This window comes from Carassius gibelio, chromosome B12 (assembly GCF_023724105.1).
Source record: "Carassius gibelio isolate Cgi1373 ecotype wild population from Czech Republic chromosome B12, carGib1.2-hapl.c, whole genome shotgun sequence".
Taxonomy (NCBI): Eukaryota; Metazoa; Chordata; class Actinopteri; order Cypriniformes; family Cyprinidae; genus Carassius; species Carassius gibelio.
Genome location: NC_068407.1, coordinates 15,963,735 through 16,035,823, shown reverse-complemented (window position 1 = coordinate 16,035,823; position 72,089 = coordinate 15,963,735). Strand labels below are relative to the sequence as shown.

General features: G+C 39.1%; 3 protein-coding genes and 1 non-coding gene across 4 annotated transcripts; 2 read left to right on the top strand and 2 right to left on the bottom strand.

Moving 5' to 3' along the window:
* Positions 1-12,818: 12,818 nt before the first annotated feature.
* On the top strand, positions 12,819-35,000 carry LOC127969163 (neurabin-2). The gene is made up of 10 exons (XM_052570933.1): positions 12,819-14,574; positions 23,475-23,607; positions 26,412-26,532; positions 26,621-26,725; positions 28,130-28,265; positions 29,088-29,234; positions 30,330-30,383; positions 31,705-31,934; positions 32,835-32,931; positions 33,079-35,000. Exons 1-10 carry the CDS (start codon positions 13,198-13,200, stop codon positions 33,130-33,132), a joined length of 2,454 nt encoding a protein of 817 aa, XP_052426893.1. The 5' UTR covers positions 12,819-13,197; the 3' UTR covers positions 33,133-35,000.
* Positions 35,001-36,705: 1,705 nt separating this feature from the next.
* LOC127969162 (histone-lysine N-methyltransferase PRDM9-like) lies at positions 36,706-41,245 on the bottom strand. The gene is made up of 6 exons (XM_052570932.1): positions 41,063-41,245; positions 40,558-40,668; positions 40,018-40,289; positions 39,853-39,920; positions 39,582-39,772; positions 36,706-38,842 (listed from the first exon to the last, which is right to left on the bottom strand). The coding sequence occupies exons 1-6, from the start codon at positions 41,076-41,078 to the stop codon at positions 36,951-36,953; spliced, it is 2,550 nt and encodes an 849-aa protein (XP_052426892.1). The 5' UTR covers positions 41,079-41,245; the 3' UTR covers positions 36,706-36,950.
* A 1,057-nt stretch (positions 41,246-42,302) lies between these two features.
* Positions 42,303-42,384, top strand: trnal-uag (transfer RNA leucine (anticodon UAG)). The gene has a single exon. It is a non-coding gene; the product is annotated as a tRNA-Leu (tRNA).
* Positions 42,385-51,529: 9,145 nt separating this feature from the next.
* Positions 51,530-64,079, bottom strand: LOC127969313 (calcium/calmodulin-dependent protein kinase kinase 1-like). Its single transcript, XM_052571175.1, has 5 exons — positions 64,021-64,079; positions 63,874-63,947; positions 63,549-63,636; positions 63,368-63,465; positions 51,530-51,611 (listed from the first exon to the last, which is right to left on the bottom strand). The coding sequence occupies exons 1-5, from the start codon at positions 64,054-64,056 to the stop codon at positions 51,530-51,532; spliced, it is 378 nt and encodes a 125-aa protein (XP_052427135.1). The 5' UTR covers positions 64,057-64,079.
* Positions 64,080-72,089: the final 8,010 nt, after the last annotated feature.

Genomic DNA, 72,089 nt, shown 5'->3' with positions numbered 1-72,089 from the left:
GTCTGGTGCTGGCTGATCTAGCAATCCTGGGGGGCTACTGATACGCTTAAAAGGGTGGCTTCTCTAGCTGAAGGTATCCCCTGAATTTTGTAGAGATTCACCGGCGCGTTTGCAAGACAGTGATACCAATCCAAATTTTCACATCATTAAGGAGGTCTCTTTTTCAGGCAGCGCTGTCTTATTCGACCGCAAGTGCCCTGCAAAGTGGACTTCACATGAAAATCCATCATGATTCCAGTTTCAAGGGAATGCACACATTACATTCAAAGGGCATTAGTAGTGCACGAGACGTTGAATTTATATTGTATTTATTTACAGAGGTATTTTATGTTACACTTCTCAAGAAAGTTTGGTCTGTGGGTGAAGACGAAGGAGCACAAATCCGTGAATGAATGTTCTGAAGTAAAAAAAAAAAAAAACTTAAATGAAATAAAGTTGAATAGAACTGAATTAAAATAAACTTCAACTTAACTGTTTAGTGCACTGATGTCAGACTCATTTTGGATCATAAAGTTTATTTTTAAATTGTTAAATGCCCTGCCTCCATTTCATATCTCTGTCAAGTCATTATAAGGGTTTGATCACCACATTTGAGTGATTATCGGCCGATATATCAATATCTTTTTTTACTCTCTAATAACAGCCCCAACATAAATATATTTGTCGGGCTCTAATGTAAACACCATATTTGATTGCCATATTCTGTATAAGACAATATTCTGTTTCCACAAATTTCAATTTTCACCTCTAGAATAAGCTTGTTTTAATCTGTTGCATTCAAACCCCTCATTCAGAACAGAGTGTCTGAACTTTACCATTTAGTGGAAGTGTTGTCAGGCATTTTTGAATTTGCAAAGGATAATTAAATTTAAAATGTGTTAAGTAGCAATAAAAATAACAAATGAGCATAAAGTATGGCAACATCTTCAATCTGCTGAGAAACAACTGGGAAAGGAAAAACATTTATAGAAAAGCATGCCTACAAAACAATGTATACATCAATATTATGATGCCTGAATGCATAAACATCATATTCAGAATATGGCTGCAACCTGAATATAAAACTTAATTGGAATTTGATGTTCTCAGGATCTAAGTTACATCGATGCACAATCAAGAATAATTGTATAAATAAATTTAATAACACACACACTGTGAACACACACCCGGAGCAGTGGGCAGCCATTTATGCTGCGGCGCCCGGGGAGCAGTTGGGGGTTCGGTGCCTTGCTCAAGGGCACCTAAGTCATGGTATTGCTGGCCCAGGACTCAAACCCACAACCCTAGGGTTAGGAGTCATACTCTCTAACCACCAGGTCACGACTTCCCAATTATAAACTTAACCACGTCTGCATTATGTCACTGAATTATTGTCTTACCAATTGTACTAACGGAAGCAGTTTGGCAATAATAGAGTTAGTTATCTTCTCCAATGCATTAAGCGCAGAAACAATGGTGGATGCATAGAAAGAGAAAATCACATGCAGCTGCGGACAGTTCGAATCCCGGACAAACCCAGAGTATGGTTTTGGGTTATGGTTATGGTTTTACAAAAAACCAGAATGTCTTACCTTTACTGAATCTGTGAACCAAATAACAAATGAAATCCATGAAGCCTAAATCTTTATTGCAGTGTGGGAGCAGAGTTCCTCGGGCCAGGGGAACACGAGGTTTCTATAGATAAAGTACAGTGCAGTTAGAAGAGTCCCAAATTAGGCTATGGCTTTTTTAACACTGCAAATATGACAGAATCAGAAACATTATGGCTAAACCTGAAGTCCATGCAACCAGTGCAATTTGTGGGTTGGATCTTCATTCACTAAAAGTTGGATCTTTCGTACAAACACTATAGTCTCATGATATGTTAGAACACAAGCATTCAGGCTGTCTTGGTTGTACAGATGAATGTGGAATCTGAAATTCAATTTATATCAGTGAATACGGTTTCCACGTTACAATATATAAGGTGTATGAGTTTATCACAATCTAAAACTATAGTCTGAAAACTGAAATAGTGAATTTCAGACACATAGATGATCTGAGACAACAGCAAATCTATTTAAGATGACCTGTGTATTAGCCATTTAATACATTCAGATCAGGCTTGAGCAGAAAGTAAGGTGACAGTCGAGTGAGAAACAGTGAGATGCTCTCGTCCAGTTTCTTGTTGACCTCTTTGGTCTGAACACTGCACTCTAAAGTCAAAGAGGCTTGACTAAACAGAGTCTCTTGAAACTCATTGAATGCTGGATCAATACCCATCAGTACTCAAGTCCTGTGCAGCATGTTCAGAATAATCAATAACAGTAGACATTAAAATTAAATGACTATTACTACTCATTGCAATGAATGATTATATACTGGTGAATGATTAACGTAAATCTTCTGGTAAAAGCTATCCAATTAAAAATGTCAATTTGAAACAATGACTGCAAGATGACCCCAAACTATGAACAGCTCAACATGATCTATTTTTTAATAAACTGTATGTCAGCGTTAACCAGAAAGAAACAGTTTGGTTACAAAAGTAAAATTTGTCATATTCTTCATCCATTTTATTTACAGTCTTTGTTAAAGCATTTTAAGCAATAAAACAAACCAGATATTAACAAGGCGAATAACAAAATTACAAACTTTTATTGAACGCAGAAATGTTTTTGAAAATCCAAAAAACACAGTTAAGTACATAGCGAAAGAAAAAAAAAACTACAATGCCATGAAGCAATGAACATGACATTAAATGACTTCATTAAATGTTGTTGATTATTTCTACAAAAACAATTACCTATATTTCTAGTTTATACACATTCAAAATACACATACATTTATAAGTATTTACATATTTTAAAAGCATAGCGAGACTAAGTCAATTATGTATTTTGCGGTGCTTCATGGGAGTGGGTGGTCCCAGCAAGCGCTTTTTGCATGAATATCTTAAAGATAAGTTGAAAATTATATGCATATATGAATGATTAAACTGAACTTTTGGTAAGACTGTCTTTTAAAGGTAAAAAGTTAAAAATCATATTTGTTGTTATAAATCATAAAATAAATGGACTTTTTACATCCCAACTGTTGTCACTATATTAGAAATGTATCTGTTAACATGGGAATAAAAATTTTAACAAAGTGCTCAGCAGCAACAAATAATTTCCATAAAGCACTGTGAATGACAAAAATGAGCCATTCTACCTACAACATACAATTTTTCATATTGAAGCAAGTAATACATGCACACAAATGAGCATGCACCAAATAAAACACTGCAGAAATGATATTGTGCACACAGGCGGTTCCTGTATAAAAACCTGTTTATTATTGTACACCCACTTTAGTGGTAACATTTTTTGGCTATTAGAAAGCAAACATAATTGCACAAAATCAAAAGTCATTTATGAATCGTGCATGAATTATTTGGCATTTTCAATGGAACAATCTCTTGTTCAAGTTCAACAGAGCAGTGTGTCTTAAGGAAAAAAGGAGGAAAAGCTCTAGAAGACATGTGACTTAACCAGTGCTTAGAAGGTGCTGCGGTCCATGCTGGAAGCATCTTTATTAGGGTCAAATAGCACAGAGGCCACCACTCTCTGGCTGAGCAGACTGGAGTCATTCTGCGGCAGAGCCAGCTAATGATGTCATCTAGAGACATAACATAATCATATGAGAATTACTGTTTTCATTCACAATTAATCATTGTGCAGATTTGACCACAAAATAAATGCCATTTTACATTAAGAAATGTAGTTGAAAGATAAATGAATTGTTTTCATGAGAAAAAACATACCGTATTTAACGTTACTCTTTTTTTAAAATGTCACTACTTTAGGATTTTATATTCATTTATTAATGTAAATTTGGTTCTCATTAGATTCCTTCATTACTAATACAATATTGAGTGACAACCAGTCTGAAAATGTTTATTTTGAATTATTTTGGTAAAAACGTGATTTGACAGACTTCGTGGAAAAACGTTACATAAAGTCTGCATACGTGGTGGATCCTATATATATATATATATATATATATATACATTCCCAAACCTTTAATTGAAGATATCACACCAGTTTCCACGTGGAGTCTTGCATAGACTTTCAAAAACATCTCGGTTATGTATGTAACCATGGTTCCCTGAATAGGGAACGAGATGCTGCGGTGACGTCACCACGTATGGGAACGCTATACCAAAACGCCTGACGTACCTGATAGCTGGGATCCGAGGAAGTATCTGCTCAGCGGAGAGAACCCGGGAGCCAGGAGCCACCCTCACATTCAGACTGTTGGACTAGATAAAAGTGCTCGGTGAGGACCATCCTGCCGCAGCACAGATATCATCCATAGAAGATCCACTGAGAAAAGCTTGAGAAGAAGCCACAGCTCTAGTGGAATGAGCTTTAACTCCTAAGGGCGAAGCGAGTCTGCGCGCCTCATAGGCCAAAGATATTGCCTCCACCAGCCAATGGGACATGCGCTGTTTGTAACCGCATGGCCTTACTCTTATGTCCAAACAGACAAACAGCTGGTCAGACTCACGCCATGGGGCTGTAAGATACACATAAGTCTTTAAAGCCCTAAGGGGCAAAGACCTAGATCTTCTGACCCTGCCTCAGCAGGGGATAAAGCTTCCAGGACCATTTGCTGAGAGCGAAAGGGATTAGATGCAACCTAGGAACATAATTAGGCCTACATAGATCCCGGTGCAAATTCCATGCACAAGGGTGAGACAGAAAGAGCCTGTAAATCCCCAACTCTCTTGAGGGAGGATAAAGCCATAAGAAGTGTCTTCAGAGTTAGGATTTTAACTGGTACAGTTTCCAAGGGCTCAACAGATGCCCTAATAACCCTGCAACACAATGGATAAATCCCATGAAGGACTCGCACAGGGCGGAAAGGCCTCAGCCGTCACGCACCCTGTATGAAACGAGAAACCAGTGGATAACGGTCCACTGAGGTACCGTCTATATATTTGTGGTAAGCTGAATAGCTGCCACGTAAACCTTAGAGTGACTGGCGTCACTCTATTCGAAAAACGATCCTGAAGGAACTCCAGCACTGAAACCACTGGGCAGTAAACTGGATCCACATTACGATTTTCACACCAGGTCGTAAACAGTCTTCACTTGAAAGCATATAAGCGTCTCGTAGAAGCTGCTCTAGAATTCAGAATAGTCTCTGTAGTTTCAACAGAAAGACCGGGACATACCAACTCACTCTGCTCAGAGGCCACGCCCACAGTTTCCAAAGATCTGGCCTCGGGTGCCAAATCAGTCCCTGTGCTTGTGATAATAAATCCTGTCTGAGGGGAAACTTCATGAAGAGCCCGCTAACAGACTGATCAGGTCCGCAAACCACGGCTGTGTGTGCCATCGCGGAGCCACCAGTAGTAGCTGTTCCTCTCCATCCAGCCTTATTAGGATAATACCGCTGGGATCAAATTAATCGGGGAAAAACATACAGACTGGTCCTGGGCCAACTGTGAGCTAACGCAGCAAAGCCCAGGGGCGATGGGGAGAAGCATAGTGGGCAATGCGTAGGCCATAAGAGATTCATCGTTTGGGGTGTAATCTCCATTCCCCTTGTTCCAGAGCCTGTCTGGATAGCATATCCGCTCCGAAGTTCAAAAGTCCGGGGACATGAACAGCTCGGATCGACAGAAATTTGTTCTGAGACCAAAGAAGAACATGTCTTGCCAGCCCGCACAGGGGGCGAGAGCGTAATCCTTCCTGATGATTCAGGTATGACACAACCGCTGTGTTGTCTGATCTAAGCAGCACAAGACGGCCGATCAGCAGATTCGCAAATTACAGGAGAGCCAGAAAAACTGCCAGTAATTCCAACCTGTTTATATACCAACTGCGTTGTGCCGCTGTTCACACTCCGTGGGCTGGTCGCCCTTGACAAACAGCACCCCAACCGGTCAAAGACGCATCCGTCGTGATGGTCTCTGGGAAAGCACAAATCCCCAGCCGAACTCCGGTAGGAGAAATTCGGTTGGCATCCATAGTTTTAACAACATCACACAACTCTGTGTCACCGAAATCGTCCGATGCGGAAGACAACGGGGTGAAATATTTCATCTTTTCGCCCATTTTTCCACTGAAAAGGGCGCATGTGAAGTAACCCCAGACAAATTACGGGGAATGCCGCTGCCATTAGACCTAAAAGTCTGAGGCACAATCTCGCTGTCACTGTGCGACCCACTTTGAAGCGCCACACGCATGATGCAATCAACTGAGCGCGCGGGAGAGAAAGCTTGGCTGTCATCGCGCGAGAGTCCAATTCTATTCCCAGAAAGGTTATCCGTTGAGAGGAGATAAAACACTTCTCTGAAAATTCGTGTGTAAGCCCAGGCTCTTAAGTGATTCAGCACAAGAACCCGATGAGAATGTGCTTGAGTCTGCAAACACGGACGCCCTGGAGCCGCAACGGGGCCAGAGCTGCATCCATGCATTTTGAGAAGTAAGGGGTCACAATCCGCCGTCTCTTTTTTTTTTTTTTTTTACAAAATAACGGCTGTAAAAACCCTGCCTCCATCTGAGAGGGGTGTACGTCTTCTATAGCCCCTTTGCTCAGCAGAGTTGACATCTCCTGGTGCAACTCCGCTATTTCCATCGGTTTACCACCGTGGAAAGAATTCAGCGGAAAGAGGCGGGCCTCTTAAAAAACTGAATAGTGTATCCGTGACAAATTGTGCGTAACACCCATTGAGAAATGCCGGGCAAGCGTTCCACACGGCCCGAAACCATACTAGCGGTCTCAAAATTTCCACTTTCTGCAAGGCTGTAATACACATTAAATATCCGTGCATGGAAAAACCTGCGGCATTCGTGCATAGGGGAAGTGTATGCATAAGAGCCATTGCGTCCCGTTGTGTATAATCCTGAAACGTGTCCACGGCAGGAATTAGGCCAACGAATTGAACATCGGGAAAAGCGACGAAAAGCGGCGGCTGTGCGAGCCATCATAAACGGGTCGTCTGTGTAGGACCCTTGAATTGCCCCTCGAATTCTGAAAGCTGGATTGCGCACAGTGTCTGAGGGATTTATTTTTTTTTTTTTTTTTACTTTGGCGTTACAGCCCCGATCCAATGCTGCTCGAAGCACTGTTTGCTGCGAGACAGTCAATGTTAGAGCGTAGGGACGGCAGTGAGAGTGTTGGATGTGCATTAGCGGTCCAACAGCACTCTATAGTGGAGGGCACAGTCCCTGGCAAACATGAAGGAAAACGCATGCGTAAACTCGCTGCGTTTCGTTGTGTATAATCCTGAAGCGTATCCACGGCAGGATTAAATTCACCAAGATAAAAATCGGGCCACGCCGCTATTGCGAGAACGTGGCAGCTGTGTGAGCCATCATAAACTGGCCATCTTTCCCAGCCTTCTTTGCCGTCCCTCAACTCTGAAGGCTGAATTGTGCAGAATGTTTGAGGGGGGGCGCTCAAATGATAGCTCAATCCAATGATGCTCGAGGTGGCTTTGCTGCGAGACAGTCAATGTTAGAGCGTGGGGACTGCAGTGAGAGGGTTGGATGTGCATTAGCAGTCCAACAGCACTCTCTAGTGGAGGGCACAGACCCTGGCAAACATTGAAGGAAAACGCATGCGTAAACTCGCTGCGTTTCGTTGTGTATAATCCTGAAGCGTATCCACGGCAGGATTAAATTCACCAAGATAAAAATCGGGCCACGTCGCTATTGCGAGAACGTGGCAGCTGTGTGAGCCATCATAAACTGGCCATCTTTCCCAGCCTTCTTTGCCGTCCCTCAACTCTGAAGGCTGGATTGTGCAGAATGTTTGAGGGGGGGCGCTCAAATGATAGCTCAATCCAATGATGCTCGAGGTGGCTTTGCTGCGAGACAGTCAATGTTAGAGCGTGGGGACTGCAGTAAGAGGGTTGGATGTGCATTAGCAGTCCAACAGCACTCTCTAGTGGAGGGCACAGACCCTGGCAAACATTGAAGGAAAACGCATGCGTAAACTCGCTGCGTTTCGTTGTGTATAATCCTGAAGCGTATCCACGGCAGGATTAAATTCACCAAGATAAAAATCGGGCCACGTCGCTATTGCGAGAACGTGGCAGCTGTGTGAGCCATCATAAACTGGCCATCTTTCCCAGCCTTCTTTGCCGTCCCTCAACTCTGAAGGCTGAATTGTGCAGAATGTTTGAGGGGGGGCGCTCAAATGATAGCTCAATCCAATGATGCTCGAGGTGGCTTTGCTGCGAGACAGTCAATGTTAGAGCATGGGGACTGCAGTGAGAGGGTTGGATGTGCATTAGCAGTCCAACAGCACTCTCTAGTGGAGGGCACAGACCCTGGCAAACATTGAAGGAAAGCGCATGCGTCAAACTCGCTGCGTTTCGTTGTGTATAATCCTGAAGCGTGTCCACGGCAGGATTTAACACAACAAGATAAACATCGGGCCACGCCACTAGCGAGAACGCAGCAGCTGTATGTGCCGTCATAAACTGGCCATATTTGCCAGCCTCTTGTGTCGTTCCTCAAACTCTGAAGACTGAATTGTGCAGTGTCTGAAATAGACACGACTCGATACGTCTTCAACGAGACTTAGGTCGCGGTGGAGTTTGCGCGATCCATTCGGCTAGAGAGGTAGTCAATTGGCATCGCTATATAATAGCAGTCCGCCATGTCACTTAATCGTGGCAAAAACCCGCGCCGTTCATGATATGCGCTGATTACGGCTGCTTCCAGGACCTCGAAAGCTCTTGGTGGAGGTCCGTGAGAAGGGTAGTTTGTCCACCGCGCGGATAGCCACATAATAGCACACTGAGGAAGGGGAGGTGCGTTTCTCCTGTCCGCTCGGAGGGAGAGAACCGCATATGAGAACCGCGTATGCCGGCCAGAGCCTACTCTGAGTTCGAAGCCGCGGTTAGACAAACATAGTATAAAAGCAAAACTGCTCTGATTAACGCACTCGAGTGGGGAAGAGCGAGCAAGTGGAAAAACTCCAGTGCATCACTGTATTCATAGTCAAGCCGCACATATTGCCCCTAACCAACACCTCGTGCGGGGCCTCGGTGACCGCAGAACGGTGGGGGTTAGACGCGAGGCGACTTAAGAAATAGACTCCAGAGCGCGGATACTTTCTTTTATTTTACCATAGCAGTAGGCTATCACAGAGAGAACATGTAGAGAGGCTGCAAATGAATCTCTCATGAGTGCCTCCCTGTGATAAACCCATTATACGGCTCTTACCTTTCGTTGACTCATCGCGTCAGCGAAAGAGGAGTTAAACACTGCTCGAAGAAAATCGCTGGAGAACGTGAGATGATAGGGCACAGATGATTCGCTATTCCTGAAGGAATGAAATCTGAGCGAAATGGCGCGCGGCACCCGGGTATACGATGCGTACGCATGCGTAGGGCGGTGCCAAGCGCTATTTGGCCAATAGGATTGGCGGGATGGTATAGGGCTTCAGACATTCGTCACACCGAAGGTGTTCCCATACGTGGTGACGTCACCGCAGCATCGAAGTGACCTATGAAAGGGAACAAATGTCTCCTAATGCAATTTTCCTCCCTGTTCTGCCTTGGGTAACAGCTCAACCAATTGATGCTATACTGCCACCTAGTGCCTCGGATGGTTAGTAGTAAATTAAACGCGAGCAGAAAATATTTTAAAACCCCACAAAAACAGCGTCATGCAAGCAAAACAGAATCTATAATTATACATTTTACTAAATTGTCGTTCATATTTAACACAAATAGCTTTGCTATCTTAATAGTTTTATATAGGAACGTTTTTTTTAAATTGTCAAATCTTTATTTTTCTATTATTTTGGAATTGTAACATTCAATATCCTATCCACAGTTTCAACTGTCATCTTTAAAATAACAATATTAACCCATATCAACAATGATTCTTAATATGTGGCAAATGGTGGTAGCACATAGAGAGAGAGTGTGTGTGTTTGTGTGTGTGTGTGTGTGTGTGTGAGAGAAAGAGAGAGAAAGAGAGAGTGAGAGATGGGTAGATTACTTCCAAATTTTAATCCGTTACTGATGCCAAATTACAAAATTCTCATTAGCAACGTAATCCATTACATTACAGATTTTAGGTAATATAATCAAACTACTATTTTGATTACTTTTAGATGACTTTTGACCTATTTCATTTATCAAAATAATTTAAGTAGGACAATCTTGTAACATATTGATATAACAATACAAACTGTAAGGAAATATAGACTATTCCATTAGTTGTAATTAACAACATGAAGTGCATTAAACATTAAGGCTTCCCAAACTGGGATTCATAAATGAACTGCAGTGTGTTTGAATAAAATCCTAAGTATGTAAAATTAAATTAAAAGTAACAAGTTATATAGTATATATATAGGAGAAATGTAGCAACTTGGAGCTGTAGTGTAAAACAAGTGATTAAAAAATATTTACTTGTGCCTGGGATTCCACCTATAAAAATATTGTCACAAACACTAGTCAGAACACTAATGTGGGACATGTTATGCTATGCTATGCTAGTTTATTGCCTGAGATGCTAAAAAACTGTGAGATATAATTTATGGCCAAAAGCCATCTGTCATCTGCTGTCTCCATCTGCATATACAAAGACCAACAATTTAAAAAATGACAGCTAGAATCTGCAAATCCATCATCTGTGTGAGAATATATAATATAATATAATGTAATATAATATAATATAATATAATATAATATAATATAATATAATATAATATAATATAACTGTATTTTGCTGTTTTATTTTATTATTTCCTTATTTGTTTGTATTTATTTTATTCACATAGGTGTTGATGAAACAAATTATGAGAAAAATAAGATCAATCAGATCAGCTATGGATGCTGTGCAGTTATTTGGTGAACAGGTGTTTCAGATCATAACATATGCTACATCCTTAGCTGGAAAGCTGTGTTAACCAATCAGAAGACAGGACTGATATTTTAATATAAAATTAAATAATATTTACAAATTTTGCACTACGCGCTAATATTAAGATTAAATTCAAAAAGTCAAAACCTGATTTATAGCTGGGTTTCAGTGGTATGCTTGTATGTATGGGTATTGCTAGACCGGGGGGCTATAGCTATACCTTAAATGACTACTCAGCCCCCTTAAAATTGTGCGATTGGATCCATAAACTGTACACGAATTGCAGCGGTCCCCTTTAAAAGGGTCATATGATGTGATTTAAATTTATCCTTTCTCTTGCGTTAAAAAGATCTGAAGTTGCAAAGTTGCAAAGACTAAAAGTCTCAAAACCAAAGAGACATTATTGATTAAAGTTAAGACTCTGCCACGCCCCCCTAAAACAGCTCATTCAAACACGCCCCACATGTCTACATCACTGTGTGGAAACATTTGCATAAAGCCACCCAAATGTTCACGCAAAGAAAGAAGGCATGGTTTCAGTAACCGCAGTTAGTGTTGAAGCAGTCATGTCATGGAGATGCTATGTGTTTCTAGGCGAAAGCAAAAGCACTTTATTTGGACTTCCGAAAGTAGATGCATTTTTAGGAATCTTTAAGATTACTTACAACAAAACAGCAATGTATTTTATGGACAACTGTTTTGTGAACATAGGAGAGGAGGTCATTCTGACTTTGCTACGACAATTTGGCACTTCTGAATCATTGGGTACCGATACAGCTACAGTAACTATGTTATTAGTTTGAGTATTTGCTATTGACTGTTCAAATGCACAGTTTTGGGCATTGTGTGTGTGTGTGTGTGTGTTTGAGAGAGAGAGGGCGGGGGGGGGGGTGGGGGTGGGGGGGGGGGGGGTCACACAGTGGAGTCAGGTGTCTTAACCATCCGTGGCTAGTTTACTGCAAACACATACAAGCTTCATCATTGTGTCTATCACGTCACTCTGTTCCCCTTTCGGGCTTGAACTGATGGTAAAACTAAGGACATTATTAATTGTCTTTACATTTATTTTGATAGATGAAGCTCACGATTATGGAAAGGGGCAGTGCATTTCCAACGAGTGCTTGCAGTGTTCGGTCAATCACAATGCACTGGGTCAGTTGGCCAATCAGAGCAGAGTGCGCTGGTCGGAAGGAGGGACTTTGTAGAATACAACATGTTTGAGAGAGCCGGGGCATAGAGAACCTACAGTGATGTACAGTTTTTGAAAAATAATGTGTTTTTGGAACATTAAACCAAGGACAAGATGTGTGTTTATCGACAAATTGTTATAATATCTGCATCTGTGCCGTTGTCATAAATCCAGTTTACAAAATATAATGGGAAGCAATAATCGGTTCCCCATATAAGTTTTCCCTGCATTCACCCCTCATCACAAAACAGATGTTTCCTCCAGTGACAATGAAGTACATATCAGTCTATGATATAAATCTATGATCTAAACAATCTGTGATATGATTGCATACTTTATAAAATCATGTTGCCATTTTCATTTGTAAATGTAACTTTCAATATAATACATATTCTAGTGCATGTGGCAAAGAGGTTTGCATAGTTGAGCTAAAGAAAGAGGGTTGTACTAGAAATGCAAACAGTAAAATGTTTGTGTTTGTACAGTAAACAGGTTGTGTGTGTGAGATCATGAAAACCTGAATTGGGCTTATCAGTACTTAAATGTTATACCTATCTATGCCCAATTATTGGGCTATTATTATTATTATTATTATTATTATACACTCACTGGGGGCTGAGCCCCCTTAAAATGAAAATACTAGATTCGCCCCTGCTTGTAAGGGGCTCTGGTATGAGGACTAAAATGTGTGACCCCATAAAAATCAGTGTGCTGAGAGGGTGAGAAATGAGACGCGCATTATGACCCTGTATCTCTGCTGCGCCGCTGCAGCATCAGTGGGAAAGGCAGAAATCTGCAGCTGACTAAATCAAGAGATCTAAACGATCCGGATTATAAACGCACAATCTGTCGTGAAAATCCAGGGCGCATCGCTGTTCTAGTTTCTAGTTTCTAGTTTCACCAATGCATGTGTGATTTACACATTAATCAGCGGGTTTTTTTTACAGACGGGAAGATGGTGCGTTGCTTGTGCCATGCCGCTGACGGACCCTCTACACGCATTCATGGGCATTAATTCACTGTTGTCTTCATCATATTCCAGGGCACATTATTGTTCATCAGCGACAGTTTTGTCCTGACAGAAACGTCTGGGCCACGAGCTCAGAGATGCTGTTATTGCATCGCCTCGGAAAAGCCTAACAGACCATGATGAAGACCGAATCCTCATCCTCCTCCAAGCCAGCGAGCACCACCGCGCTCCGCAGCCCCTCTCCTCACCGCAACGCGTACGAGGCGGCGGGGATTCAGGCGCTGAAGCCGGCGAAAGATGTCTTAAATAACGGCGACGCTCAGGATGGCAAGCCTAAGCCCAGCAGCCGCGGTCGCACATACGGCTCGAACGTGCACCGCATCAAGAACATGTTCATGCAGATGGGCGCATCCTCACCCACCGAGGCTGAAGACGCGCAAAAGGTAAACGGCGACGGCAAAGCGGTGCGTCTCACGCTCCCGCGGGCTGGCAGCCTGAACGAGAACGTGGATCACAGCGCGCTGCTCAAACTGGGATCTAGCGTCTCCGAGCGCGTCAACCGCTTCGACAGCAAAACGGACGCGTCGCCCAGATACTCGAAGCTGCAGGAGACGAGGAAGATTTTTGAGCAGCAGCAGCAAGAGAGGCAGGCGGCTTCTAATCGCGTGCTACTGAAGAAAGAACGCGCCGCGGGCTTTCAGGATGCGTCGCGTTTGGATGTGGTCGCGCGTTTTAACGGCAGCACGGAGTCGTTGGATAGCTTGGACGCGATCGGCGGGACCGGCGAGGCCGTGTCGCCCACCGTCAGTCAGCTCAGCGCTGTTTTCGAGCGGGCCGCAGAGCTGCGAAACAACCTGCACCGGCTATCCAACACGCCCCCGCTACCTCTGCGCGGTGTCACCGGCCGCATCGGTGCTCTCAACTCAAAAATCATCACCAAACGGGTACGCGCTTTTCCTTCAGGGGCAAACAAGGAGGATGGGGTAAATCCGCACCAAGAGGAACAAGACGCGAGGTGTAGCAGCCTTAACGGAGCCTCTGAGCTTCAAGACGGAATCACAGCTGTGGATACAGAGTCCTTGGAAGAGAAAAACACAGGGGCAAAGGATGAATCTAGTGCTAATGAATCTAAGACTCTAGATAAATGTAAGTCCGGACAGGCCACAGCCACAGAGGCAAAAGGTACTCTTATTTCTGCTGATGTCCGTAATTTAGAAAATGGGGGACTTGCTTCCAGTGGACAGGCCTTTGAGTCTGGCATCACCTGCACTGGAAGGAATGACGAGGATGGACATGCTCGTCCATCAGTGGGGGTCAGTAAGAAGGAGGATGATGATGGTTCTCTGAAGGAGAATTACTCTAAGGCTGATTTGGTGGATATCAGTGCCTACAGTGCAGTAGGAGAAGACTCTGGTGGTAGCCAGCTTGAGGATGAGGAGGATGAAGAGGATGTATATGAGCCAGAGTCGAGCTGCTCTGAGATTGCTGGATTACCGAAGGAGGAGGATCCGCCCCCGAGCAGGAAAATTAAATTCAGTTCTTCACCCATTAAGGTGAGTTTATACCTCAAAGGAATATTTCACCACAAATTAAAATCCTGTCATCATTTACTCACTCAAAAACCTGTATGTTCTTCTTCCTTCCTCTGAATGCAAAATTAGATATTTTGCTGAAAATTTTCTAGGACAGTGGTTTTCAATCAGTGGGCTTCTGAAAATGGGGGATTCAGGATAACTTAAAAGTATTTAAATTAATAAATTCTTATTTATAGATAAAATAATTTAACTGTAGTCAAGATTAAAATGCTTTATTTATAATTTTTATTTTATTTTAAACGAATGAAAGGAGTCTGGTTCATTTAATACAGTTGCCTAGGGATTGCTGTATGTGTTAGGATGAGTGAATTAATTAACTTCATACATTATATCATTCAGTATTTTATTTATTAGTTTCTGTGGAAGCTTCAGTCACAGTCACTCAGACTGGCACAGACTGAATGAGCTGAACAGAATATAACATAATCCAGACTGTCGGTTGGTTTGTCTTGGCATCTATTCTCTCCCAAGCGCTTCCTCTCTTTGATTAAGTGTGACATTTATCCAGGACAAATGCTGACCTGACATCAATGGGCGAGGTAACAAACATACCTCAGACAATGTGTCTGATAAGCTCAGCTGGCCTGCTTGTAATCAGGATGTACCTAGTTCTGCTCTGTAGATCTGTGTAAACATCAAACCGACAGTTAAATTTATGCATTTAGCAGACACTTTTATCCAAAGTGACTTAAGCCCCTTTCACACTGCCATTCCGGCAAATACACAGGTAAAGTGTTCCTGCAATTGTTCCCAGGTCGCTAGATTTTGCACTTTCACACTGAAAGGGGCTTTAGGCTAACATTTTTTACCTAGGAATTGAACCCACAACCTTTTGCGCTGTTAACGCACTGCTCTACTGCTGAGCCATAGGAACACATTTGTCTGAGAATGTCCCCAAGGACAACTTTTTTTGGACAACTTTGAAAGCGATTTTCTCAGTATTTAGATTTCTTTGCACTCTCAGATTCCAGATTTTCAAATAGCTGTATCTCAGCCAAGTATTGTCCGATCCTTATAAACCATATGTCAATGGTAAGTTTATTTTTTCAGATTTCAAATTATGTATGCATCTCAATTTTGAAAGAAATGGTCACTATTAACATGGCTGGCTCTAACTCTTTGGTTGCCCTAGGCGAGATTGAATTTTGCGTCCCCCAGGTCCCCGGTCTCAGCGGTCTGTGTTCACTGGGACCTGGAATGCTAGATGTGGCCCCTTCACCTGCAACAGCCAGATCAGTGGTGTTAAATTAAATTCTAACCATGTAGGTTATCAGTGAAGTTAAGTTTGCTAGTAATAGGCCGCTTCATTTTCTTAATCAACTGTGCACTTGCCTAACGTAACGTAACAACCAACATATTTGTCGCATTGACTATTAACGTCCATTTCAAGCAAACATTTAGCTAAAACGGGGGTTAAAATTCCCCAAAACAGGTTTTTTTAAACGCATAAATGTAAAGCTGCATTTTTGAAAAATGAATGCAAATTAAATGCACACTTACAAATCATTATTAGAAAACTGAAATTTCAGAAATCTTCTTTAATGACATATAAATATAAATGTATTAACATTAAATAATTATGAGCTGCCCAGTTCCAATCTTTTAGATGCAGACAATGCGAAAACATGACGAAAGCCCTCCTGTCTGTGATAAGAGTAAAACTAGCTGACATATGAATAGATGGAAGCAAGGGGTAGGTTTACTGTGGCAACATCAGTATCGCTGATAGATAAGAGAAACCCACAGAAAAACAGAAGCTCTTTTGAAATAGTCAGGGCTAATGCTGTTTGTGAGAACCAAACGCACAATGATCCAGTAGTCTGTTAATGATTGTTAAAGAGAATGAAAGAATGCAACTCCAAGGTCTGTAGTCATGTTGTAGAGAAGGAAATCCCAATAAAACGACCACGAGTTGTGTTTGGGTCAGATTTTACTGAAAACATTTCAAAGACTACTTCCCTAAAATCTATTTTTTTCTTCTTCTCCAAAACACAAAAGGATGCATTTAGCATAATGGTCACATTCCATTTTCCATGGGAAAAATCCCCAGAACAACCTAGCAAAACTGGAACAGGAAAGTGGCCCTCTAGGAACAGCACTGGACAGCCCTGGCACTGGCAAAAACTAAAAACAGAACATCTATAATAGCGTATAATGGCAAATATCCAAAACACACTAGCATTGTGGCTGTTATTCTTCTCAGATTTAAAAATGTAAACATGAATGTATTTGGAATAAGACTGAAATGAACATTAATTGCGGTAAAACACCAACAACTTTTGTTCCTTTTCTCACAAATTATAATTACAGCACAATAATTGTGCAATATTATGTTATGACCTTGAAACACTTTTACCATAGTATGTGACAAATACATTTGTATGGCTTGCAGGAATACATTTGTAAACATATGTATGGCTTTCATGAAGTACTAAACTTCAAAAACCCACATCTGCAATGGAGAAAGATAATATTGCTATAGGTTTTACAAAAATGTTCACTGTTTATGGTCAAAAAAGTTGATTAAGCATTTACTTTGCACCAGCATTTCTGTGCAACCTTTAAATTGAGTAAAACAGTTTTTAACCACTCGCTCTCAATCTGGAGACTTCGTACAGTGTTTTCCACTGGTGTGTGAGATCATATAGAGGCCACAGGCCGAGGAGACAGCTTTCAGTCGCTGCCAAGCTGGGCCGCCTTTGTGTTGGTCAGTAAGTGGCCGTGTCACTCTCTTTCTCTCTGCTTCTGTCCCTTTTTCACCCCCTTTCTTATTTGCAGACAGAATTTGGGACAAAGTTTTCTCCCTAAATGAATTTCATAGCTCTCCGTCAAACACAAGGCTTGTTGTGCTGGCTAGGGTGTTGGGTCTTTATTAAACCTCTCTCTCTCCCTCTCTTTAGGCTGGAGAGTTGAGGCTGACCTAAGAGGCAGATCTCACACTAACCGCTTTGTTCTCATTTTTTTCCCTCCCTCTCTCTCTGCCCCTCTTTTAGTTGCTCAGTTCTTCTCCTCTCTGTGTCCTTCAAACCATAGCCTATTCATTTAAGAAGAACATATTCATTCAAGTTCATCTAGTATTTTCATCTTCCTTTAATTTTTGGACTGCCAAGTCACTCATTCCCATTTTAATCTTTTTTTTCTCCTCTCTTTCTCTCTTTTACTCATTTCCCTGTCTCTCTTTCTTTCTCTGGCTTGGCAGTGCTTATAAATAGCAGTATTGTCAGTCCTCCCCTGCAAGGCGTTGTGCACACCAAATGCTTCAACATTTATCATTAAGTCTCTCTCTGTTTCTTTCTTTATCTACATCGTGAGTGTTTATCCCTAAAAGGGTGAAAAAAATCTTTCTATATTTTGCACTTCAGCATGTGGTCCAGAATCAATAAATGTCAGTTATTCCGACCTACAAACATGAGTATCAGTAAATTCAAATATATCTGGAGAGAGAGGCTGGTGAAATGCTTTGTAAAGTTATGTATCTCTACTGGAAATTTTCTGTAATCTGTTAAAAAAAAATCCTTTAATCCTGAAATATAATTCAATGGGTAATTAAAAAAATCCCTTCCTGTTAACTCAGTACATTGGGCATTGTTTTTACAGAACAACATTTTTATTAGTTATATGTTGTTGAGTGAAACTTACAAAGAAATATCTGGGTCATATTTCATCAAAAGAAAAATTATATATTGCTTAAAAAATGTATAGATGTTTATAAAACCATTTAGAATCCAGACTGTGGAAGGCAAGACAGTTGTACTCTAATCATCTATTACAGGTGCGTGTTTGTTATATTATTAGCTTTTATGCATGAAAAAACCTTGAAAGAAGTGGAAGTGCATCTCGGCTTGGGTATATTTTAGTGGGTTGTTTAGGAGAGGAATAAATGTGTAACAATGAATTTGGTCTGATATTTTGAGGCATTTCTGTAGACGGCTGACAGATATATCAGGAACATGCAGACAACCCAGAACTGTCTGTGAGTGAGACAGAGAGACGTTCCTCACACCTCTGCGCCTGAGGGACAATACGGGAAGTTGGACTGTGCTCACATCAAAGTGGCTTTGGCCTACTTCACATTCCAGCCTCGTGCACCTTGAAACCTATATAAGAAATGCTAGTTTAAGAAAAAAGGCTGCTTATTTGTTTTTTTAGTTTGATTTTACTCCTATATATAATTAGATCAGAGAGGTGTATATTTATAGGAAGTGCAATCGTATTTGAACAGCAGGAGTGGTTCATTCATCCATCCCTCGTTCTTTAGTCAGTCTCAGCACATCATTAGGATAAAATCCAGCTTGCTTTGCAGTATATCACCATATGCTCCATTATTGAACAAAGCTTCAGAACAGCAGGATATAGAGGATGTTCAGGAGTGACTGCCTAAATGATATTGGCATGTATTTCGCATAACTGTTCTGGGAAAGCTTTGTTTGTACGAGCTATATCACTGCTAGCATTTTAGATCATATCCGTGGTGTAGCCATAAATTGTCAAATATTTTGGTGCAGCATGGTGGCTACTTTGATTTATATACGTTTATGCATTTGGAAGACGCTTATCCATTTTTTCCACATTATCACATTTTGTCCACTTTGTTTATGGATTCCCTGGTAATCAAACACAAGACCTTCACTGTAAAAACGATTGTGATTTTAACAGTAAAAAAATGAAAATGCTACAGTAAAAGCCTGTTAAACTGTTAATGGTAATGCCCCTACACAGGGTGAAAAATTGCAATGAATATTTCATGTAATTTTATGATAAAATACAGTTTTTGGAAGTGAAATAGAATGTAAAATTGACAGTGAAAAACCATGAATTGACATTTCCAGAATTCCCCGCATTACATTTCACATTTGAAAATAACTTAACTTTTGAAATAACTATGTTTCTTCTTAGTTTTTTCTTATCACTTATGTTTATAAGGGTTGTTTGTTACATCTAATGTAGTTTAAATTAATATTTATTGCATTTCTTCAGTATAGTGTGGTACCATGATGGTATTTATTGTTTTGGAGTCAATAAAGATACTGCAGGGGATCCATTCAATGAAAAAGATAGGGAATCACTGAACTGTATTTTGCAGTGTACTCCATTCCATTGCTAGTATTTCACAATGTTGCTCACTTTACTGAACATAGTGTTTTTAAATGTTTTAGAAAAATTACATTTAATTACATATTGCCAGCCAAGGCAATGATTCAAATGATGTCTCATTGTTAAAGTTTGTGAACTTATTAGTTGATATGATCCACTGCATAGACCAAATCAGTTTACTTTTGCAAATTACTGAATAGATGCAAACTTCAAAACTAGCATGAACCAGTGAGAAGTATGGTGCAACTAAATTACATTTAATTTTATAAAAACACAACATTTTAGCGTATTTTATAACATTGTCAGCACCATACATTTATTATTTTATGCTTGGCATGTGTAGATCATTTCTAAATCTACACTTATTTACTACTAGCTAGAAGAGTAAGAAATATAGTAATGGGTGTTTGAAGAGAATGGGGGGAAAACATCGGAAAAACCTCTGCCTCGTTTATGCAGAAACATGGATTGCCTTCTGGTGTTCACAAATCTATTCCTGTCACCAGGAACAGAACCAATCTTCCTGCAACTCTCTCTTTTTCCCGACCTCAAGCAGTGCAGTAAATGCCAGTGGTTGTGGGCAACAACTTTTCAACCATGTTATTTGGATGTATTCTTTTCCGACAGCCCATTAACAGCATTCCTTACATGGGTTTTCCTGTTAGAACTTCTCCTCCTATTTTATTTTGTCCATTGTTATAAGTGTCTTCTGTTTAATCAGCAGAGATTTTTTTTGCATTATTATTGTTATAAGCACTACTCCCCCCAACTCAAAAATGTTCTATATTAAACCGTAATGAGATTTAAACTTTGACTTTACAGTTATTTAATAACTTAAGTCTTAAAATACAGGCTTAGACATGTTGACAGATTTCATGAGATTCTTCCAACACTTGAGTAATTCCTATAGACTATTAATTAAATTGACTGAACATTTATTGTCATTCATACCTTTAGTAGGGCAGCAGAGACAGGATGAGTGAGCAGAGTTTGAGCGGAGGAGGGGTATTCCTCGCCATCTGTTAAGAGATGTGACCTACTGGCACTCTTACACAACTGGAGCACCACTGTGTGCCTCTCTCTTCCTCTCTCTCATTCTATCCTCCCCCTTCTTAATCCGATGTTCGTGTCCACCAGGCACCACCAAAAATCACAGCCACACAGTCTCACTGAATCATGTGGCCATGGTAGTTGGTCTCAGCTGGTGTATGTGATGCTTCATTTTGCTATTGGAGAATAGGGGCAGGTGGACTTAAAGCACAGATGGGAGTAAAACACAATATTTCTCTCAGGGGTTGTGTTTGATATGGAATGTGCTGCTAACAGTGGGATGCTTGTGGCAGGACATGAGTGGGAGCAATTGAGGGATGAGGATTTAGGATGCTGGTGGTTGTCTGGCATTGGGGAATAAAGATGGTCTCGTGTTATTTTTATTTCATTACATAACAGGAAACGCCAATCAGAGTACATTCTACTTCTGTAATGTGACTTATTTCTGAGTGAAACAGGATATTCAGGGGAAAAAAGTAGGGCAGGACTTGATTTTATCTATTTGATTCTTAAAAGTAGTTTTATATGACAGGTGGCTAACAAAGGGCTTGATGACGTCAACCAAACAGGAAATTACTTTTGTAAAAATACATAGCACACATACATATGGTGCAAAATATAATTTGTCAATACATTTTGGGGTTTAATTAATTAAAAGTATATTTATAATGTCTAAAAATTATATTTGGGTTTGTCGGCCATCTTTTAGACTAAGCTTCTCACAATACATACTGGTGTTGCATTCTCTTTGGAGGACAATTGCAATGTTTGGCCAAAAGAAGATACCCAAGAACACTGCAATACCGAAGTAAAATGGACATTTACATGCTGTGTATTTCAAAATAACAGTATAAATTTAAGACATGCATGTGTGTTCAGGCCAGGTTAAGCTGGCTCCTGCACCCACATTAAAAAGATTATATAAAACTAGCAGTAAAGCCTCGAGAGCTGCTGTGAAGTGGGCACACCTGCTCTGCCCACACAGCTTTGCTTTCAATAGAGAGCCACTTCAATAGCATAGTCAATGCATCAGTCTTTAGATAAAGTTATGTTTACGATCAAACGGCATCCAACACTTAAAATTTCAGTAAATAGCTAGAGACAAGTATTTGAATCATCATTTGAATCCAGTCAATTTTCTGGAAGAATTATCAGCCAGAAAAATATTAAAAAGAACTGTTGTGGATTTGTATATTCTTGGTTATAAAATTTGGAGCTTTACGGGAAAACATAATGTAGAAAAAAACATGGTTGTATTAATCAGGGCCGTTTCTAGCCAATTTGACGCCCTAGGTGAAATCCCTATTGGTGCTCCCCCAGATATTGTATGTGTGTATATATATATATACCAATAGTGCACCAATAGTGATTTTGCATGGGGCGTCAAATTGGCTAGAAATGGCCCTGTTTAATAGTCAGTACTCTAGCCCAATGATGTTGGGTGAACCAGTAGAAGTGGTAGTCATATTTCAGGGTGATCATGCCACTCTTGATCACAACCTTGCTAAAATGTAGCAATGTAGTTCATCATTGGCGCTTCTATAGCTGGTGGCGCCCTAGGCAACCGCCTAGCTCGCCTATGCCTAGAAACAACACTGGTATTAATAGTAATGGCTAAAAAGGTGCCAGTTGTTGCCTCAGCAATGTCATATAGACTTGTGCCACAAACATAATAATTATTAGCCCAGAGAAAGCTTCACTGATTTGAAACCTATTTCAATAAAGATTAAATTTTGTAACTTATGTAATTGTCTGGATGTACCATTTGTGGTACAGACATGAATGATATCTCAAATTCTGCAGCTTGTTGAATATAAGTGTGGCAAATGAGCAGACAATAAAAATAAAATAAAAAAAACATTATTTTGTGTATTTGGTGTAATGAAATGTGTTTATGCAGTGTTAGGTAAAAAAACAAAACAAAAAAAAAAAAATTATTTTCCACATACTGTACTCTCCTCTATGCCCCGCCTTTATGAAATCAATTTTTACTAAGCTCATTGGTCTGAAAAGTGAGGTGTGCTCTGATTGGCTAGCTATCCAGTGCATTGTGATTGGCCGCATACCTCAAGCGTGTGACGGAAATTTTACGCCCCTTAACATACTGTGATGCTGTGTGTACCGATGCGATGAGACAAAACCAATGAAACCCATTATAAACGAGCCATTTGTTGCATCCACTGGGGGCATAATTATGGATTCAAAGTTACGCCTTCTTTCTTTGCGTGAACATTTGGGCAGCGTTATGCAAATCTACTCACATTGTGACGTAGAGATGTGGGGGCATGTTTAAACGAGGCATTTTAGGAGGGCATGGATGAGCCTTAACTTTTATAAAGAATATCTCTTTTGGTTTGAGTTTAGTTTTTGCAACTTTAGGGATCTTATCTATTCACAAACAGCTTGTAGCACTTCAAAGAGAAAGTAAAAATTGAAATCGCATCATATGACCCCTTTAATATTTTTCAGAACAATCTTGGTTCGGTTCAAGGTCTGATTCTGAATCACAGTCAGATACTTGTTGAGAGCTGAATCTGGGAAGTCTATCTGGCTGTTGTGTAATATTCTCTTGTCAAATCTATTCAAAAGATTGAATTGAATCAATAAGCTGTGGAGTATTTACATGTTCTGAAAAGGGAATGAAAAACAGTTTATTTATTACATGAATGAAATGCTTTCTGAAGCAAAAATGTTTGATATGATCAAATTTCCAGGTGTTCACAACCTATTCTAATGAAGACTATGACAGGAGGAATGATGACGTGGACCCCATGGCTGCCTCTGCTGAATATGAGCTGGAGAAACGTGTGGAAAGGCTGGACCTGTTCCCCGTTGAACTGGAGAAAGGTATTTCCGGAGAGGGGGTTGAAATTATTGATTCATTGAAGAGTCAATAAATGGCAGGGAGTATTGATGGATGAAAAGATTAGAGTTTGACAGTATGGATGGCTGGATGGATAAATAGTTGAAAGAACAGCCAACCTCCAACTAGCAATTCAGCATTTCTTTTTTTCTTTTTCATAGGTCAAATTTCAAATTCAATTTTTGCACACATAATTGTCACTGTATGAAGAGAACACTACTCGTAGTGTCATTTAAAATTAAATAAAGCTACTTAATTCCTTCACAAAAATACTATCCACAGGGCTATTAGCAAAGTGTAAATACACTGGTCATGTTAAGGAAGTAATTGTGGAAATAATAAACACATGATGCTAGATGATTAATGTAAAGCATATGTAACAATAAAAAAATAAAAAAGTAGTAGTGTATAGATTTGTGTAGGGTGTTACCCTTTTTAACCTTAGTTTACATTGTATATACGGTGTCTTAATAAATGTACTTCAATTAAAATGTAATAACAATATTTTATGTAGTGTTGTAGTAATAAACTCAAGTTTCAAGAAGTTACACTCAACAGGGAAAATGTCAAAGAGGAAATTAAGATGTTTCACAATACTTCTGTACTTTTCTGAATCATGTTTCGCAAGTATTGAGAATATTCTGTGCAAAAAAATAAAACAATGTAGTGTAATTGTTACCCGGTGAGGAATGTTTTATTTTGACATTTGAGACAAAATACTCTTGTAAAAATTTTACTGAAATCAACTGAAGTCAAGTCACCTTTATAGAGTGCTTTATACAATATAGATTGTGCCAAAGCAGTTTTACAGTGTTAAACAGAAAAATAGTTTTTCAGTAGTTAAAGGGATAGTTCACCCTAAAATGGAAATGTTATGTTTATCTGCTTACCCCCAGGGCAACCAAGACGTAGGTGACTTAACACAAACACAAACGTAGATTTTTAACCTAAACTGTTGCAGTCTGTCAGTCATATAATGTAAGGGAATGGGAATCACGGCTTTGAGAGTTATTTTTACTTCTGATTCACAGCAATTTCTGAACTGTTCTGAGCGCATTCGTATTTTCTTCTTCAGCCGGTGCGTGACATGTCTTCTTCTTATTCTTGCTTCATGGCAGATTGCTGTGCATTACCAACACCTATCTCTCAAATGGACCATTGACACTCCTAATTGTAGATAGAGTGTCAATGTTCCATTTGAGAGATATGTGGCGGTAATGCACTTATAAGTGTGCGATCTGCCGTCAAGAAGAAGACGAGACTTAAGAAGACATGAATAAAGCCTTGATTCCTATTCACTTACATCATATGACTGACAGACTACAACGGTTTGAGTTAAACATCTTTGTTTGTGTTCTACTGCAGAAACAAAGTCTAACTTACATCTTGAATGCCCTGGGAGTACGCAGATAAACATCAAACTTTCATTTTTGGTTCAACTATCCCTTTAATACAAAAAAAAAATTGATTTCTGTTGTAAAGCAATTCTAAAAAGAGGACAATAGTACATGACAGTGAGTAGTATATCAAGTAGCACTTTTCAAGCAAAACTCTCACAAAAACAACTGATTATTGAAAATTGAAATGATAAAACAATATGTAGTTCTAAAGACAGAAAGAGTGTTGTGACAGTTTAGGGCTTTTCACGCTTATAGTTAACTCTGGGCCTTTCTAAACCCCAAGTAAAGCAATCCCAGGTTATCTTGTTTCATATTTCACACTGCTCATAGTTTAACTGTAATGATTTACAATGAATCCTATGTATTCATAAGATGATGATTCAAACTGAGCATTCCATAACCCCAGGTTAGCATTCTTCATTGCATATTTAAAGGGCCAGTTCATCCGAGAATGAAGATTTGTCCATCTTCTGCTCACCCTCGAAGCATCCTAGGTGTATTTGACTTTCCTCTTTCAGAATAATCCAATCGAAGTTATATAAAAAATTGTCCTTGTTCTTCTAAGCTTTTCAATGGGGGTAAGCGGGTGTTTGTTGTCAACTCAAATCTGTAATAAAACATGCCTTAAATGGCTCCAGGGAGTGAATAAAGGCCCCTTGTAGTGAATCCATGTAGTTTTTTAAGATAAATATTCAGATTTCAAACGTAATAAACACTTTTTTCCTCACTTCTGCTGACCGTGGGAAACCGGTAGACGTGCAGGCGGATAATGTAGTGTGTCAACGCTGCATCAGTGACCAGCGCGCAGAGAGAAAAATAAAATTCTGGACACAAATTTGAAGCACAAAACAAGGATTTTTAAAGAAAAACGTCAGATGATTTCGAAATAAGCCAAGAGGAGACTGGTTTTCTTTTGCTGAAGTAAGGAAACTTTGTTTCCTTTGCTCCTACATCTCCCAGAGATGCGCGCTTGAAGCATACGTCTTCCATCTTCAGCCTGCACGTCTTCCAGTTCACAACAGTCAGCAGATGTGAGGAAATTTTTTTTTTATTAGGTTTGAAAGGCTTGGAAGAGCAAGGACAATTTTTTATATAACTTTGATTGGATTATTCCGAAAGAGGAAAGTCACATACACCTAGGATGCTTTTAGGGTGAGTAGAAGATGGATAGATTTTCATTCTCGGGTGAACTATCCCTTTAAATTGTAAGAGTGATACATATCTTTACCCGGGGTTAAAAACGTGCTTTCGGTAAATGATAATGTGGTGTTAAGTGCAGTCTAAAAGGCCCTTTTGTGGTTCTAAAAGGTAAGTAGAACATGTTCATACTGTGATATTACACTAAATTCTCTGGATTGAGTTCTAAATTTTTTGTTGTCCATCAACAGACAATGAGGGTTTGGGTATCAGTATTATTGGGATGGGTGCTGGAGCTGACATGGGTTTGGAGAAGCTTGGCATTTTTGTCAAGACCGTTACAGAGGGAGGGGCAGCCCATCGGGATGGCAGGTATTAATATTCCACAGCATCACAGTGATTTTTTAATAACTGAAACTCATTTAACACTGGTCACACTGCTCACTTTTTTCTCTTTCAGGATCCAGGTGAATGATCTGATAGTGGAGGTGGATGGGACCAGCCTGGTTGGTGTAACTCAAAGTTTTGCTGCCTCTGTACTGAGAAACACATCTGGCATAGTTCGGTAAGACCATGTGGATTTAGACCAGTGTGGTACAAAAGTCACCCCTTGCTGATATCTAGTTTCATTGAAGTCCCTTTTTTCAGTTTCTTTAATATTTATCTTCAGATAAGTTAAACTCAACTTCAATTTTCCTCTAGGCATAAGTAATGGTGAATTAATGCTGCCTGCAATTCATGTCAGAAATTATCGCATTTATGTGTGAAGCACAAATAAGCACCACCACAATGTTTTAATAAATGTCAATGGAACAGCTAGAAATTGAAAGTGTAAATTAAAAATCATGCCAGAAACTATTTGTCACAATTAAGTTTTAATAGTAAATGTTTACTCAATTAGTATGTATTGAGAATAGCAGTAGAATTTGTTCATCAGACAAAGTTCCTGTATTTCCCTTGATTAACTTAGCAGTTCAAGAATTATTAAATACATGGGTAGAGCATCTCTTACCTAATTTCTATGCTTTGCTTTTGTCACATTAGCTCTAAAGCAGCTTCCTTTTTATGATTTTGTCCCATTTATACTTTGTTCCTTTACCAAAATCACTTGGACGTATTACATCTTAATTACAACTTCCGAAATCATATGTAGGAACTTCCCAGAAGGAACTGAAAGCAGCAATAAATACAAAGTAATTATAGACTACTTTTGACTCCCTGACAGCTGCTTGTTTTTTTTTGTTTTTTTTACAACATTTAGCTTCTTTATTTTGAACTCTCTTACTTTATATATTATACAATATTTTCCCTCATTTAAAACATATATGGTCTTTAAGTGTTTAAAGAATGATTTGAGTTCATTAACTCTTGATCTCTTTCAAAAGGCACAAAAAGTCTATTTATATATAATTCTTTATAAAGTCAAATATTACTCGGTTTCTGGCTGTATTATCACCTGCTACTCTGCATATGCTTTTTTTTGAAGGAAACCCCATGTTAGAAATGAGCAGATGCAGTTTGATCTGATGTTAACCAGCTGAGAGATATATTTCATGCAGATTGTCTTATTGTAATGCATTTGAATTATACAGTTGTAATGCAACTTGAATTGTAGACCATTACTGATTCTGAAGAACTCAGAAAAATCATTAGAAGTGGGCTTCAAGAAAAATGTATGACCCCATTAAAATTAAAATTAAATGTATGCATTTAAAGCGACTTACAGTGCATTCAGGCTATCAATTTTTACCTATCATGTGTTCTCGGGGAATCGAACCCCCAGCCTTGCGCTTGATAATGCAATTATCTACCAATTGAGCTACAGGTACACATAAAAGAAGAATTTAAAGTAAAAAAAAAAAAAGAAGAAGAAAGAAGGAAAAAAAGATAGAAAACTATTTCCTCTAGTTGAACATAAATTATTATGTTATAAAGGTATGTCGTATGTGATAAACTCGCCTGTTTCCAGGTTTATTATTGGCCGAGAGAAGCCAGGAGAGCAAAGTGAAGTGGCCCAGCTCATCCAGCAGACCCTTGAACAGGAGCGCTGGCAACAGGAGATGATGGAACAACGATATAGCAACTACATGGGGGATGAGGAAGAGGTCTGTAGTACTTTCCTAGAATAGTTGTATTTTTATTTTCTATTTAGTTAACAGCCTGTAATCTTGTACTTTTGTGTGGTTACCTACTTAAACCATATTTTGGGGACAAATTTGCACTCAGAAGTGAGCTAAACCTGATAGGCCTATATATAACCTGGTATAAAATAAAAGAATGTTTTTTACAAATTGAAAAAGATTTTGTGGCTAATGTCAGGTTACAGTATTTATTAGCAGCTGTGTATAAAAACAATAGAAGTCTATGCAATGTTCCCATTAAGATATATTGAAAGTAGTATATTAAAAGTAAATCAGACTGTAAAAGAAGATCACCCACTGAATCGCTCTCATTGGACATTTGACACTCATTTACAGACAGTTTGTTCAGGTTGCTTATTTAAACACTTTTTAGGTTTTGTGTGATATGTTTGACAACGTAAATCACAGTTTTAAACATTATATGTCACATTAGGTTGATATATCATCATTGGCTTAATGATAGGGTGTCATGACAACTACCTAAGGGGGCTAAAGGGGTTAGTGAAATTTTGTGTGCACTAAATGGCATTGAAGCATATATAATGGGTTATTATCCCACATAGAAGATTGCAGAGTGCATCTACATTTTGCAATTAAAAATTAAATTTGTAATTTCAAAATGATATTATAATTTGCAAAATGTTTCCTTATACTTCTTGCATACTTTGCAGTTGTTCTTTCTAGAGGATAACAAAGTCTGTCGTTTTCCCTAGTTTATTAGGACATAATTTAAAAATATGTTTGAAACTTGTAACAAAAGGCAGTTCCTTTATCCTTCCCTTCTAGCCGGGTGATTACGGCACCGACGAAGATGAAGACGAGATGAGCCCTACGTACCCTAGTGCCATAGAGGTGTTTGACTTGGCTGAGAATGAGGATATGCTGTCACCAGCAGAAGTGGACCCTGAGAAGCTTGCCCACAAATATAAGGAAGTAAGACAAAAAAAAAAAAGGTTATACTATTATACTAATATGTTTGGTGGAAAGTGCATACATTTATATACAGTATGTTGACAAACCATTTGAACAAACAAACTCCACAGACTCCAGCAAACTGTGGAGGTCTCTGTTTATATCAAAGGCCCTTAATAAAATAAATATTAGGGATCATCCTTTCTTTTAAAGGAGTCATATGATGTTGCTAAAAAGAACATTATTTTTTGTGTTTGGTGTAATGAAATGTGTTTACACGGTTTAAGGTTTAAAAAACACATTATTTTCCACATACTGTACATTATTGTTTCTCCTCTATGCCCTGCCTTTCTGAAACGCGTTGTTTTATTTACAAAGTTCATCGGTCTGAAAAGCAAGGTGTGTTCTGATTGGCCAGCTATCCAATACATTGTGACTGGCCGAATGCCTCAAGCATGTGACAGAAATGTTAAGCCCCTTACCATACTGTCATGCTGTGTGCTGGTCAGAAAACCGGCGCGACAAGCCAAAAACAATAAAACCCATTAAAAACGAGCCATTTGCATCCAGTGGGGTCATAATTATGGATAATGATGACTTATACTGTCTTTTTACGCATTGCGTTACATTGCATTGTGCCGCGTAAACATAAAACCATGCATTTGTAATTGGAGAAATGACAAACAAAATGCCTACTCTGCTCAAAACTCGCGTTTGGTGTAACTATTCATTAACACTGTTTACATAGAATAAACTCCACCACATAAATTATGTAACTAGAATATACCTTCACATAAAAATCGGTAGTCCCACCTCAAAAAGCCAGTTTACTAAAATAACAAACTAAACTAAAACATTAATAAATATACTTTACTCCCTTGATACTGGTTAATATTGGTGTCTTTCTTGTATAAGACAATGGCTGCAGTAGTTTTTCTTGTTAAATTTTATAATAAGCCACCCACTTGAAAGTCTTAAAAATGTCTTTTCAAACTGTCACTTTAGTTTATCTTTGAAAAATGGATTTAGACTAATCATTGTGTTTGTTTGTTTCTTGTTTCATTGTTGCAAAATTGTTTAGTTACATTCTCTAAACCATGTTTTACTATGACATAGTTGCAGATCAAACATGCTGTGACTCAGGCTGAGATCCAACAGCTCAAGAGGAAGGTATGATAACATTTTTCATGCTAACTGGTCATCAGACATATATATATATATATATATATATATATATATATATATATATATATATATATATATATATATATATATATATATATATATATACATACATACAGTGATTCAAACTGTCAAGTTCCACAAAATAACAAAAGTACCATAATAGTTGTCCAGATGACTTAAAGTTTAAGTTTATTTGCTCAAAAAAATGTATCAAATTTTTCCTCAGCTTCAGGACATTCAGTTTGTTTCTTTATTGGAGCAGATTTAGACAAACATGCATTACATTACTTGGTCAACAATGGATTCTCTATAGTGAATAGGTCCTGTCAGAATGAGAGACCAAACAGCTAATAAAAACATCATAATAATCCACATGACTCTAGTCCATCTATTAGTGTCTTGTGAAGGAAATGCTGCAGGTTTTTAATGAACAAATCCATCAATATTTGAACTGTTGCTTTGGCCTAAAATAAAAGCTAAGAGTCGTCTATCCATACTATTACTTTCTCCAGTGAAAAAGCAGTTCTGTAAAAATATGCTGGTGGATTTTGATGTCAGAAGACAACAGGAGATCCACTTTTTACTGGTGGAAGCATTATTATAGATTATAGACTATTTTGACCAGAAGCAATGGTTTAAAGATAAATGCCTTAAAGGGTTAGTTCACCCAAAAATGAAAATTAGCCCATAAATGACTCACCCTCAAGTCATCCTTGGTGTATATGACCTTCTTCTTTCACACAAATCCAGTCTGAGTTATATATAAAAAACTGACATAGATCTTTCAAGTTGTTTAATGGCACTCAACGGGTGTTGCAGTGCTTCAGTCCAAAAGAAGTTAAATAAAAAGCCCCCATCCTTAATAAAAAAAAAAGTGTCTCACACAGCTCCGGGGATAAACAAAGGCCTCCTGTCAAGAATTGATGTGTTTTTTTAAGTAAAATAACCATATTTAAACAAAATATGCGCTCACTGTTGTACATGGATGCACTTCCGGGCGGATGATGCATGAGGTCAGCTTTGTGCATGCGCCACACAGAAGTGACGCTCACTTTCAAAGTGTTTTCAAAAACACTTTGAATCAAATTCTTGGTTCTTAATTCAAATTCCAAATTCTTAATTTTTGTAAAAGTCATGATGGCAGACCTTCCATTTATAGGCCTTTATATTTTTCAAAAGAACACATATGGAAGTTTATCCTCAAACAAAGAGTTCTGGGTTTCCACAGTTGTAAAGTTTTGATCCATGTTGCTATTTGCACGTCAAATCCAAAATAGTAATCACCTGTTTGCATTTATGTGTGAAGCTAAATCACGCAGAGCAGGAGAAGCAGCGCTGGCGTGCTGAAAAGGCCCAGATGGAGCATAACATGCAGGAGAACCGGGAGCGCATGGAGAAGCTGGAGGGATATTGGATGGAAGCGCAGAGTCTTTGCCAGGCTGTGGATGAGCACCTGAAGGAAACTCAGGCTCAGTACCAGGCTCTAGAACGCAAATACAGCAAGGCCAAACGCCTTATAAAAGAGTATCAGCAAAAGTGAGAGAAAACACAGATACTGATCCACATACACATTCTTACTGAAGGTTCTGTTTAGCTTGAACCTTGACTTTGAAGATGAATATGTCCATATATTCACCTTTGTTATTTGTTCATTGTAATTTTGTGTTAATTGAATGTCCAAGGCTAATAAATAAACTTAAAATGACTATAAAAACAACTAGAATTGCATAACCTCCTGAAAGACATACTAATATATACACACAAATATATTTCAAATTTATATAAACAGAATGATTTGACACTCATTTTGTTTTGCTCAATTAATTTATTCAAAAAGAAATGAAAAAAAAAGCAATTTTTGCAGATAATAAGTTAGATACAATTCTTTTATGATGACAAAGTTAATATAAGGAATCACATTTTTGAATTTTACAAAAAAAATTACAGTTATGATTAAAATATGTATACTCGTGTATCTTAAATGCAAGGAGATTGTTAATTTTAACACCATTTCAAAATTTCTTTGTCAAAATTATCACATTTTCTAAAGACCAGGCACATCGTCCCCTTGAAATTATAAGGTTCTATCTGACATTTTTGTCAAAATTTAGTTATTCCCATATTCTTATTTTGTGACAACCTATTTGCATTATGTGATAAAAAAATTTTATGTTGTATACACTATGGGATTTTTATTTAAAAAACAATAAGGTTCCATCCACCCAGTCGAATGAAATGCAAAAACTTTGAAGCTCAATATCTCAAAACTACTCGGCATGTATTTTAAACAATTTAATTTTTTTCAAAGACCTTTTTCTTTTAGTCATTTGGGCCAAAATTATTATATAAAACCAAATGATTGTTTCATATTTTATGAAGTTTTCAATATAATTTTAGAAATCTATAAGTGTCTTTTGCCTTCTGTTTTTTATACAGGGAGATTGAGTTGCTGAAGAAGAAAACAGCTCAGCAGAAAACTCAAGAGGAGACCGACGCTTCACATAAGGAGGAAACAGAACAGCTTCAAGACAAGGTAAAATGACGATTCCCGTAATATTTAGTAATGATCAAATCCTTTTGCTTACCTCTAATATATCGATAAAAAAAAATAATCAAGTTTATAATTATGGCAATTCCAACATTAAATTCAAGCAGTCATATAAAATGTCTCTTTTTACAGGTAATAGATCTAGAGACACAGGTCGAGGAGTTGAAGTCGCTGGATCCATCGTAAAAGTAAACAGTTGTTAAAATTATACCTACTTCAGTATAAATGTATTGGAACTGGGGAAACAGAGAATCTGTACTTTTGTCAATTTTGTTATTGTGAGTAAGCCCAAGAGTTTCATTCCTTCATTTGATTTCAGGCTTTTTATGCTTTTAGAGATTTGTTTTATATTCATTCTTAGTATTGTGAATAATTGTTTAACCCTGCAGTGTTTGCTCTTTAAAACCCTTTGTATTTTCCTTATATTTAACTCTAGATAATGATTTGGCTGCCATTGATAGTTTTGCCAAAGTTGTTTCTGTAATATTCTAATGTACACAACACAATCTTTTCAAAGTTACTTGTAACAACATACATTTGGCAGAACAGAAGATTCATCTTTCATTAACAAAAATTGTTCCAGGCTTCAGTCCTGCAACTAATGAAATAGGGACACTTGATTCTACAAGAAGTGGAAAAAACAACATCTTGTATTTGAAGACATCTGTTTCTGAAACTCCTTTAATGACCTGCCACTTGCTGTTGTATCTTAAAATTCTTGTTACTGTTTTATTTCATTTTTATCCTGATGTTTTTCCTGGGACATTCCTTAGGAAGACCTGTTGTAGGGCTGCATGATAAATCGCACTCTATATTTAACGCACATCTTGTCAGTAAAGCTGATTCTGTAATCAGCGGTAAATATCCATCACCTGCGTGCATTCACATACAGCAGCATTTACCACACAGAGCTGTTGTTAATTGACAAGCTACGCAAAACATGCGCAAAATATGATTGTTTTCGCGCAGCTTGTCAGTTTTATCGTGCAGCCCTAACCTGTTGTATATGTGATAAAACAGTTTCATCTAGATTATTAAAAAGTACATATTAATTTAAAATAGGGAGCACATCATTCATGGAAGAATGGAGGGAACCTGGGGGAAATGAGAAAGACTCGAAAAATGCTAAAAAAAAATATATATTTTAAAGAACCAGATAAGGATAAAGTATTTCAGCTCAAAATTTGTGGTCATTTAAAAACAACACACATACGTAGCTTAGCCTTACTATATAGCCCGATTTTTAAGGGGTTTACATAAACATCTCTCTCCATATGCCTCTCTTCTACCTAATAGCAGTCCACACTTTACCTCTTGTGCAAGTTTTTGGTGAATTAAACCTTAAAAACCAACTGCTGCCTTTTTCTCAGTATTACTCCTGTTCAAAGTCACTCTCAAGTGTTCATTTAGACCTTCCCTTAAACCTTCTTTACAGAGGAAAAAAGGTGTTTGCTAATTATTTTAATATTTTTCAGTAGAACTGTTCTTTTGTTCAGCTATACCTGACGCTGGTAATAATGAATAATGTATGATTATGGGACTGGTCTCCACATGTGTATAGTTTCCTTTGTTTTTGTTTTTAAATAAGTGTGGTTTACATTTAAATGCAGTTAAGAGACTGACCGGTTTGGGCCACAATAGTTTAATGAACTCTGGATGTATTTAAGAAAAGATGACAAAATTATGATCTACTGTCTGGAATGAATATGCCTCATGAATAGTTCAGTATGATTGAACCTAATACAGCACACTTTCATTAGACTAGCTGTTGGAGGAATATGTCCAAGATACAATGGCAGTGACTTTCACATCTCATAGGAAGATTATTTGTTAACATATTCATGTGAAATGTATGAGGGAACAAAGAAATATAAATGACTGTGATTGTAGTATTTAGTATGTCATCGTTAGTCTTTATACAGGACTAAATTAAATTTATGAGGCATGTAAACAACTTTTTTTTCAGTGCAAAACTTATTGATGAGAAACACACTCATGTGGTTTATTAATGTGCTTTTATGAAATAAACAGTCAACTGTGGATTTGTAACCAAAGTTGCTTTGTTTTCTTCAAGCTGTGCAGCACGCTTTTCGATATGCTCAAAATAATTTATATGGACATATAATGGTAGTCCTAAACTTTTTATTTGTTCAAACATAATCTCTCAAGAGAGCAACTACAATGACCATATAAACTTAATGTATCCGAGACTGCTTTGCAGTTCAATGAGGATCAAAACTGGGGACATTTACATTCCCTAACACTAGAGGGAGTGAACTGATACAGTGACTAATTTAAACGATTCTTCCTGCTGACAAAGATCTGATCTTTCTAAAGTTAGCAAGAATATAATTAATTTATCTCAAATAATGTAAATTAAATATCTAAAAAACTTTTTGAAGCCATTGAAGATCTGACACCAGAGGGTTTTCCTCTTTTTTCGACCTAAGCATCTAATGAAGTGTTCTTTGCTCAGTTTTACAGTAAAATCTTGAAAGTATTTAATGGAACAAAAACCAAACCATTCAATACAGCGTTTAATATGACTGCCTTTGTGGTATATATATATATAGAAAAAAATACAGATTAAGTTCATACATATTTGTAATACATATTCTGCATTAGATAACTATTTGTTAGTCAATTATACCAATGGGCAAAAGGAAAAAAAAACAATTTTTCAATTATTTTATAAATGTATTTGAAGGTTAAATTGTTTCTTCGAAGAAGGGAAATTTGCATGGGAGCAATGTACAGGTTAACAATGCATAAGCATCTTCTAGCTCTGAAATAGTTACTAATATCTTAACATCCAAGGTGTTTTTTTGTTGAAACTTTGTAGCAATGACAGAGATGGTATAATATAAATCTTAAAACCCACAATTCAGTATATAAAGCAATTCAGTGAGGCCTTGACAGTTAGTAAACACCTCAATCTTGTGATTTTACATGACCTAACCAAGAAAAAACTGATGTGATCTTTATGGTATCTTTAAAAGTAAGTCAGCAGACCCATATTTCGGGATTTTAAACGAACAGTAAATTGTCAAAAAGCACAGCCAGTCACTGAATGGTATAGAATTACAGAATGTACCGGGTGTTGCCCTTGCAATACTATGATCATAATTAAAATAACTATTTCAAATTGGTACAATGTAAATTATATTACTTATATACTTCACATATAAGTAATAATTACTTCATTTGTGTATTATATTACTTATACTATATAATATAAATATCCATAGAGGGACCTCAACTTGTAAACATCACATGAACATGTATCATTGTTATAAACCAGCTCTTTAGTGTGATCAAGGACTGGTGCAGAAGGTTTTTTCTACCTGGTTTGTGCACATTGTGACAAAGATGAATTTAAACTAGACAATAAACATGTAGAAATTGATAACAGTACAATATTATGGCAAAGACACATAACAGCAACATAAAAAGGTTTCATTTTGACAGCTTTGCAACATCACAGTCAAAGCAAATCATGGTTAAAAGTATTTATCTGTGCAATGTCCCACTATTTAAAGGGCGATAAACTATACTAAATGCAACTAAGATCAGGTGTTTGCCAACTAAAAAGATTAACAGAACCACATCTGATTGTAAGCATTTTCTGTTGCAAGGAGGGACATGATGTCTTTTAAAAAAATACCTGAACATTTATGCATCTATGCAAAATTTCTCATTCTCAAAACCCTCATTTTCTCATCTTTAAAGTTTCTAAACTAAAAGAAGACATCTTGCAACACACATTTACAAATTTATTTTTTCTATGATCATAGGAACAAACTGTTGTTAATAAAATATAGTTTTGAATTTTGCAAACTTTAACAAATTTCTTACAACCAGCCTAATGACTCCGTCAGCAAGGACAGGATCTTTTCAATGGCTAGATAATTTGCCTCAAAGGAACTTAAAGATGATCTTAAAACAGAAACAACAAGCTTTTCATGATGACATCCATAAATTCATCAGGGTCTTTACTTCTTTAGTCAGGAGTGCATTTTCTGGAGATGCCGGGTGAGATGGTATCTACGAGTAAAGCTTTTTCCACACTGAGTGCACGGGAAAAGTTTGGTGCCATTATGAAGCTGTTGGTGAGCTTTGAGACTTTGTGGCCGACTAAAGCTTTTTCCACAATCAGGGCACTGGCACGGGCGCACGCCTGAATGCTTCTGTTCATGCCTCCTCAAATCTCCTGACTGCCTGAAGCTTTCGCCACACTGTGAACACAGGAAAGGTTTTTCACCCGTGTGCGTGCGAAGGTGCACATTCAGTTGTCCAGAGTGGACAAAACTCTTTCCGCACTGCTGACACGTGTAAGGCTTTTCTCCTGTGTGGATGCGCTGGTGTTGCTTGAGGCTATTAAACCAACTGAATGCCTTTCCGCAATCTGGGCACAGATACACCTTCTCCCCCTGCTTGAAGCAGCTGTGGTTCTTGAAGCCCTTGATTGTGCTAAAGCTCTTGCAGCACTGGCTGCAGCTGTGAGGCTTTTCAACGGACAAGACTCCCCCTTCTTGGAAACTCAGATATTTAACACTCATTTCTGGATGGTGACGGCGGATGTGTTTGTAAAGATAGTGCTCATCGGTGAAGGAGAAGGGGCAGTGTGTGCAGGGAAAGATGCTGGCATCAACAAGAGCTGAGCTCTGGCGGTGGCCTTTGCGGCGTGAGTGGCTCTGCTGGTGTCGCTTCAAGCCAGAAGACTGGGTGAAGGACTTGAGGCACAGGGTGCAGCAGTAGGGCTTTTCCTTGGAGTGGATGGTGCGCTCATGGCGACGAAGGTTACACAAACGGTTGAAGTAAAGGTTGCAGTGAGAGCAACAGTAGGATCCATCTCCCAGCTGAATGCACTCATGGGCTTTGAGAAGATCAAAACTACTGAAGCCTCTCAGACATTCACCGCAGACATGCTTAGAATCTGCTGCTTCCTGTGGTTCGTCGATCTTATTATTATCCTGTCCCACACATTGGTGAGTTTTAAGTGTCTCTAAATCAGAGAACCTTTGTTCACACTCTGAGCACATAAACACTTCATCCTGAGCTGCACGCTTGTTTTTAGGTGGTCGTCCCCTTGGTCGGCCAACAGACACTTTTTTAGGGTGACTCCTGCCTCTCAAAGTGTTCTTCATGGGCCTCTTCGCTCGAGTAGGAGGTTCATAGGTTGGGTCATGCTTGTCAGAATTTGTCTCCATTTCACCCTCAGTCCCTGCTGTGAGCGAGCCACTCTCAACTAACCTGAGGTACTCTCCATGGTGATGCTGTTTCAGATGTTGATGTAAATTGGATTTGGCCACGAAAGAAAAGGAGCACTTTGTGCAAGGGTATACATCAGAAGGTCTGTCAGCAACTTCCTCTCTCTGTTCCTCCCCCTGGTGGGTTTGTTGGTGTCTTTTCAGCCCTGTTGCTTGACTAAAGCACTTCCTGCAATGGCTGCAGCAATAAGGCTTCTCTTTGGAGTGAATAGTGCGCTGATGTCTCTTCAGATGACAAGATCTCAAAAAGTTACGGCCACACTCACCACATTTATTAATTTCATCCGAGACCTCAGCAACACAGTTTGCCTGGTCACTTAAACCATTACTGCACGTATCAGACAAATCAATGCAGTCTGACTTTTCTGACTGATGGATGGGTTGTCCGTTTGGGGTTGAAATTTGATCCTGACAGCTTTCTATTGTTGGCTGGACATGGGTTGGAGGAGCTGCATCAGAAGCCAGATGGTCTATGTCTACAGACTCTAGTGGCTGTGTCTGCATAAAGTGTGCATACTCATCGGGGTGCGAGCGCTTCACATGAACACGCAGATAAACAACTGTGGGGAAGGAGTAATGGCAATAAGGACATAGACAGTCCTGAGTTGCAGCCTCTTCAGTTGGACCTGAAAAAACAAGAAAAAAAATTACCGGAAAGCCACTTGGCCATGACAGGTATCAACAGAAAATGCATAGCATTCTATGTATCTAGCTATCCCTACAAATAATACTCAATGCCTTATAAATTTTAGTTATATAGCTCTAATGTTTATGGCAGGTTAACTTCAAATATGTTTTGTACACAACCAATGCTTCCTAAAGAAGATTCATGCGGTTGATTTAAATGGTCTTAACTGTATGTTTAATTTTTTTTTTTTTTTATGTCTCTATAATTTACCAATTTTAATGGATTAATAAAATAATTGTTTTTATGTCTTCAATAATGTTTGCACAATCCAGGCAATGATTGGCTTAAGGTTTTTTTTAAATATATATACACAATTATATTAAGTAACCACTCTAAATAATTCAGCATGTTAATGATGGATATGCCATGAAAAATTAAAAACAGCTGCTATACAGCAGTGCAAGAATAACTGGGGTAAGTAATGGTAGTCACCCTTATGTCATTCCAAACCTGTATGCGTTTCCTTCTTCTGTGAAACAAAATATGACATTTTGAAGAATGTTGGCGAATGGTGAAAAAAATGCAAATGGTGAAGCAACTGGATTACATGAGGAATTATTAAATAATTAACTACACATTGTGACATTAAAGAAGAATTCATTCAGAACAAGCAGCATGACGTTTAACAAAAAAAACTTTGATGTCGCAGAGCAGATTAAAATCCAAGATGTAGTTACCTAGAGAAATGCTTTTCTTATCCCAGATCTTATCCCAGATGATGCCAAGTCCTTGAGCATATTCTTCAGCATACCAAACTCTAAATTCCTGCCCTGGGCTTATAGGGCGACAACAACGGAACAGAATACGTCCATTTTGCTGAAATGCAACAAGATTTTGCTCCATCTCACTCCTTGAGCACACCACAAACCTAAATCAAGACACATTGAGAAAACGATCAAATAAATGGCTAAATTACAAAGCACAACAAAAGCAAATAGAAGTGCTTACTTCATCCAGTTAGAGTGAGTGTCTCGCTCTGCATCTATGTAAGTATACTGATTATTGCCTTTGTAAATCTAGAGAGAAAATGACAATATTTGTCTAGCCAAATGCTTATATTTAAATTACAATAATAACTGTAACAAATTATAAAACAGTAAGGTTGACACTCACTACCCAAGAGAAGGGACTATCCATTGCCTTTTCCTCGGAAGTCAACTCTCCATCAAAAGGTCCAAAATGCATCCCCAATGGCACAGTCTGACCTTGGTTGAAAACCCCAAGCCCTGCATTGGAGATGCTTGATCGACCTATAACCAAGCCTTGCGGCAGCGTCAGCAGAGCTCTCTGAGGAATGCCCATAGCTGCTGGTGAGTCACATGTGAATAATGGTGGACCATGAACCTCACACTGGTCAATGAAGTGCTGGTGACACATCTCACAATCTGCCAAAAAAACAAAGAGTAAGACAAGGAAAGGGTATTGCAGACACATGTACCCGGCATAAATGGCTGCCCACTGCTCCAGTTGCGTGTGTGTTCCTTGCTGTGTTTGTGAAATTTGGATGGCTAAAATGCACGAATTCTGAGTATGGGTCACCATACTTGGCAGTATGTCAGGACACTTTCACTTTCATAAAGTGTGTAAGATACACATGAAAGAGAGAAAGGAAGGGGATTTAAATTAAAATAGCGTATTTAAGTTTATACTTACAGAAATGTTGGTCATTAAACATGCTATCCTCCTCTTCCTCCATCACAATAGAAGAACAAATAGTAACAGAGCCTTGTATGTCTAAATTCTGCTCATCGCTTGGTGGCAAATCTGTCCGAAGCAGTTGAAAAGAGCAGAAATGTTATGATGTGGGAAAAAGAAAACAACTAACATTAAATTCAGTAAAACAAAAGCAGAATAACATAATGCTAAAATTTTACGTACCTAATAGTAAAGTAAAAGTACATTTGCTGTCGTGATCACATTCTGGTTATTTTGTTTTAAATATCAAAACAGCAGTTTACCAATGGCAAAAATTCACGAAAATCATTATAATCTTTTGTAATTCTAAATAGTCATATAAAACCGTTTAGACAAACCAACAAGAGACATACATTATAAGTGCAACTTATATGTCGATTTGAGAAATCTGAAGCTAGCATGGTAACGTTAGGTCTGCAAATAGTTGCCTAATTACATCGCTTTAGTATGCAACAATACTCACCCGGACTGTCCGACATTATTTCACCAATTGCATTAAATCGCACTTCTTGCTTGTTAGCACTGCATTCGGACACTAAGGTTAGACACAATCCTGTTGGGCATGTAAGCTTACTAGCTGGGTAGCAAACAAGAGCCTAACTCAGCGCTTTCCGAAACAGGAAGTTGTAATACGTTGGCGTCTGTCTGTGACGCCATCATTAACATAATTTTTCTCAGAGCTGTAGAGAAAACGGCTCTGGAATTTCTTCAGCAACGGTGCGTGTGCACCATCGACTGTAAAAAAAAAAAATGGTGTGCACTGAAAGTAGAGAACTTATTTATTTATTTATTTTTATTTTTTGGTCTGGCTCAGTTCCGTTAAAAACGCTATAGCTGATCAGCGTATTTAATGGTTATTCGACCGGCCTATTTACACGATTTTAGTTGGAGTGATGCAAGCTCTATGCGGGAAGGAAAAATATAAAGTAAGTTACTGCACTTTTACTCCATCCAGTTAAGTGAAGGTTTCCAAATAGAATAATTCTGAATGAAATAAAGCTATTTTGTAAAAACATTTATATAGGGAGAGCGGGCACAACCTATTTGATTTTTGTGTAAAGGTGGGTTACATTGTAATATCTGATGGGCATATTGTAACATGATATGACAGCTTAAAATGGTATCTAATCAAATAATAATAATTATTATATAAATATAAACATATTAATCATTACCTGTAATTCCTTTCCTAATTCTACATCTTTAATTATTGCTTTTCTCGAGTATAATGTAAATACGTATGCAAATCTCTATAGGGCCGCGTTGCATTCTGGGACGTGGCGGTCCTGCCAAGGGGCAAGGAACTCGACCGGAAGTTGAAGTCGGGTGGGGGCTGCCATCTTTTAGCAGAACTTCACTTGCGTTAGCATTCCCATTGACTCCCATTCATTTTGGCGTCGCTTTGACAGCGAATAACTTTACATCTGAGGCGTTTAAAGACTCTGTTTGTCCATTATTTATTTCTAAAGATACACGACAATATATAAAGGGCTCCATTACCTTCTATGTTACATTATGGCCCCGTATAAACAGTTTTTGTAAAAAATAGGCTAACGATTGGGTCATAACCACTCAGCTCTCTGTCGTATTACCGTACAGACAGGAGGAGAAGGAAGTGTTTAGCGAAGAAGGTTCACACCGGCCATTGCCTCTATTTCTGGATGGTGGAAGGACCAAACAGGAATGTAAAGTACTCCAGGATGGGTAGCGTTGCCGAGTGGTCTAAGGTGCTGGATTTAGGCTCCAGTCTCTCTGGGGGCATGGGTTAGAATCCCACCGCTGCCAGCTGTGCTTTTAATTAAGGCCGGAAGGCCCTGCGGGTACTCGATAATGGTCTGAAAATATTGTGGGAGATCACACTTTCCCTGGCAGCAGCCAGGCCCTCCAGGGACATGCGAGTCAAACAAGGCACCTCATCCTCTCCCACAGCCTGTTTGATAAGGCAGGCTGACTCAGTCCTGCTCCTGGGGCACTGCCCTTCATCTATGGTTTACTGACTACTTGAGGTTTCGTTGCTGATGATTTGAGTCAATCCTGTGCTGATCGCTGATGTGCTGAGCGGTCTAAGGCGCTGGATTAAGGCTCCAGTCTCTTTGGAGGCGTGGGTTCAAATCCCACCGCTGCCAGGACAACCATTTGGAAGACAGCTGTGTGAAGTAATGCTGTGTGAACATCCAAATTGAGCTGCTTTTGCTTTCTTTGCTTTTTAACCAAGTAAGCGCTGGAAGCCTGTCCCAGCCTCTGCTCCTTTCTAACAGAGGCACCCTGTTGAAGCAGGGACACCAATGATTTACAAGTATAGTGAAGTTCTTCAAAACAGGAAGAAGAACTTTAATATAATAATAGAGAAAAGAAATAAATATCCCAAAGAATGGTAACAGCCAATGTCACTCATTATAAGTTTTAGGTGAAAAAATGCTTGGAGCATATCGGATAATGCACAGCTGTATGCCGTTTTCAGGACAGCCCTAAAGGCATTGATTAGCAAATTTCAGGTGTGTTTGATCTGAGAAGGACATGCACTCCGCAGAAGGGGAGCCGCCAGGAGTAGTACTGCATTCCACTGCAAGAAGGAGACCTCTACCTTCACCCCGGCCATTGCCTCTATTTCTGGATGGTGGAAGGACCAAACAGGAATGTAAAGCGTTCCAGGATGGGTAGTGTGGCCGAGTGGTCTAAGGCACTGGATTGAGCCAATGTCACTCATTATAAGTTTTAGGTGAAAAAATGCTTGGAGCATATCGGATAATGCACAGCTGTATGCCGTTTTCAGGACAGCCCTAAAGGCATTGATTAGCGAATTTCAGGTGTGTTTGATCTGAGAAGGACATGCACTCCGCAGAAGGGGAGCCGCCAGGAGTAGTACTGCATTCCACTGCAAGAAGGAGACCTCTACCTTCACCCCGGCCATTGCCTCTATTTCTGGATGGTGGAAGGACCAAACAGGAATGTAAAGCATTCCAGGATGGGTAGTGTGACCGAGTGGTCTAAGGCACTGGATTTAGGCTCCAGTCTTTCTGGGGGTGTTGGTTCGAAGCCCACCGCTGCCAGCTGTGCTTTTAATTAAGGCCGGGAGGCCCTGCTGGTACTCGATAATGGTCTGAAAATATTGTGGGAGAGCACACTTTCCCTGGCAGCAGCCAGGCCCTCCAGGAACATGCGAGTCAAACAAGACGCCTCGTCCTCTCCCACAGCCTGTTTGCTAAGGCAGGCTGACTCAGTGTCACTCATTATAAGTTTTAGGTGAAAAAATGCTTGGGGCATATCGGATAATGCACAGCTGTATGCCGTTTTCAGGAAAGCCCTAAAGACATTGATTAGTGAATTTCAGGTGTGCTTGATCAGAGAAGGACATGCACTCCGCAGAAGGGGAGCCGCCAGGAGTAGTACTTTATTCCCCTGCAAGAAGGAGGCCTCTACCTTGGAGAATTTCAAGGCGTTATGTTGTGGCAAAGCTCGACAACAGTATATATATACATATATACTGTTAATGTGGCCTTCGGCTAATGTTTGTGTTCGTAAGAGCTAATTTATATTATTTATTTGTCCTGTAGCTTTTACAGTGTTTCAAGAAGAAAAAGGTGTAAGAAAATAAAAGCTTTTTGAAATATCAGTATGCTTCACCATGGTCTGGCTGGGGTTTAGCTACAGTAATAGCTTCACCCGCATCGATACTGTCAACTTGTTGTCTACGACGGTCTACGGAGGGTCTTCACAGCGCCGGTTACAGCTTCTGCTACATCGTTTCAGCATGGACGCATCAAGCTGCATCTTCAAGCCTCGTGTCTGACCTACGTTTGACAGCGGTCTCACGGATTTGATGCAATGGTCAAGTACAGCCTCATTCACGGACATTGATGCAGTTCTGTGAGTATTAACCCACTAATACAGTCCATAATACTGCAAAAGGCGAACAACGGATTAACGGCTTCTAAGACTGAACATTTAATACTTACCGGCTCGTCAACGAGAGCAACAAAAATATGTGGTTTCATTTGCACTCATGCCTGCGTGCATCCACATCGACTCTTTCTAATAAAGGACACATAGACTTTTTATTTTTATTTTTGGACTTTGATTTATCCATTTATTTAACTTTTTTTTGAGGATTTCACATTTTCATTTCTTGCTTTTTGGATTTAAGAACTTTGATAACTTTGTTTATTGTGGTATTCACACTGACAGTTATTCCAGTTATTTGAGTGTCTATATGTAAATGCATTTTGCTAGTAACTTTAAACTGATGTTCTGATATTTTATGTTTATTCAGTTCATAACGAAGGCTTTATTATATCTGCTAAGGGGTCTTCTTCTGCCATTAGAGTTTAAAAATTTTAGGTGATAATGTCAGAGTCAGGTGGAGGAGCAGATGGTTGGTCATCAGCATGAAGATTTACAAGGTGAAGTCCACATAATGGTAGACTAATCAGAGAGACCGTGTCTGAAGGAAACAAATGAAGCTAAACGACAAAGTCCAACTGACCTCCAAGGCAAGCTTAACAAGGATGATAATGCTCTTGAAGGTCCAAGACGCTCTGAACGCATATGCCATCCTACAGAGAAGATGGGCGCACATCAATATGAAGAGGCTAAGAAAAAAGAGAAAACTCTGTATGCCATGTACGAGCAGTGGAAGCTCCACACACGTACGGCAAGAGATCAGCTAAAGACTTGTCAGAGAGTCAGCTCTGGCCTCTCATTGAAGAGCTTAAGAAAGATAAAGAAGACGTTATGAACATTTATTATGAAATTCGAAATCTCACTACACCCTCCACCGACATAAGAAGAAGAGTTAATACGTGTGGATCGGTGACCACAGAAATCATCAACATTACCTACAGCAGAGCAATAGATGATGAAAGCGGGTTTAATGAGCAGCAGGAAAGACACCGCCTTCATGAACTGCTTCTCCATGACTATGCAAAGTCTGTCTATGGATCCGCAGCTTCTTTGATAAGTCACAGCCAGTCTGACCATTACTCCAGAACTTCAGACATGACAGCAAAACGCGCAGATGCAGCAGCTGAACTAGCAGTGAAAGAAGCAAATTATCAGATGCTGCTAGAGGAAGAAAGGCAAAAAGCATCCATAAGAAAGTTAGAGGAACAACAACGCAAGATTCTAGAGGCACGAAGGCATGAGTTGGAGCAATTGCAGGAAGAAAAAGAGATACAGGCAGCTCAAGCCAAGTTGAAGATTTATGAAAAGGAGACGGAACACAAGGATGCTACCTATGTTACAAAAAGAAAGGAACATAGAAGATCTGGATTTACGGTGCCTCTCTCTCAAGATGCATTGCCCTGTTGTACAGACATTCCCTCTCTCTCTCAGATCCTTCAAGACAACATAGCCTTTAATAGGCTTCATGTTCCTGAGTCATTTGTCTTTAATGACGATCCTATACAATTCATTGAATGGAAGGCAGCATTCATCTGACTCATTGACCAAAAGGCAATCACATCAGCTGAAAAACTACACTATCTGAAAAAATATGTTGGTGGCCCAGCACGGCAGGGTATTAGATGGCAACTTCAACCGAAATGACAATGAAGCATATCAAGATGCATGGGACAAACTAAATCGTCACTTTGGCCAGCCATTCAACATTCAGAGAGCATTCAGAGAGAAGCTCACCAACTGGCCGAGAATTCAATCAAAGGATGCTGAAGGACTGAGATGCTTCTCAGATTTTCTGAATGCTTGTCAAGATGCCATGCCTCATGTCAAGGGCCTCGACATATTAAATGACTGTGTAGCAGAAATGAGTCGAATCAGACAAATCAAAGAGTCTATCAGAGCTGTGTGCATTGAAACGAGAGCCGAATTCCTCAGGAAGTCATAAATCAGTTCTAGTGCCACAAGAACCAAGCAAGATAACCAACCAACCAACTTGTTCACACAACAGCTTTCAACATTAACACCAATATAACAATTATTGACAATTTTAATTCGAAGAAGAGATTGTCAAATTTATTGTTCGTGATTGGAATGCAACGCTGGACATCACATGTAAACCCAGGAGATCAAGTTAAATACTTGCATTGACTTCCCCCCCCAGCCACTGAAACCAGACTGAAATTCCTAAGGGGGAAGGGCTTTAAACCTTTGTCTTCACAGAAAAGTCCTTTGCCAGAGAATGGCAAAGAAACCCTTTTTATACATTATATATGGACCAGAATGAACTCAAAAAAGACTTATGAATGAATCATTCCATTGCTTAACTCCACATTCATTTACGTGTAACCCACACATTTGACTATCATGTATAATCACTTATTGTGTATGTCTTTTGATAACTATAGGATACATAGGCATGTCTAGTATTGACATAATCGAATTTTCTTGCTTGATATTGTCCTGACAATCATTTATTTGTAAAATATATCATAATCATGTTATAGGAATCATGTCCAAAATTAGACCCTGTGAGGCAAGAACCACATGCTTGGTAAGATAAACAATGATTTATGATACCCCAGACCCCAGGACCATATCTGATTGGTCAAGGCAACATTTGAGGGGTGGCCAACAAGGAAGTTTAAAAACTTTGGACACGATTAAATCTTGCTTTTAGTTCTAGCATTGCTTGTGCTATCAGTCATGCGGGCTTTTAGTCTGCTTTTAGTTCCAGCCTTGCTCGTGCTATCAGTCATGCCTGCTCTTAGCTCTTAGCTTGTAGCTTTGCTACCTAGCTTTAGCTTGTAGCATCTAGCCATGCGGTTAGTCATCATGGTTCTTTGAGCGCGGTTCCAGCGTGCCTGCCTGCTGCTACTTATGCCACAATGAGAAGGAACACAACCTAGTCTCGTCAAACTTTATTTCTTTTCTTTTCCGTTTGAGAGTTTCGTGTTCTGAGTTAAGTTTTGTAACGTCGACCTCGTCTGCGCGTTTGAACTCCGACCAGCCACACAACTCCAGCTTCAGCCAACGCCCAAGCACGGGCTCCCCAAGACGTCACTTCACTACTGAACTTCCAGCCAATCAGCGACACCGGGATACCCCTTTCAACTGGAGTCCCTTTCACAGCAAACGAAGGCAACGTATTCCCAGATATTTGTTGTGCTGGTGTATCTAATATAATTTTAACCCCATTGAGGAACTCAATGCGAGCGCTAATTACGTGATTGATGGTTGTTCATGTCTATGCAATTTAACGTATTGCTGTTAACTTGGGATTCCATATTTCCATTCTCTTAAACTCATCTTTCCCTAACTTTCGACCTTCCTGCAACTTGTGTGAATGTGTGTGTGCGTGCGTTTATATGTTAGATTAGTTTATATGTCTTAGATTTATCTAATAAAGCCTTATTCATATTGAAAAGAGAAGTATCTTGTGTTTTGTGCTTACACGTTAATGTCTTAAACTGCCGATCTTGTTACTGTGCTAATTAATAGTGTTTTCACTATAGTTTGGATATTAGTATCCAGCGCAGATTTGATGTTAAACGGCTCGTTCACTGAACCGCAGGCGCGTCTCCGTGAACAGCCGTGAACCAGTGATTCTGTTCAAATTCCCTTTAAAATCTTAAATGATTCCCTTTGAGCTAAATTGACCTGTTTCCCTTACAACTGGGAGGAGAACGGAAGCTCGTTCACAAATTACCAGACTGTGCAGCTTTAAGTTGGAACCGACAAGTCACGCAAAGCTAAATGAAGAATTCCCAAGTTTCCCAAGAAGATGTTCCATCAGTTTCATGTGGTCGAAGCTGATCGCAACTTCCTGCACTTTCTTTGGTGGAAGCAAGGAGATTTGAACTCGTAGCCCAGCAAGTTTCCCATGAAAGTGCATCTGTTCGGTGCAGCTTCCTCTCTGGGGTGTGCTAACTATGGGATGAAACACCTAGCTAAAGAGAATCGCGACATCTACACTCAAGGCTTGAGATTTGTTATGAGGGACTTGAAAGCACTGACGATGCTATTCAGCTTGCCAGGGAAGCTCGTGAACTCTGTGCCATGGGTGGTCTCCGACTACATAAGTTTGTGTCTAATGACAGAAAGGTATTTAGAGAGTATACCACCCTCCGAACAAGCAATCACAAGAAGGATATGGATCTCGCATTTGATGATTTGCCACTTGAGAGAGCTCTCGGGATTTAATGGGATGTGGAGTCTGACCACTTTAGGCTTAACGTCAGCCTTAAGGAGCAGCCAGTGAAACAACGTGACATTTAATCTACAGTGGCTTCTCAGTACGATCCCCTTAGGTTTGTGGCACCAGTCATCCTCAAAGTGAAGATCATTCTCCTGGAGATGTGCAGACGGGGCACTGGCTGGGACGGTCCTCTCACTGACGAGCTTCGCCTAAAATTGGAACAATGGAGAAGTGATCTAGCCCAATTAGATAATTTCACCATACCCCGTACCTACTCAACCTGCTGGATTTGGAAGGGTCTCAAAGACAGAGCTGCATCATTTCTCTGATGCCAGCATGAAGGGTTAAGGCCAGTGTTCATACCTGTGACTCCAAAATGAAGAGGATGATATTCATTGTGCCTTAGTTGTAGGAAAATAACGTGTCTCTCCAATCAAGGTCACAACCATCCCAAGATTAGAATTGACAGCAACAGTTGTTTCCGTGAAGATAAGCAACATGCTTAAGGAGGAATTGGGATGTATAAATGGCGAGGAGTTCTTCTGGACAGACTCTAAAGTGGTCTTAGGTTATATAAGAAATGAAGCACGATGATTTCACACTAACCGGGTTCAGAAGATTCAGCTCAGCCAGACAACAGCGGAGATATGTCCCAACAAGCGAGAATCCTGCTGACCATGCTTCTTGAGGCTTAACTGCCAATGAGCTTTTGTCATCTACCTGGCTCACTGGTCCCAAGTTCCTATGGAACAAGGAAATAAAGTTGGCTGCAGATTAAATATCAGAGTTAACCGTCGGAGATCCAGAAGTCAGGAGTGTTCTAGTGCTCAGTACCAAAACAGAATGTCAGACCAGGCCAGTCATGCTCTGCATTTAACCCATCCGAAGTGTACACGGCACGCACACACACACACACACACGCAGCAGTTGGGGGCTTGGTGCCTTGCTCAAGGGAACCTAAGTCATGTATTGAAGGTGAAGAGAGAACTGTACATGCACTCCCCCCACCCACAATTACTGCCGGCCCGAGACTCGAACTCACAACCCTTCAATTGGGAGTCTGACTCTCTAAACCATTGGGCCACGACTCCCCCCTTGATTTACAAGTATAGTGAAGTTATTTCAAAACAGGAAGAAGAACTTGAATATAATAATAGTGAAACAAAATAAATATCCTAAAGAATGGTAACAGCCAATGTCAATCATTGAAAGTTTTAGGTGAAAAAATGCTTGCTGCATATCGGCTAATCCACAGCTGTATGCCGTTTTCAGGACAGCCCTAAAGGCATTGATTAGCGCATTCAGGTGTGTTTGATCAGAGAAGGACATACATTCCGCAGAAGTGGGGCCACTAGGAGTAGTACTGCATTCCCCTGCAAGAAGGAGGCCTCTACCTTGGAGAATTTCAAGGTGTTATCTTGTGGCAAAGTTCGACAAGGAAAAAGTTCAATACCTATATAAAACACTATTTATTTACATGATTAATACTGAAAGAACTGCTATTACTGCACATTCACTATATAAAATAAAATTCACTGGAGGAAAAGGTTCGCGCGGGCGGACGTCATCAGATTTGGAAGTCGCTCAAAAGTCTCGTTCGCGGTTGTGGCTTCAGTCGATTTCAATAAAGCGCGGTGGTTTATGGGATGAGTAGTTCCTGCGCTCGAAATGAAAATATGTACACAGTCTTGTACCTTTGACTTTTTTTGGATTTTCTCTTAATTTTTTCACTCGAAATGATATGTTATATGCTTATTCAGCCGTAGCTGGTTATCCTCACACATGCTCTAAAACTCTTTAGATACTGATTTTTCCGAAAGTCAATGGGAGAAATGAATGGGAAATTTACTTCCAGCAACAGAGCTCTCTCGGGCTGTGGGCAGGACTGTGATGCTCTATGTCACTCATTGAAAATTTTGGGTGAAAAAATGCTTGGAGCATATCGGCTAATGTACAGCTGTATGCCGTTTTCCGGACAGCCCTATTGGCCTTTATTAGTGAATTTCAGGTGTGTTTGATCAGAGAAGGACATGCACTCTGCAGAAAGGTGGCCGCCAGGAGTAGTACTGCATTCCCCTGCAAGAAGGAGGCCTCTACCTTGGAGAATTTCAAGGGTTTATGTTGTGGCAAAGCTCAACAAGTAAAAAGTTGGTGGAAGGGGAAAAGGGCATTATGTGGTAGCGTGCTAGCAGTGCTTTTAATTAAGGCCGGGAGGCCCTGCGTGTACTCAATAATGGTCTGAAAATATTGTGGGAGAGCACACTTTCCGTGGCAGCAGCCAGACTCTGCAGGGACATGCGAGTCAAACAATATGCCTCATCTTCTCCCACAGCTGATCGCTTGTTTGCTAAGGCAGGCCGACTCAGTCCTGCTCCTGGGGCAATGCCCTTCATCTGTGGTTTACTGACTACTTGAGGTTTTGTTGCTGATGATTTGAGTCAATCCTGCGCTGATCTGTTCTTCCAAACTCATCTCAGACTTGTTTTGACAGTGACACAGCTGCAAGCCCTAACCTGCAGGGGATCAGGTTTGTTTTACGCAAACAGGATTAGACTGTAGCTTTTCAGCAAAGTCAGTATCGGGGCGGCCTTTCGACCAGTCGACTGACCTGTAGAATGTGGTCTCACATTCTCACACCCTGTCCCAGCTTCTTAATTTGTTACTTTACTGTAATGTAACAACCTAATTCAGAAGTTAAATGCTACACACACTGTAGTGCAGCCATTATATTAATGCATGACCATCGTATATAAAGTTACATAAGTTTTAATATATGATGTTTGCTATGTAAAAATGTAAACAATGCACAGAAATTACTTTGCTTCATTTACAAATAACTTAAAACACAAAAGTAATGTAAAGAACAACTTCATTTCCCTTTTTGAGGTTTCCCAGCAGCCCCATTTTCTCCAGAGCTGTCCTAAAAGAAGAGAAAAAGGAAAGACTTATGAAAATTATTAAGACAGGGCTGCAATCTTAAGGTTAAAAAATATCATACAGCAGGACATGCATACAAATTACTCCAATTTCGGGATCAAGTTTGCTTAAAACATTTGTGCACATATCTTGCATGACAGCATCACAATCGATCGATCGATCAGTCAGACTAACAGACAAACAAATAAACAAATTGTAAAATTAAAAAGTGAAAGATTTATCTATTTATTAAAGAGACAAGACTGTGTGCCTTGACTGTGACTGAGCTAGAACTGTTTTTAACACTGTGAGTTACTGTAAGTATTGTTTATGACCAAGAGAGGGAGCCCCAAGCTTGCTGTTACATTTGTGGATTTATGGTTGTGTGGATGTGGGAAAAATATTGACATCAAATTCTAACTTTAGTTAAAAAGGTGCTTAAGCAGCGTTTTAAGGATGGATTTCAGTGATGCAATGACAAGTGAAGAGAAAATTTAACTTCCATTACATCATTGCCCCTTAATAAACATTTTTAAAATATATTTACATAAATCATTTTATGCCATTAGTCCTTTATCACCTGTTAGTAATCACCAAAGTATTTTAAAAACATGCATGGGGCATCTCAGTAACCTTTGCCCCACCCTGCCAATTACTTTGTTTGCCTTTCTGAAACCATCATGGGAAAGTTTTAACCTTATGCTGAAAGGCAACAGGACCAAATAGCATTTTCTTCCTTTTTACATTACAGCAGATTGTTTGTACAGTGGAAGTATGGTTGTAGAAGTGAGATATAAATTTTACGCCCAAAAATTTCCATCATGACTCATTGTATGTGGAACACTTAATATGAAGACCTTAATCTTGAATTTAAGTGTATCATTTCCAACGATAAACTAGATATTATGAGAGAGCCCTTTTCAGTAATAATAATAATTCTTAAAAGGCAGAACAAATTACTACTGCATTTTTAAAAGGATTTATTGTCTTTTTGAAAACAGGAACGACATTTAAGTTAAGGGATCATATGCTGTTTTACAAAATGTAAGCAATACGATCTATGCATTATAATATATATAATGTGTGTGTGTGTGTGTGTGTGTGTGTGTTATATACTCTGTCCACCAGCAATGTGTATGCTTTATTTCTCGTTAACATATACACAATTACATGACTATAAATCACACTGCCTTTGCACAATATTTTGGAAATAAAGCAGGATGCAGAAAACAGATGACACATTGGTTTAAGAATCACTGTGGACAAGTAATTATCTGATTGTCTGTCAATCTTTCATTTAAATGACCCATCGTTCAGCAAAGCAAAAACTGATTTCTTCCAGTTTGATATTGCTGACCTGGCACTGCTATAGTGAAACTATAAACTACACTCACCTAAAGGATTATTAGGAACACCTGTTCAATTTCTCATTAATGCAATTATCAAATCAACCAATCACATGGCAGTTGCTTCAATGCATTTAGGGGTGAGGTCCTGGTCAAGACAATCTTATGAACTCCAAACTGAATGTAAGAATGGGAAAAAAAGGTGCTTTAAGCAATTTTGAGTATTTCACAATCTGCTCAGTTACTGGGATTTTCACGCAAAATCATTTCTAGGGTTTACAACGAATGGTGTGAAATGGGAAAAACATCCAGTATGCACAGTTTGAAAATGCCTTGTTGATGCTAGAGGCCTGAGGAGAATGGGCCGACTGATTCAAGCTGACAAAAGAGCAACTTTGACTGAAATAACCACTCGTTACAACCGAGGTATGCAGCAAAGCATTTGTGAAGCCACAACACGCACAACCTTGAGGCGGATGAGTTACATCAGCAGAAGACCCCACTGGGTACCACTCATCTCCACTACAAATAGGAGAAAGAGGCATTTGCATGAGCTCACCAAAATTGGACAGTTGAAGACTGGAAAAATGTTGCCTGGTCTGATTTCTGTTAAGACATTCAGATGCTAGAGTCAGAATTTGGCATAAACAGAATGAGAACATGGATCCATCATGCCTTGTTAGGTGGTAGTGGTGTAATGGTGTGGGGGATGTTTTCTTGGCACACTTGCCACGGCCTACCTGAGCATTGTTTCTGACCATGTCCATCCCTTTATGACTACCATGTACCCATCCTCTGATGGCTACTTCCAGCAGGACAATGCACCATGTCACAAAGCTCGAATAATTTCAAATTGGTTTCTTGAACATGACAATGAGTTCACTGTACTAAAATGGCCCCCACAGTCACCAGATCTCAACGCAATAGAGCATCTTTGGGATGTGGTGGAACGGGAGCTTTGTGCCCTGGATCCCACAAATCTTCATCAACTGCAAAATTCTATCCTATCAATATGGGCCAACATTTCTAAAGAATGCTTTCAGCACCTTGATGAATAAATGCCACATAGAATTAAGGCAGAAAGGGGGTCAAGTATTAGTATGGTGTTCCTAATAATCCTTTAGGTGAGTGTATATACCTGACAAGAATGCTCATTATATATAATATTAATAAATATTATTGGCCACCTTGCTCTGCTCAATCTGTGAAAAACTGTTGGCAAAATGTACTCCGGTGGTAATTTTCCTGTAATCTACCAAACTCAGACTTACTCTCTGGACTTCCAAAACTAAGTAGCATGATTTGTCACTCTATAGAGCAAGTTCTCAGTGCTCCAGAGACTAGTTGTGATGTGATGCTTGTCATTGTAATGGTAATTGTCCTTGCAGTGGCAAACCATGTGTAACCATGAACTTTCAAGTGCCTGAACACGATGATCGTACTATGAAAGAATGAGCGATAGAAAGAGAATTTGAAGAGAGAAAATTACATCATCAGTTAGCTATGCGAAGACTGGAGCTTGAGTTAGTGAAGGAACAAGAAGAGAGGACGTTTCAGTTAGAGAAGGAATGAGAAGAGAGAGCGTTTCAGATAAAAAAAAAAAAAAGTTGGAGTTAGAATTCGCAGCAAAGACAGTGGAAGTCTCACAAGCGAATGTGCCTCCTGTTCTACAACAGCAAGCAAATGCAGGTGAACCTGTGTTTGATGTTCACAGAAATATGAGATTAGTGCCGCCATTTTCTGAAAAGGAAGTGGATAAATATTTCTATCACTTTGAACGTGTTGCCTTATCCATGAAATGGCCGAAAAGCTTTTGGACTTTATTGTTCCAGTGTGTGTTCACCGGTAAAGCTCAGGAGGTTTATTCTGCACTCTCACTGGAACAGAGTGGTGAGTATGATGTTGTGAAATCTGCTGTGTTACATGCATATGAACTCGTGCCTGAGGCATATCATCAGAAATTTAGGAATTTGAGTAAAGCTGATGAATGTACTCATGTTGAATTTGCAAGAGCAGAAGAGAACTTATTTGATCGGTGGTGCACTTCAATGGAAGTTACAACTAAAGAGGAATTAAGAGAATTTGTGCTCTTAGAGGAGTTTAAACCTTGTGTTCCTTATGCTGTAGTTACGCATCTTTCTGAAGCTGCTGTCATGGCTGATGAATTTGTTAACTCATCGTGGGTCATTTGGTTCAGTCGGTCTTCGAACCAACGAAATGATTAAGTCTAAGTTTTGCTTTCAGCCTAAGACAAAGTCTCCTGTGAGTAGGAATATTAAGGCGACAGTTGCTGAACATTCTAGTAAACCTGCACTCTCACGAGACATGGTTTGCTTCTATTGTAAAAAGCTTGGTCATAAAATATGACTGTCTTTTTCTCAAGAAGAAAGAGAGATTGTTGAAATCTGTTGTTTTGGTTTCTACCTCACCAATCACTGTTGATACCTGCAATGAGAAAGATCGTCATTTATCTAGTTCTAGTGATAAATCCAATCAGTGTATAACTTCCTCCGTTGATTATACACCTTTTTATCACTGAGGGAAATGTGTCATTGCCAGGTTCAAACGAAATGGTGCCAATACGTCTCCTTCGAGATACGGGAGCCACACAGTCATTTCTTTTAGAAGGAATTTTGCCTTTAACTTCTAAAACCGCTACTGGAACTCATGTATTAGTGCGAGGTTTTGAGATGGGGGTTTGTTGAAGTGCCTTTACATCGAATCCATATTTCCTCTGCCATTGTATCTGGTGATGTAGTGGTTGGTGTTTGTTCTGCACTTCCAGTCCCTGGGATTACATTTATTCTGGGAAATGATTTAGCTGGTGAGAATGTTTGGGGACGGAGTGGTGTGGCAGCTCCACCCATAATAGCATCTATACCTAGGAAATTTGATATTGAAAACTTTGAGAACTGAGAACTTTCCAGCCTGTGCAGTTACTCGATCAATGGCTAAACCATTATCTGAAAATCAAGTTGAAGTTCCATTGCATGACACTTTCTTTTATACTGTTAATATAGGTAAGCCAGGGTCTGATGTGTCCAAATGTCCTGAGCAAAGAGACCTGAAGTCCTTCTCTTCGTTGTCTTCTGACCAGAAAGATTAAACAGTGCTGCAAAGTGAATCTGCTGATACATCTGAGGTTCTTTCCACTCCTGAGAAAACCAATGTTGATCTCTCTCTCTCTCTCTGATGTTTATGAGTGTTCTCTGACTACTTTGTTACAGATCTCTCGAGAGGATTTAATTAGAGCTCAACAGAGCGATGACACTCTTAAACCTTTATTTTCTGCAGCAGGGTCTAAGAAGTGTTCTGATCCTCTGTCTTTTTCGTACTTTCTTGATGATGGTCTGCTTTGTTTGTTTTGTCCTGCATAAACATGTTTCTCTAGAACCTTAACCTCAGATTGTGGTTCCTTTTCCAGTGAGAGACTCTGTGTTGCATTTGGCTCATCAAGGACTTGCTGGTCATACCGGAGTTCGTAAAACATATGATCTGGTCTTATGACCGTTCTATTGGCCTAAGGTAAAACTATGATTATTAGATGTGGCAAAACCTATTCGATCTTGTCATACGTGCCAGATCACCGGCAAGCCAAATCAAAAAGGGCTTATTGCTCCATTGCGGCCTATTTCCGTTGTTTCCACTCCTTTCGAGCATTTGATAGTTGACTGTTTTGGTCCTCTGCCCTGGTCTAAGACTGGTCACCAATACCTTTTAACCGTTATGTCCCAGACTACTCGTTATCCTGCTGCTTATCCGTTAAGGTCCATCACTACAAAGTCTATCTTGAAGGCCCTCACTAATTTTATGTCGACCTTTGGAATTCGCAAAGTTATTCAATCCGATCAGGGTTCGAACTCTGTCAAAACAGTTGTCAAAAGCCCTGTGTCAACTTTGAGTAAACCACAATATTTCTAGTGCCTTTTTTTTTCAGAATCATCTCCTCTCTTTTGCAGTACGAGGGGGGATTCTTTAGAGAATGCTGATGAGGATGAGTTTTCCTTCTCAAAGGAAAGTCGACGGGCGACCTAAACTCTGAGATTCTTCTTAACCTGTCCTCTCATCTTTCTTATTTGAAAGAGAAAGAGAGAAGTGATGTCACTGAGTTGATGTCTTTTCCTTGACGTTCCGGGTCATACTTCTGTCATAGAACATGATATCGACGTAGGAACCTCGTGTCCAGTTAAACAGAACGCCTATCGAGTCAATCCTTTTAAAAGAGATTTGCTGAAACAAGAGGTGAACTATCTGCTTGCTCATAACCTGGCTGAATCTAGTTTCAGTTGGTGGAGTTCTCCTTGTGTTTTAGTAAATAAACCCGATGGCTCATATTGATTCTGCACAGATTATCGAAAACTTAACTCTGTGACAAAGCCGGACTGTTTCCCTTTACCTCGAGTTGATGACTGCGTCAATCATGGTGGCTCTGCCCGTTACGTTAACAAATTTGACCTCTTAAAGGGGTATTGGCAGGTGCCTTTGACTAGTCGTGCTAAGGAATTATCTGCCTTCGTTACGCCTGATGCTTTCCTGTAGTATACGGTCATGCCTTCGGAGTTCGAAATGCACCAGCGACTTTCCAGCGACTCGTAAACCATATACTGTATGGAATGTCAGGATGTGAGGCATATCTTGATGACGTTGTGCTGTATAGTTCCTCCTGGTCTGAGCATCTTAACCAGAATAAAGAATTTGTTTCTTGTTTAGCAAAGGCTAATCTTACAGTTAATCTTGCTAAGTCAGAATTCGCGAAGGCAACCATTACCTATTTGGGTAAGATAGTGGGAAATGGTTGTGTAAAGCCCATTGAGACTATGGTAGAAGCTATTTGTAACTTTCCAGCTCCCACCACTCATCATGAATTGCGACGATTTCTCGGCATGGTAGGATATTATCTGAGTTTTTGTGACAATTTTGCCAGTGTAGTCTCACCTCTAACCGATTTGAGTCCGACGTTATCTTTTCAGTGGTCTGAGCCCTGACAGCAGGCTTTTGAAAATTGTAAGGCTTTGCTGGCATGTGCCCCTGTTTTGACAGCTCAGAATTTTGAAAAGTCTTTTAGTCTTGCAATTGATGCGAGTGCTTGCGGTGCGGGAGCTGTTCTCTTGCAGGAGGATTCGAACTAGGTTCTAAATCCTGTAAGTTACTTTCCTAAGAAATTTAATCGACATCATCAACAGGTATATTCCACCATTGAGAAAGAAGCTCTTGCCCTAGTGTTGGCCGTACAACATTTTGAGATCTATCTAGGGTCAATTGCTGCACCGATTATCATTTATACGGATCATAATCCTTTGGTCTTCTTGAATCGGATGAGGAATCGAAATCAGCGACTTACCTGATCACCACTTAATTATGGAGAGGATAAAACATTGGATTCAACCACTCCTCTTCACTTCGTCCAGGGGATCGACACCCTCTGGAGATGTCACTTGTTTTGTGAACCTTTATTCGTTTACAGTCCATACCAAACTTTTCTCCTCCCCATCTCGATTATGATTTTTTTTTTCCCCTTTTTGATTTTGATCCCTAGACTTCGTTATATTAAGTTATTTGTGTTTTTGAAGACTAATAAAATCTTGTAAGTCATTTCTTCAGTGTACAGTATTGTTCAAAATAATAGCAGTACAATGTGACTAACCAGAATAATCAAGGTTTTTAGTATATTTTTTATTGCTACGTGGCAAACAAGTTACCAGTAGGTTCAGTAGATTGTCAGAAAACAAACAAGACCCAGCATTCATGATATGCACGCTCTTAAGGCTGTGCAATTGGGCAATTAGTTGAAAGGGGTGTGTTCAAAAAAATAGCAGTGTCTACCTTTGACTGTACAAACTCAAAACTATTTTGTACAAACATTTTTTTTTCTGGGATTTAGCAATCCTGTGAATCACTAAACTAATATTTAGTTGTATGACCACAGTTTTTTAAAACTGCTTGACATCTGTGTGGCATGGAGTCAACCAAATTGTGGCACCTCTCAGCTGTTATTCCACTCCATGATTCTTTAACAACATTCCACAATTCATTCACATTTCTTGGTTTTGCTTCAGAAACAGCATTTTTGATATCACCCCACAAGTTCTCAATTGGATTAAGGTCTGGAGATTGGGCTGGCCACTCCATAACATTAATTTTGTTGGTTTGGAACCAAGACTTTGCCCGTTTACTAGTGTGTTTTGGGTCATTGTCTTGTTGAAACAACCATTTCAAGGGCATGTCCTCTTCAGCATAGGGCAACATGACCTCTTCAAGTATTTTAACATATGCAAACTGATCCATGATCCCTGGTATGCGATAAATAGGCCCAACACCATTGTAGGAGAAACATGCCCATATCGTGATGCTTGCACCTCCATGCTTCACTGTCTTCACTGTGTACTGTGGCTTGAATTCAGAGTTTGGGGGTCGTCTCACAAACTGCCTGTGGCCCTTGGACCCAAAAAGAACAATTTTACTCTCATCAGTCCACAAAATGTTCCTCCATTTCTCTTTAGGCCAGTTGATGTGTTCTTTGGCAAATTGTAACCTCTTCTGCACGTGCCTTTTTTTTAACAGAGGGACTTTGCGGGGGATTCTTGAAAGTAGATTAGCTTCACACAGACGTCTTCTAACTGTCACAGTACTTACAGGTAACTCAAGACTGTCTTTGATCATCCTGGAGGTGATCATTGGCTGAGCCTTTGCCATTCTGGTTATTCTTCTATCCATTTTGATGGTTGTCTTCCGTTTTCTTCCACGTCTCTCTGGTTTTGCTCTCCATTTTAAGGCATTGGAGATCATTTTAGCTGAACAGCCTATCATTTTTTGCACCTCTTTATAGGTTTTCCCCTCTCTAATCAACTTTTTAATCAAAGTACGCTGTTCTTCTGAACAATGTCTTGAACGACCCATTTTCCTCAGCTTTCAAATGCATGTTCAACAAGTGTTGGCTTCATCCTTAAATAGGGGCCACCTGATTCACACCTGTTTCTTCACAAAATTGATGACCTCAGTGATTGAATGCCACACTGCTATTTTTTTGAACACACCCCTTTCAACTAATTCAACTAATTGCCCAATTGCACAGCCTTAAGAGCGTGCATATCATGAATGCTGGGTCTCATTTGTTTTCTGAGAATCTACTGAACCTACTGGTAACTTGTTTGCCACGTAGCAATAAAAAAATATATGAAAAACCTTGATTATTCTGGTTAGTCACATTGTACTGCTATTATTTTGAACAATACTGTACTTGTATACTTTATGCACGGTCGAAATGAGCTGGCCGTAACATGCACTTTTGTAAAGTTGTTTGAACTGAAATGTGTGTTGGCAGTGTGTACACCGCCACCCGATACTGATAAAAATCCACCAAAGAACAATGAGATTACGAGGAACAGACAGGTCCAGGGAATAAATTATAATAAAACAAAAACAGTTTTTTTTTTTTTTTTAGTTTGGCCTCATAAATATTAGATCACTCACACCCAAAGCAGTTGATGTAAATGAAATGATCACAGACAATCGTTTTGATGTACTCTTCTTGACTGAACCCTGGCTAAAACCAAATGATTATTTTGGTCTAAATGAGTCTACTCCAAACTCATGTTATAAGCATGAGCCCCATCAGACTGGTCGTGGTGGAGGTGTTGCAACAATATATAGTGATATTCTCAATGTTACCCAGAAAACAGGATACAGATTTATCTCATGTTATGGAAATTTTTATTTTTGTTAATTTGGCATTGATTGCATTGGTCTCATTTAGGTATCTTTTAACATACAATGAATAAGGTAGTGTGTATATATAGTCCATAGGGACACTGAGTTATTTTATGTGACTTGTGCACATAACTGCTTTAGGTTGAAAAACAACATTTGAGGGGAAATGTGTACCAGGGACAGCAGTTTTTGAGAGTAACCAGGCATCTACAATGAGACGATGTGATGTGCACTGGGCAACATGATTTGCTCAAAGGTCCTAGTCTGTCCTTCAATGTATCTTTTACATTCTATAAAAAGTTGACTGTGAGTCTGTGTGTCATCTCTTTGCACACAGACTCAGAAGCTGTGTGTAAACCAGATCATTCTCTGCAGATAATTAAAGCAATACAAAGACAAAACTCTGTTTGGTTTTTCATTCTTAGTCTCTACAAATTGTTATTGAATTAGAATTTCCACGACACTCATTTGAAATACTTCAGCTTAATGTTACACTGTCAGACATGCAAAAGAAATCTAATGTATCTCTTGCTCTGGCTACTGTATATAGACCACCAGGGCCGTATACAGAATTCCTAAAAGAATTTGCAGATTTCCTCTCAGACCTTCTGGTTACAGTTGATAAGGCGCAAATCATGGGATATTTTAATATTCACATTGATAATACAAATGATGCATTAGGACTTGCGTTTACTGACCTACTAAACTCTTTTGGAGTCAAGCAAAATGTCACCGGACCCACTCATTTTTTTAATCATACACTAGATTTAATTATATCACATGGAATCAAACTTACTGATATAGATATCATACCTCAAAGCGATGATGTTACAGACCATTTCCTTGTATCATGCATTCTGCGTATCACTGATATTAACTATATGTCTCAGCGTTACCGTCTGGGCAGAACTATTGTTCCAGCCGCCAAAGACAGATTCATAAATACATTTTTAGTAATACTCACTCTCTCAAGAAAGTAATTTGTAGTCTTGAACGCAAATGGAGAAAAACTAACTTGGAAATTTTTAGAATTGCATGGAAAAACAGTATGTCCAGCTATAGACAGGCTCTAAAAACTGCTAGGGCAGAGCATATACACAAACTCATAGAAAATAACCAAAACAATCCAAGGTTATTATTAATCACAGTAGCTGTATTTAGCACTGTGTCTACACCAACAACATGTTTATTAGATCCTGTACCCCACTAAATTACTGAAAGAGTTGATACCTGTAGCTGAAGAACCGCTTCTCAATATCATTAACTTGTCGTTATATTTAGGTCATGTCCCAAAACCATTAAAGCTGGCGGTTTTTAAGCCTCTTATTAAGAAACCAAAACTAAATCCTAGTGTACTGGCTAATTATAGGCCTATTTCAAATTTTTCATTTATATCTAAAATTTTAGATAAAGTTGTGTCTGCTCAATTGAGCACCTTCCTGCACAAAAATGATCTGTATGAAGAATTTCAGTCAGGTTTCAGGCCCCACCATAGCACAGAAACTGCACTTGTTAAAATTACAAATGACCTGCATCTTGCATCAGATCAAGGCTGCTTCTCATTTCTAGCTTTACTTGATCTTAGTGCTGCTTTTGACACCATAGATCATGACGTACTCATAGATCGATTAAAAAACTATACAGGTATTCAAGGGCAGGCTCCAAGATGGTTTAGATCCTACCTGTCCGTTCGCTACCATTTTGTTTATTTAAATGGGGAGTCATCTCATTTATCACCAGTAAAATATGGAGTGCCACAAGGATCCGTCCTAGGTCCCCTTCTATTTTCAATACACATGTTGACCATTGGCAATATTATTATAAAATACGGAATTATCTTCCACTGTTATGCTGATGATACTCAGCTATATATCTCAACGAGACCAGATTCAACTTCTAAATTATCTAAGCTAACAGACAGTCCCTCCAGAAAAACGCGGACTATTTTTGTGATTGTTGCGGGCAAAAATCCTTGATTTTGCAGCAGGTTTTCTTAAAAAATGCGATGGAATATGCAGGTTATTTTTATCTTATGCGATGAAATTGCGGGAACTTGCAAAAACTGCGGTTTGATGAAAAAGAGAAAAAAAGGTGACCCCCCCCCCAACACCCCGTTTTCACTAGGCTAATACCTTACTGTAATGAGTCATTTCTTATGACTTCCTATAATAAGCAAGCATACTAAATCACATAATATTTAAGTTCTCATTCTGTTTTATTTCAGACCTTAATTAACACATAGCTCAAACTTACAAAACATTGAGTCAAACAAGTTCTCTAGCTTTACAAAATGAATATTCAACTACTTCTGTAAAAATGAATTCAAATAAAATATACACACAAATATACAAATGCTGTTTTACAGGAATTGCAAAGTGCAATCTCTTACTGCAACGCAAATTATTTTACATACTACCAATATACTTACAACTGTAAGGTTTTGGTACTATTCTGTAACAAAAAAAGTACAATCTTACAACTGTAGAGGTGCATCAACTTCTGAATGAAACTACAACAGTCCACTGTGAAAATGAAAACTAACTGCGTAGCCTCTAACACTGGCCTATCATTCGCCATCCTCATCCTCATATCCCTCTCTCAAAATAATTTGCTATTGGATCATTGGAAAATAATGGCGATTTACTTGTGTGAAGTAAACGCAACATTTGTCAACTTTCTGCTAAGAAATATGTGACTTTTTTGCAACGAGTTCTGCACCTCCTCCTCAGTGACCTCCACCACGGTGCAGTGCTCCTCCTCCAGAGGCAGAAGATCCGTCCCATCAAGCGTGACCCATGGGTGCAGCTGCCCACATATACACACTCAGAGTAACACACACACACATACACTCTACAATACTTCTCAGCAATCCTTCAATATGATTTCACCTTGATTTCTGGTAATGTGATTCTAGCTTCAGGGACTTTGTCCAGCATTCTGATGATGAGATCCTTCAGCCCATCACTGATCACAGACCTGTGCAGAAGTAGAGTCCCAGATTTGTTTTGGTTTTATAAAATAGTTAAAAATACATTATAGTAATATCACTTTATTTAAATAAGAATATTCATTAAGTGCTATTTTCACCTTTGTCCCTTTCAGTTGCTAAAAATACTCTACAATTAAATTAATGCATGACTGAAAATGATACAATTTCTTTCTCTGTTTTCCTATAATAGTTCAGAACAGGGATTTTCAGCACTGGCGACTCACATGTCTGGGAACTCGACTGGCGCAGTCCTGATCTTTTCATGCAGGCCTAAGATGTATTCATCATGAAAAGGACACTGAACGAAGAAATATGAACAGATTTGTATTCAGTATATCGACAGATGCTATTTTAAAAGGTGACTATCTTACCCTTCCAAAGATGAAACAAAACAGCGTCACTCCCATTGCCCATATGTCCAGAGCCTGAATCCAACGAGAGTCGATTGTAAATAATAAAAATATGCCGGCGAAAGTGCGGCATATTTGAAAAAACGTGACCCCCGTATTATTATGCGGCCCTTGGCTGATTATGCATTAAATCACGCGATCGCGTTTTTCTGGAGGGACTGAACAGAGTGTATCAAAAATTGTAAAGATTGGATGACCAATAATTTTCACCAATTAAATTCAGATAAGACAGAGATATTAATTATTGGACCAAAAAAAAAAACAGTACACAGAAGCTGTGTCCAAATTCAGGGTCTGCATCCTCCTTAGGATCCTTTCCTAATCGGTTGAAGGAGGATGGGTCCTCCGACGACCGCAAAAACCGGAAGTCGGTGTTTGTGAATTTGGACAGCCTACCCTTCTTTCAGTTCCCTCCCTTAACCGTTGCTCATATCCTGTCGCCTAGCAACCGTGACAGCGCCAAGCATGGCGCAGGTGAAGAGCTCATCGTTCTCTCCCCGGAGCTTTATAAACACTTCTGTCTGCTCTTTCGTCCTTAGAAGCGTTAAAAACAGCTTCAATCACTAACAAATAAGCTGTGTGTAAGGGGATATTCACACAGGCAGTAAGGAAGAAGCTAGTTTACAAAAGTAAACTTTTTTTTTTTTTTTACATATACACGTACAAATGTAAAAAAAAAAAATGCTTAACGCTAAAACAAAATGCCTAACTAGAAAACCACTGAAAATATATATTTTTGAAAAGCCAGTTTTTAAAAAACATCGAAAATAATACTCCTCCCCCACTCCGCTACCGCTCGCTTCGTCCTGCTGAAAAGAATTATGGGATAGGTAGGACGCGAAAGGATCCACCACACCCATCCTTCCAATTCGGGGAAAAGGAGGACGCATTTGTGGGCCACATTTGAAGGATCCTACGAATTTGGACAGCCTTTGTCGCGGCGCTGTGACGTAACATCCTTCAAATGCGTCCTCCGAAGGATGTAGACCCTGAATTTGGACACAGATAGAATCTTGTAGATTACAATTGGCAACTATACGGATGTACTATTACTTCCTCAACAGTCAAAAATCTGGGTGTTCTATTAGACAGCAACTTGTCTTTTGAAAATCATATTCCCCATGTTACAAAAACTGCATTCTTCCATCTTAGAAACATTGCCAAGCTACGAAACATGTTATCTGTTTCTGATGCAGAAAAGCTAGTTCATGCATTCATGACCTCTAGACTGGACTATTGTAATGCACTTCTAGGTGACTGTCCTGCTTCTTCAATACACAAGCTACAGGTAGTCCAAAATGCAGCAGCTAGAGTCCTTACCAGGTCAAGAAAATATGATCATATTACCCCAATTTTACAGTCCCTGCACTGGCTACCTATTAAGTTCTGTATCAGTTACAAATTATCATTACTTACCTATAAGGCCCTAAATGGTTTAGCTCCTGCATACCTAACTAGATTTCTACCACGTTAAAATCCATCACACTCCCTAAGGTCCTAGGATAGCAAAGTCCACTAAAGGAGGTAGAGCTCTTTCAAATTTGGCTCCCAAACTCTGGAATATCCTTCCTGATAATGATCAGGGTTCAGACACATTCTCTCAGTTTAAATCTAGATTAAAAACGCATCTTTTTCGCCAAGCATTCGAATAATGTATTGCTTAAATTGTGAGTGTAGTTGCATCTGATCAAATGCGCATTCTTATTCTTTAGCTTGGGTTAAACTAATTAATTTTACACTGTTGGATCAGCAGCTATGCTAATGATGTCGCTATTTGTTTCTAGGTTTTGCCTAGGATTTACACAAGCTCCAGTCTGGATACAGAACACCTGAGAAGAGACGATGCTGACCCCTCAGAGGACCCCCGATGATGCTAACCCTACATCAACAAACAGAACTAACAAATATTGCTAAAAGTGTGACTGCATCATATAATAATTATTAAATTATTAATAATATTAATAATGTTCATCGTCTGGCTGACTACGTCTTGTATTATTTTTTCTAAAAATTCTGTCATACGTGCACAAACTGACAGTCACTACTTATAAGCTAATACAAAATACATACATTTCTGTAAAGTTGCTTTGTAACGATTTGTATTTTAAAAAGCACTATACAAATAAACTTGAATTGAATTGAATTAAATAAAAATAAACTAGGACAGGAAACATACCAAATAAGGAAAAACAAATATTGGACCGCATGCTCCAATCCTGACATTTCACCCCCTCCCGGAAGGTGCATCCTCGCACTGTAGGCAACAATAGGAGGAGGCATAGGAGGGAGTCTGGGAGGAGGATCTGGTGGAGGATGGACCCACGGGAGGGGGACAGCAGACAGAGACCATTGAGGGAGGAGCCAGGGAGGAGACAGAGGAAAGAGCCAAGGAGGAGATGATGGAGGGGGAGCCAGAGATGAGATAGGAGGAGCTTGGTGCAGGACGAGCACAGCAGGACTCAGGCCACAACCGTAAAAGTTGCCCACGGTAGAGCTGATGGTGGGAGGAGCCATGGAGGAGGAATAGCTGCTGACTCCAGAGATATGTGGCAGAGCCAGAGCGACTAAGGACCAAGCTGGAGCTGGCCAGAGGAAGGAGTCCAATGGAGCTGGTGGGTCGAAGCGACTAGGTGCAGCCAGTGGAGAGGAGTCCAGAGGTGATTGCGGGTCGATGCCCGACCAACGCAGAGCCGGAGGGACAAGGGAGCCTGGTGGAGATGATGGATCAGTGGTTGGCGGTGGAGGTGACAGAGCTAGGAGCCAAGGTGTTGCCGCTGGGACTATGGGCCGAGGCCGAGTCAGGGCCTCAGAAGCTGGAGGAGGAGGTGAAGGAGACTCTGACCATGGCGATGCTGGAGGATGGCAGTCCCACGGGGCTCGCACCGCATAGATGGTGGGCTGAGGGCGAGCAGTGGGGCTGCCAGATGATAGCGGAGGAGGAGGCAGGAGCAGATGGGAGGATGGGCATTTTGGAGGAGCGGCCACTGGAGGACACATTCTAGGAATGGGCACTGGAGAATCTGAAGCCCCCTCAGGGCTGGATGAGGAAACAAGGATGAAGGAGGGCTGAACAGGACCAGCAGAGATGACAGCGGGAGGAGAGTTCCGATTCCAAGTCAATAAAATCCTCCTCCTTATTTTGGCCCTTTTGGTGTTCCATAGTCTGCTCATTGTCAGCCGCGGTGCAGGGGGCAGAGCTCCACTCTGTACTCACACCGTCCGTGGCTCTCTCCCTTGCGGTGGGCACTGTAGCCAGCTCTCTCACTTGGTCTGATGGGTTGGGCTCTGGGTCTCCGTCATTGGTGGGCTCTGGCTTATGCCTCCTTACCATGGTGAGATGGTGGGCTGGGCTCTGTGTTGGGAGTGGCAATGGCGATCAGTCCCTGGGAACAGGTGGGGAACGGAGATCCATTTCTCACCAGTGTCCACTCTATGAAGGTGGCGAAATTCGCTCGGGGACCATCCTCGGACGACGGCACTCTGTACGCAGTGTTCAAACTGGCATTGTAGAATGCACAGAGTGTGTCGTCCGGGTAGTTGGTGAGGCGTGCCATGATCCAGAACAGTCTGGTGTGTGCTCCAGCAGGAGGAAGAGGTATTCTGGGAGAAGGAGGAGATCCATACAACAAAAGAAAAAGAAAAAGGACTGCCCAAATATAGCCAAAGATGTCAATAACAAATGGAGGGTAGACATGCAATTTACACTGTTTCGGTCAGGTCTTCTGTCACACTATGTTGTGTCTTTATTAATGCAACAAAAGGGTAAATCCAACATGGAGAACAGGAGGAAGACACACGTACTTGACTGGTAAACCCGACAAAACTGAACAGAAAGGACATGGGCTTATAAAGGCAGGATAACGAGGAACAGAAAGGTGCAGGAAATCAATTATAATCAAAATAAACAAGGATAGGAAACAGACCAAATATGGAAAAACAGGAACAAACATGACAACAGGTCCAATCCTGACAGTGTTTTGTTGTTGGATGTAATAATGAACATAGCAGTCGTCATTTACTCCCGACATCTGAGAGCCTGAAGATACAGCAGAGCTCATTAACATTTAAAGGAAAATGCTACAAAACTGCTTGCTCTGAAAAGAGCTGTTTTTGACAGGGTAAAAAAATTGTTTTTAACACTATACCATTAAGAAATTTTAACCAAACTATTTTACAGACTGTTCATTAAGATCCTTAAGAATCATATCAATATATATATATATTATTCTCATATTGAAAGAAATTGTTTATATATTTTAACATTTATACTGCTGCAGCAGACATTTTAAGCGTAAGAAAGAAATGTATAAGAGTGTGACGAGCTATTGTACCAATAGTAAAGGTAAAAATAGTAAAGGTAAAAATAAATTTGTGCTTGTTTTTCTGACAATGCAAATATAATTTTTGTTTGTTTTTACAAAAGAAAGAAATATATAAATGATTATCTGTGGTAACAGACAGCATAAATGAACCTGGAACATTTCAACAGAATAGAAAACACTCCCTGACCATCACAGTCTCCACTCACAGAACAATGAAGTTGGGTCACCATGTCAAGACTGCTATCAGACTGAGGTAAGGGCTAGGTTGAGTTTCCTTTTTGTGTGAGATGATTGAAATTGAACGATGAGAGAGAGGCTCTACTTTAATCCAGTTCCAGATCAGTCTGAAGTGCTTTGATCTACTTTCAGCCTATAGTCTAAATGTGGTTTGTTGGATGAAAAGATCGGGCTCGGGTCCCTCCTTCAATTATTGTACATTTATGGGTATTTTTTGCTCATTTTTGTCCACTGCCTTTCTCCTAGACAAGAATTTTAGGTCCAATAACATAGAAATATTATAGCACACCTCTTCTCAACAAGCCACATGATTCAGTCTCATAGGACAAACTAGTTACGTGCCAAAGTTTAAAGCTCAGGGCTAGAGTTTTTTATTTATTTATTACTTACCTTAGCTATATTTAATAGTAGACTAACAGTGATGCTTCCACCACTAATGAAGAAAACCAGGTACCTGTAGTCATTTGCATAACGGCATTCTTCTCTTCTTATCACTAGACATGGGATATCATCTGCCTAATGCTGAGTTTAACATGATGTGCTTAAATGTATCTAATGTGCACTTGCAGTTTACTGTTAAACATCTGTACATACAGATAATATGCATATAAAGTACTTGATTACAATATCAACTGTAAACTTAAACTTCAATAAACTACAATACATTTTCATTGTATTAACATGCAACTGCAACTGCATACACTGTATGTCTGAAAGTATTACATTAAGTTTCACTTAAGTATATTATTTTAAAGTATGTTGTTTATGTAAAAAAGAACTCTTTTGAATAGGATGCTAATGGATATCCAAAACCTCTCATATTTTGGACACAGAATGTTTTCTGGTACATTCTATCCTGACGTTTTGGGCTTATCCCAGAGTATGCAATGCCATGTAGTGAGAGCAACACAATCTTCTATAGATTAAGATGCTCCGGGATGATGAATTCTGTAACAAACCCTCCTTATTTTGATTTTTAATATAATATGGTGCAGCTTCGACATACATCTTGTTCCTCTTTTTTACAATATCACAGGACAATATGAAAGTATAACAGACAATAATTTTAGACAATCATTTAGAGTGCCACACACACACACACACACACACACAAACAAACATCTTGTTACATTAAGTCCATAAGTGCTCCAGCAGGCCACAGATCAATCCGAATTAACAGCAGCCCACCCACACACAGGTCATCATTTTAAGTAGCTGTCTGATTTAGTTTCAGTGTGTTAGACAGAGAAAGAGAAAGAACACAGGCGGGTGAAATAAATGAACGATTACTTTCATCAATCCAAAGGCTGTATTTTATTCTGCTGTCTAAACAAAATTACAGAATCTGCAGTAGAAAAAATAGCCTTTGGGTTTAGAGGCAATGCTCAATTAATTTGTTAATATTAAACAATACTGCAATATGCCTGTCAAGCCAGTGTGTGGCAGCTACATTTGCAGAAATAAATAATATGAAACAAGGCATATTTTCAGCATGGGGGAGGCATCAGTGATCTTTTCACAGATTAACCTTTAAATGTGACTGGACAGACACCACAGGCTTAACATTAAATCAATGAGAAAAATAAACTCAAGCTGTTATAAATAGTACATGCATATGGACTCTATTTATCTTTATTCAAGCTACTTATACACTTCAAAATCTACAACGCGTTATTTTATTAGATGAAAACAATTATTTTAGAATGCACTTGCTAACTGTCATGAATATGCCATTTTTCATTATAATGATAATAATACAATACGTCTTAAATGCAGACTAAAGGTTTATTATCATTTGCAACTATTTATTATGTTATTTTTCAACAATTTATTCTGTTCTGTTATTATGAGTTTCACTGCATCCATCAGGACCTTATTTTGATAGCCTACATGGATTCTAATTTAATAATCTTTGTCCTTTTAGGATTTGTCCAAATGATGACATAATTACATAAACAGTTGAGTCCAGTAGTTCATTCATAGATCAAAATATGAACACACGTGGATTAAATCTGAATCAAGTGTCATGAAGACTGAACGAATGATATGTAGTTCATGGAAGTTAATATACCAAGTCATCTAGAACAGGGGCGATTCTAGGATTTTTTCAACTGGGGGGCACAAGAGGGGCCACGATTAATACAGAGGGGCCAATCTTGTGTTGTTTGAACTGTATATCCAAATCATTTCAAGAGTTCAGTAACCTTTAAAATCAGTAATAAACAGTGATACCCTATTATATTTTAATAGCAGTTATTCACTGCTCTAAATAAAAAAAAAAATCAAATACAATTTGTATTAACTTTTCACTTTACAAAAGTGAAAGAAAAACTGTAATAAATAAAATAATCCAATGTATGAATAGTGTACAACTCACAAATAATAATAATATAATTTATTTATAATAGCCTTATATAATATATATATATATAATAGCCTTATTTATATAAATGCAGAATAACATTAATAATTCATAGAAATAAATACACAATTAATTAATTAATATAACTAATATAAATTTAATATAATTTCATAATGTTTTTGTTTATTATCCACATCCCATTCAATTTGCATAGCAGCAGTTGCAGTAAATTTGCATTGATGAATAAACAAAATCTACTTATGTCAAGGCTAATTAATCTTGAGCATATTGATTTAAAAATATCATATATCCATACTTTGTTGGAAAGCTACTTGTTCAAAAAGGTAGCTTTAATTTAACATGTAAAATATGTGGATCCTATAAAACAGTTTAGAATAGCTTAATTAGTCCAGTGTTGTTTTAGTATTAGTTATTTATTTTGCTATTTAATCATGCATTAAATAATTATGTATGATTTTTTTGAGAATGTTTCTGGGTGTCATCAAATGACGTTTTGTCAATAACTTCTGTGAAGGGAGGGAGAGAGAGCTTTGCAGGGGCAGACAGCAATAGCGGAGCACCATGGTGATTTAGAACGCCAACTGAATTTATTAGGAATCTACAGACGCAAATAGACTAAAGGTGTAGAAAAATAAAGACCTATATGTGTATTTTGGACTTTTTTTTTTTTCACCACAAGTCTGAAAGAAGACATGTTACTGAAGACAAACAGGCCAAAATCTCAAAATTGACCAGTAAAAAAAACGATGTTTTTGCATGTGTCCAGAGGTGGGTAGAGTACCCAAAAACTTTACTCAAGTAAAAGTAAAAGTAATTCTAGAAATATTTACTCAAGTAAAAGTAAAAGTACTAGTCTTGAATAGTTACTTGAGTAAGAGTAAAAGAGTATCGGATAAAAAATCTACTCAAGTAGTTAGTTACTAGTTACTTTAGGTCATATATACGGAGCCTATTTTTATTTAGATATATAGATAAATGTATGTAATGTATGTGTGCGTGTGTAAATGTATATATTTCATCAGCCTTTACTCCAATTTATTATAAAACCCTGTCTGTTTACTTAAGTAACAGATATAGGTTTCATGCCA

Coding starts and splice junctions, on each gene's coding strand:
- LOC127969163 (XM_052570933.1), top strand. CDS start 13,198: ATGATGAAGACCGAATCCTCATCCTCCTCCAAGCCAGCGAGCACCACC. Junction 23,608..26,411: donor CCCCGTTGAACTGGAGAAAG/GTATTTCCGGAG, acceptor GTCCATCAACAG/ACAATGAGGGTTTGGGTATC. Junction 26,533..26,620: donor GCAGCCCATCGGGATGGCAG/GTATTAATATTC, acceptor TTTCTCTTTCAG/GATCCAGGTGAATGATCTGA.
- LOC127969162 (XM_052570932.1), bottom strand. Junction 39,921..40,017: donor ATAGTCCCTTCTCTTGGGTA/GTGAGTGTCAAC, acceptor TTTTCTCTCTAG/ATTTACAAAGGCAATAATCA. Junction 38,843..39,581: donor TAAGAAAAGCATTTCTCTAG/GTAACTACATCT, acceptor TTGTTTTTTCAG/GTCCAACTGAAGAGGCTGCA.
- LOC127969313 (XM_052571175.1), bottom strand. CDS start 64,056: ATGGGAGTGACGCTGTTTTGTTTCATCTTTGGAAGG. Junction 63,948..64,020: donor TTTGTTTCATCTTTGGAAGG/GTAAGATAGTCA, acceptor TTCTTCGTTCAG/TGTCCTTTTCATGATGAATA. Junction 63,637..63,873: donor CCAGTCGAGTTCCCAGACAT/GTGAGTCGCCAG, acceptor ACTTCTGCACAG/GTCTGTGATCAGTGATGGGC.